The sequence below is a fragment of the Lathyrus oleraceus genome, chromosome 4 (genome assembly GCF_024323335.1).
Source record: "Lathyrus oleraceus cultivar Zhongwan6 chromosome 4, CAAS_Psat_ZW6_1.0, whole genome shotgun sequence".
In the NCBI taxonomy this organism is placed as follows: Eukaryota; Viridiplantae; Streptophyta; class Magnoliopsida; order Fabales; family Fabaceae; genus Lathyrus; species Lathyrus oleraceus.
Genome location: NC_066582.1, coordinates 258,309,105 through 258,368,425, shown reverse-complemented (window position 1 = coordinate 258,368,425; position 59,321 = coordinate 258,309,105). Strand labels below are relative to the sequence as shown.

General features: G+C 36.2%; 2 protein-coding genes across 2 annotated transcripts; both read left to right on the top strand.

Moving 5' to 3' along the window:
* The first annotated feature begins 14,794 nt into the window (after nt 1–14,794).
* LOC127074959 (kinesin-like protein KIN-14B) lies at nt 14,795–46,226 on the top strand. Its single transcript, XM_051016383.1, has 23 exons — nt 14,795–15,369; nt 16,656–16,779; nt 17,148–17,234; nt 17,448–17,618; nt 17,720–17,826; nt 18,028–18,159; nt 18,281–18,459; nt 18,891–19,052; nt 20,202–20,293; nt 36,964–37,115; nt 37,354–37,527; nt 39,565–39,711; nt 40,335–40,511; nt 40,622–40,693; nt 40,817–40,872; nt 40,965–41,193; nt 41,825–42,016; nt 42,156–42,347; nt 42,751–43,101; nt 43,988–44,086; nt 44,950–45,090; nt 45,176–45,334; nt 45,583–46,226. Exons 1-23 carry the CDS (start codon nt 15,157–15,159, stop codon nt 46,036–46,038), a joined length of 3,864 nt encoding a protein of 1,287 aa, XP_050872340.1. The 5' UTR covers nt 14,795–15,156; the 3' UTR covers nt 46,039–46,226.
* A 210-nt stretch (nt 46,227–46,436) lies between these two features.
* Nucleotides 46,437–48,154, top strand: LOC127074960 (uncharacterized). Its single transcript, XM_051016384.1, has one exon. It carries the CDS (start codon nt 46,627–46,629, stop codon nt 48,091–48,093), a length of 1,467 nt encoding a protein of 488 aa, XP_050872341.1. The 5' UTR covers nt 46,437–46,626; the 3' UTR covers nt 48,094–48,154.
* The last annotated feature ends 11,167 nt before the right edge of the window (nt 48,155–59,321 follow it).

Below are 59,321 nucleotides of genomic sequence, written 5' to 3'. Positions count from 1 at the left end.
AAGGCAAGGTGCATCGAATTTGTTTCCGTCTCAAGCATAATAATCACGACAGCTTAACACACTTCCAACCACTTAGTATGCAGACAATCCAGACCTTTGTGGCGTTCCTGCATTGAAAAGGTATTGATGAAATGCTGCAGTCTATACAGACCTGCAGCCATTCATATAACCATGCATAAACCGGCAATCAATCAGCAGCCAGTGCCAGATACTATGCAAGACGTGAAGCAAGTCAGAATTCATAACATGCTTAGCCAAAATCTTACAACAGTTAGCAGCCAATTACCCATGATTCTGTTGCACCATGAGCCAAATTTCTTATCTTACTGTACCCGTTATGCAATAAGTACCAGACCAATCCATTTAAAATCACCATTATCCACATGTTAATCCATTCATGTCATCCAATTATTTCATCTAGCCCATAATCCATTTTCTCACATAACCATTTTTAGCTAATTTAATAAAGTGCAGGGTGTGAGACAAAAGTACCTAGCAGTGGTAACTACCATCAACAAGCCGCGACTCGAAACGGCGACCAAACACACGCCACCTGTGATAGCCACAAAACTGAATGGGATGATAACTTAGCACTTAAGGGTCATGAAGTCCATGAGAATGATTCTGAATTGTCAGCCCAAGATAAGGGTGTAAACTCTGTGAAGGTTGGCGCTGATGTAGTAGAAGATGTTTCTTTGAGAATTTCAAATAGCGAAAGAGTAATAGCACACGATCTTGCATCCAAACCTGGTGATCTTTTGTTCCCGCATGCTTCTATTACAATTGCAGTGGATGAGTCTACCACAACTGAAAAAGAGAGTGGAAAAAGAAAAGGAAAGATTGTTGCCTTTTATCTGAAGATGTTTCCCGTACACATGTGATGCGAACGAGAGAAGGTCAGGAAGCTGATGAGTTGGATAAAGCGAAATCTTGTCGAAGAACTGATGCAATTATAGATGACCAAAAGGATATTCCGTTGTTCGAAGCCAATGAGGGTGATCAGTCTCTTTCAGGAATTACTACGGAGAATACTACAATCAAGGAGGCATCTCACGAAGCGGAGCAACTAGACAGGCCAGTGGAATTATTCTCCTCTCTTGATATTGTGTCAGACAAGCATTCAGGATCCGATAAAGGCCAGTAATGTACTCTTATCGTATCTACAACCGATGATTCCACTCACGAGTTGTCAACCAGAGCTTCCGCTGGATTCTTTGATCTCTCTCCTATTTCTGATACGAGCTCGGTTAATCTTTTGCGAGTAGCCGAATTGATAAGAAGGCTTAATGAAGAGGAGTATCGGTTTCTACTCAAGGCCAGAGAACCATTTTTTATACAAATACATTTTTGCCAAACCATGAATTTTCATAAGTGCTTCAGAGACTGAAAGAAGAATTATTTCTTGCTCATATGATGCCAAACATATTCAGTGTGCAACTAGCTGAACAAATGGACCTCCAATCGGAATTTGATTATCACCATCACCAGTTGATTGGTTAACTATCGTAGCTCCATGATTCACGCAATGAAGGTAACCAGAACAATCAACGGCGTAACGAAGAACCTGCTAACTGCCGTGGCATAACGAAGAACTTGCTAACTGCTATGTAGAACTATAGAATAGTTCTAGCAAGAATGTAGAACTACATAACAAATTTGATACAATAACAACAAGGATCGAAGCTCTTCCTGCCGGATTAGTTGAGCTGCATATTAGTCTTGAAATGTCTCGGAAAAATTCGTCGGATCTATCCATAGAGTTGGCCGACTCTGGACGAATGCAACGACTCCAAGGAGATGAGTGGGTGTGATATTGCTTACGGTAACAGCGGAGATATACGTGGTACCATCTTGTGTGATATCAAGGCCTGTCAGCAGAAGCAGCATCAACCCTCCAGTTAACCCCCCTGTTGTTAGGCCCATGTTCATAGTTTTCTTCTTAATTTTTGTTAATCCATGATTAGAGTTTATTAATCTGGTTTTTTCTTTGATTAATTCTGAGGTTGTTTGTTAATCTTGATAGAAATATTAGAATTAATTTTTAGTTTTTTATTAGGATTTAACACAATCTTGGATATAACTAGCTTAATGCATGTTTAATTAGGTAGTTTGTTAGAAATTAGGCTTAATCACTTTTACATATTATATTTAATTTCTTAATTTTTCAGAATTAATTTCCATGTGATTAACCATGCTATATTTAGGATTTCATTTGACTTGCCATGTTAAGTTCCATGGACATAATTAATCTCATTTTGACTTGGTTATATTTTGTTTGTGGTTAATGGCTAAATTGAAAATTTCATCTCAATTTAATTGGTTATATGTGTGTTCATCATGATCTCTATGTCACATCATACTATCATCATACCATCTTATTCACATGAATTAGCATTTTAATTCCATTTTATTAATGCATACTAACCACTTGTTGTTTTTCGTGGTGGCATGTGAATAAGAGATCCAATCATCCTCCAAGTTATTCCCTTTTGTTGTTAACTAGTTTGTAAAGTGTATTTTCCTTTCATGGTTTTATGTTGTATTGTGTGGATCCGCCTTTATGGGTTAAATGTTTTCCCTCCCTTAGTCATGTAATAGCATAGATTTATTACTTCCTAATTAGTTTAATATGCATGTTAATAATCAAGATAAAATTCAAAAACGATAACCAAAGCATTTCAAAAGAAACAAAAGGTACTTAATTCAAAGTCAAGTTGTTTTCCAAATAAAGCTCACACCATTGCAATGTGAATGCTTGATCCAACATCGAGTATTCTCCATCCACTCCATGATCCATTATTCACATCTCTTCTTCATTCTCTTCTCAACCTTATTTTATCTCACCTTAATTCTTCATACACTATTTTTATAATAAATTAAAACACTTGATTCAACGTCAAGTTCCTTTTTCAAAACTATTTTCAAAACCATTTTCATAATAAATTGGAATCCAAATGGGGTGTACGTGTTTGTACACAATATTCAAGTAATTGGGTTGCCGGCCGTACCTAGCCCGATGACCCGACACTTGACTTTCCCCCTTAAAACATCTAATGATTCAAACAAGTTAGATCGAGGTGCTATGAGGAAGAAAAAGAATAGTTATGACTACATTGTCCTCTCGATTCTCAAGTACTTTGATTGTTGACTATACTTAGTCAAGGGTTAGAGACTTGTCTCTCTCTCTAAGTTCCAACGATTAGACTTGCCAAATTTCTTTCATAATTCAAATCTCTTTTTTTGGACGAAAAAGAGTGGTTAGGACAACATTGTCCTCTTAACTCCTAGTTATTGGACCGTTGACTGTATCTAGCCAAGGGTCTAATGTTTGTCCCCATGCATAAAATCAACCCCAACAAATCAAATCATCTTTTGCCTTAGTGCACTCTATTCAAATCCTTTCAATAAGAACATGTTACTTCCATTCTACCGTGAATGAAGCTTAAGCCTCCATGGGCGAGCAAGTGATGTTTAACTGCTATAGTGCGAACCAAGTGTATTCACTTTACCGCAAACAAGTGAAGATTTTCCGCTCCCATGACAGAGTATACAAGCAAGTGAATAGTAGCACACGAACATCAATAATGTTCAGTAAAAACAACCAAACAAATATGTTGTTTTCTAGCCGAACTACGAAGCTCTGACTTCCCTATTGCGTGTATGGGGATACGTAGGCACGAGGACCCAAGTCCTTGGGGAGCACACTAAATTAAAACTTATTTTCTCCCCTATCTTATTCTCCCATCTCATTCTCGATAGCAAGCAACTTACAGATAAGTAAACATTCATACGCATTTGATACGAGCAAGTGATTCCCATGGAGTACCATGGATGTGAGGGATACTAATACCTTCCTCTCGCATAACCAACTTTCGAATCCTCTCTTGGTTGCGAGACCGTTTCTCTCACTTGGGGTTTTATCGCTATTTTCCCTTTCCTTTGAAATAAATAAAATCCGATGGCGACTATGTATTTTTCACGGTGCTTCAATAACAAACCTCCATTGTTTTGTGGTGAATACTTTAATTTTTGGAAAATTCGTATGAAGGCACACCTGGAGGCACAAGGAGAAGAAATATGTAATGCTGTAGAAAATGAACCAATCATCTCTACAAGTGTTGTCAATGGTGTAAGCACACCCAAAATCAAAAGTTCACGGGATGAAGATGATAATAAAAAGGTCCTCTATGACAAAAAAAAAACAATCAACTTACTTCAAAGTGCACTTAGAATTGATGAGTTCTTTCATATTTCTCAATGCACAACGACGACGAAAATATGGGATACGTTAGTAGTCACTCATGAAAGAACCGCTAAAGTAAAAATATCAAGATTGAACATATTATCTCAAGGATGCTTGCTTGAATATGGCATTTGTTTCTCAAATAGAACCTTCAAAAATTGATGAAGCCTTAGGAGACGACTAAAGGATACTTGCCATGCAAGAAGAATTAAATAAATTCTAAAGGAATCAAGTTTGAGAACTTTTTCCAAGGCCAAGTGATAAACACATCATAGGAACCAGATGGGTGTTTAAGAACAAACTTGACGAGAATGGTATAATTCTTTGAAACAAAGCAAGATTGGTGGCTCAAGGTTACAATTAAGAAGAAGGAATCAACTTTGAAGAAACATTCGCTTTGGTTGCAAGGTTAGAAGTTATTCGTTTATTACTTGCTTATTCTTGTTCATTAAATTTATAATTATTCCAAATGGATATCAAAAGTACCTTATTAAATGGATACATCAACGAGGAAGTATATGTCAAACAACCTCCCAGTTTTGAAGACTTCAAAAATCCTTCACATGTCTTCAAGTTTAAAAAAAAATGCTCTTTATGACTTAAAACAAGGACCAAGAGCATGATATAATAGACTTAACAAATTTCTATGTAAAAGAGGATTTGAAAAAGATAAAGTTGATAATACTTTATCTATTGAGAAAATTAAAAATCATACTTTATTGGTTCAAGTCTATGTTGACGATATCATATTCGGTTCAACAAACAAAGAACTATGTGAAGAATTTTAATTGATGATGAAAGAAGAGTTCGAGATGTCTATGATGGGTAAGATGAACAACTTTCTTGGACTATAAATTAAGCAATTAAAGAATGACATTTTCATCAACCAATCCAAGTATTGCAAAGAATTGTTGAAAAAGTTTGATATGGATAATTGCAAAGCAATGACTACTCCAATGGATTCCGGAACGTATTGATGCGAATAAACTGCAAGTGCACAGATATATCATGGTAGTAATAAAAGATATCGATTCCACAGGGAATTAATAGTCAATCTACTGTTATCCACTATTGCTATGTAAATCTAAGTCCAACTAAAAAGGGATTTTTGAAAGAAAGTTTAAAAATTTAGATTTGAAATGTTTTGAATAAAAACGAGGCCAAGATATGATTTCCTATGTACCTTGGGACTCAGATGAATCGTGACACTTTATTTTGGTATAATTTTTTTTCTGGAGAAAGAATTAGTTTTAAAAAACTACTCCCTTTCGCACAACCCGCGTTATGCTTCAAAACCATAAATGTCATGTTGTCGCTCCACACGTATGATTTCGAAATACTTTTTGAAAACTAATAAGTCCTAATTAATGTCGAAAGCGCTATCGTTGTATCTAGAAATTAAAGGTCTAGTTTTTATTAATCGGGTATTGGTCTCACACTGTCGTGCTATTGACTAATACCTAAGTGTTTTAAAATCACAAATGCAAAAAATAGACCAGACACCAGTCTCAACATGTTGCGTTGTTGACCAGTACCTAAATAATTCGAAATTACAGATGCAAAAAATTTATCGGATATTGGTCTCACACTGTCGTGTTGTTGACTAGTATCTAAACGTTTTCACTATCATGCAAAATATTTTGAATATTAAATTTTAAAAGCTAGAACCAGAAAAATAATTCAAGACTAAAATTGGTGTCAAACAATTCACTTGGTACCAAACGTTTTCACTTGGATGCAAAAATAATTCAAGACTAAAATTGGCGGACTTGGATGCAAAAATAAATAAACAATTATAGGTTTTCAAATTAAACAAAGACATAGTAAATAGTTTAAAATAATTCAAAGCGATGGTTGCAAATGAATTTAAAAGAGAGCAACAAAAACTCAAAACAATAACAACAATGGCAGAATTTATAAAGCGAATTGTAAATGGCGGAAAGTAAATGTTGCAGAATTATAAATGGCGAAAAATAAAGGCGAAAAAATAAATGGCAATAACTTAAATGAACCTGAGATGTAAAGCTGAAAATAAATGGAATTAAAACTTCGAATGATGACGACAAGATTTTTTGATCCAAGTAAGTTATAATGAATGCCTAAAAACACTAAGGTGTAGTAGTTCCTCGATGTGAGAAAGCTACCACTTTACAATGGTGAATTTCTGCTTAAAAACTAAAACTTCCTAAACATTGCACAAAACTTAGATCCTTAAATTCTCTTTAAAACTAACTATATATAGTGTTACATATGTCAAATTGCAGTCCTGAATGTTTAAAAATCGTAGGAGGAAAATATGGAGGAATGAGAGAAGACTGAGTTCTTTGTGTTGCAATTTTTCAGAGGCTGAACTGCATGGTGGATGCCATGATGCTTGTGGCGGTCGCCACAAGTGAAAAGTGAGGATCCTAGTCGTTTCGTACTACATGGCGAACGCCATGGTATGTGTGGAGGTCGTCGTGCCTCTTTGACTGTGTCTTCTTCATTCCTTTTCTCTCTCTGGTGGGCTCCATGACTGCCTAACCATGGCTGGTGCCATGTAGGTGGCCATCAGTGTATTTTTCGCTTTGCGACGGTTTCGTCCAGTTTCTTCATGTATCGACTCCTACTTGTAACATACTTGAAACATATACAAATTACCATCGTAACACTATAAAATGCGATAAAGTGACACTAAAACATGTGCAAATCAAGTCAAAATAAACTATGTGTTTTAGTGTTATCACGTATGTATATCAAAGATGAATCTGGTGTTTTTATTGATATCATTAGATATCGAGGTATGATTGGCTCCTTATTATATTTGATGGCAAGCCGTCCTGACATTATGTTTATTTTTTGTCTTTGTTCACTATTTCACGAAAATCCAAAGGAATCTCATATTGCCTGCATGAAGAGAATCATGAAGCACCTAAAATGAACAACAAATGTCCCCTATGGTACTCTAAAGGCCGTGTATATGATTTAATTGGTTATTCTGACTCAGATTATGCAAGTTGTAAAATTGACCAGAAAAGCACAAACGATACATGCCATATAATAGGAAACGCTTTCGTGTCATGGTCCTGCAAAAAGAAAGCAAGTGTGGATACTCATAATCAATTCACATATATTTTTACAAAACCGTTAGCAAAAGAACCATTTTTCAAAATTAAAAAAGAAACGAGAATACTAGATGAGCATGATGTTTAATCATCACACAAAGACATCTCTACAATCATTAATAATAACATACACTCTCTTCTCAAATCTTATCAAGGTACATGTTTTATGAATCATTTTATGAGTTAATTCACACATGAATTATGAATTAATATATTTTCAATATTCATCTTAATAAATAGTCCTTGTGAACATGTTTAACCTTAATGATATTAGATTTATGGTTTTAGTTTTGTGTTACATGTTGTTTTCCATTTCCTTTAAAAAAAATCAAAATTTTTCTGCATGTAATCGGTTACATACTGTCGTTAACCGATTACATGGTTAAAACTTTGCTTTTATTTTTACAACTTTTACATGGGCGCGTGATGGTTACCGGTTACAGAGTTCTATTAACCGGTTACACCTGTTATGAATCAATTTTTCAGAAAATTGTTTTTATGGCTTTAATTGCTTAGTCAACCTTCTTCCTCTCTCTTTATCTTGGAAAAACCCTATCTTTAATCACCCACTAATCTCCAACAACTTCCAACGAAAATATTTACTCCCCATTCATCAAATCATTATATAAATCACCCATTTTCCTTACTTTTTCCATCTCATTCTTCTCATTACCCCCAATCATCAAAATCACTTAAAAACCCAAAAACAGCTCTCAAACTCAGTATCCACGGCTCCTTCAAGAAAAGACAAAGAAAAGAGAAAAGATGTTGCTGACTCATATGAACATGCACCCATCAAACCTGATCCATGGAACCTTGGAAGATTGGTCCAAACCTCAAAAGAGAAGAAGTTGCTGCTTGCATTCAGAAACAAAACTATAACTAGACCCAAGTATGATAATATGTTTACTTTTCCTGCAAATAGCTTTGATTTCACTGCTCTATTTCATTTTCAAGGGTTGGGAGTTGTTACTGTAACTTATGGTCCATTTTACCCTGATTTGGTCAAAAAAAGTTACTACAACTTATCTATTGAACCTGACTATGTTGTTAAATCTTTTGTGAAAGGAAAGGATATTTTGTGTTAACTATGGATGATTTTGGAAAATGTTTAAGTATTCTAGTTAATGGTGAAAGCATTTGTCAAGGATTTACTTGTTACTGGACGTACTATGAGAAAAATAAATACTACTTTGGCATAAGTAGGTTATCCGAGCATGAATTTTTCACTAAGAGAGCTAGAAATTTGGGACAACTCCAAACCAGATAATCTTGTACTCCTCAAACCTATTAGTAAGCGATCATATGCTACACTACTTCATTGCATTACCCTTATGCTGAAGCACTCAAACCATTCACGGATTAACGATACAGAAATCAAGTAATTTATTTGTGAAGAATAAGTTGAAGGTTAATTGGTCCTACTTAATAAAGCACCATGTGATACATAAAAAAGGATTCACATGTGGTATTCCATATGCAAGGCTAATCATAAGAATTTGGGAATTCTACCAGGTTGATTTAGAGGGAGAAGCAAAAGTGAAAATGACCCCAAAAGAACATGAAATTACTATTGGGGCTGCCAACAAAAACATGGGCATTTTCAAGGAAAAAGATGGTATTTTTAAGCATCGGGAAACTATTTCATCAATTGGTCATATACTTGAAGGCGACATCACAAATGAATTGCTCTACAACAATATGTTCTCCATTGAAAACCTTGTTACCACTGATTTCCTTGACCTTCACCTTGAGATAACCGAAATCAAAAGAAACCAAAACCTTGACTAAGAGGAGAGTGATGAAGAATCGGAGGATAAAAGTGACTAAATCCTCTTATGTGTTTCCTTGTGTCTTTTATGCTTTCCTTTTATGTCTAAGTATTATGTAATTGTCATGTCTCTACCTTTCCATTTTATTAACTTTCATGTTATGTTATGTATTATGCTGTGATGTGTAACTCTAAGACAATTATTCTGTTATGAATTATGTAGTTTGCATTATGTTACGTGTTTTTGTTATGTTCCAGAATTCAGATATGAATTATGTTTTCCATTTCAATACTTTTCTATTCTCTTTTTCCCCTTCCTTTTAATAATGACAAAAGGGGAGAAGATATGTATGTTTGCTTGTATTCTCTAACATTTACAGTAACAAAATGATATAAATCTCTATTGATCAATGAAGAGTTATCAAAGTTAGGGGGAGCACTTACTTAAGAGATTCAATGTTCTAAGAGATTCAAGTTTTTAAATTTTCATGGTTGTCATCATAAAAAAATATGAGATTTTGAAGACAATCTTCTCCAACATTGGTTTATGTTTTGATGAAGACAAGTATATTTCTCAAGATCAAGGTGCATTATCAAAGGATGAGAAAAAGCTCTATAATCAAAGCTCCATGGTAACAAGACTTGTATCATAAGAAACAATGTCAAGATTCTTAGACCTTAGAAGATAGGTCACATCATTAAGGTACAAGTTACAATTTAATCATGTGTTTTACCATATTACTTAAAACCATCATAAACATTTCATATTGATGCATAAAATATCTTTTGGTATCAAATAGTTTTTCATTTCATTGTAATTTAAGGTATTTTTCACTTTTGCATCAAGTGTAACCGGTTACACTATATTGTTAACTGGTTACAACAACGTGAATTTTAATATTTTTGGAAATTGCATCAGGTGTAGCCGGTTAACTAATACCTGTCACCCGTTACACCTTCGAAAACTTCGAAATTTCATAACTCACTTCAGCTGTAACCGGTTGCCACTGAAGCAATGACACTTTTTCACATAAAATCTGATTCCAACGAATTTCAAAACGCATATATCAATCATGGCATTATTTCATGAGATCACGCTTCTTCAAAAATGTATAATGCTTGTATAGATACTTGTGGTATCAGATTTTTCAATTTCCACCTCTTTCATTACAATTCAAATTAAAACTCTCATTTTAACCAAGTGCCTTGAGTCATAAGTTTTTGTGAAACTTTATGCACTCACTTTCATTGCATCATTAAAAAGTTTCATCAATACAATTCTTAGCACTTGTGTAACATACTTGTGAATTGTTTACTTGAAAGGGAAAATCAATTATAGTAATTGATAAAAGTCTTACTACTTCGAATTTCTTGTTAAAACTCATATTTGCGTATATACCTTATTGTCAAGGATTGTTGGAAACAAGAGAGTGAAAAAGAAATGATTATTTTCCTTTTTAGTTATGTAAAATCATAAGGTAGTGTGGCTTGTTGATTTAGTTAGTAACTTGTGCATAGAGGCTAGGATTAGGCTTGTACAAAGTTCTAACAATAGTGAAATCTCTTACATGTGGTAAATGGACTAGACGTACTATCAGATTTTGAGGGAAACTAGTATAAACCTTTTGTGTTCTTTACTTTTTTGCATTTTATAGCTTTCATAATCACCATTAAAACAAAAAAATAAATTAACATTCCACTAAAATAGAAAATACTTCAAACTACCTAATTCACCCCTCCTCCTAGGTGCAATATAATCTTACAAATATAACACGTCTAAGAGGTGCAACCTATGTCAAGCCTCGAAGACCTGATTTCTAGTCTTGCTAGAGGGCTCGATGTAAGTCTCGCCTGAAAGGCTAAATGCCTTGTCTAAGGGACTCAGTGTCTCATCAATCGGACTATGCATTACCTCGTCTGAGGTACTTAGTGTCTTCTCATATGTGATTATTTATAATATATCATGCTAGGAGACACAACCTATTTCAAGCCCTAGAGACCTGATTTCCGATCTTCCTAGAGGGCTCAATGGAAGTCCCACCTAAAAGGCTAAATGCTTCGTCTGAGGAACTCAATGTCTCATCAACTAGGTTATGCATTACCTCATATGGAGGACTTAATGTGTCCTTGGGAAATATTATTTCTAATATATCACACCTGAGAGGTGAGATCTATGTTAAGCTCTAGAGACCTGCTTTATAGTCTTGCTAGAGAGCTTGATGGAAGTCCCGCCTGAAAGGCCAAACACCTCGTCTGAGGGATTCAATGTCTAATCATTCGGGATATGCGTTACCTCACCCGAGGGACTTAGTGTCTCCTTAGGCGGGATTATTTCCAACATATCACGCCTAAGAGGTGCGACCTATGTTAAGCCCCAAATACTTGATTTCTAGTTTTGCTAGAGGGATAAATGGAAGTCCCACCCGAAAGGGTGAACGCCTTGCCTGAGGGATTTGTCATCCCACCACCCAAACTACGCATTATCATATCTAGAAGAGCCTGAACTCTTAAGGTTAACTGAAACCTCGTGAGGGGAAGCACCAGTTATCGATATACTCTCATTAATCGTAAGTAAAAGACATTTTACCTCTTGTCTCGTGCCTAAGGGAATATGTAGTGTTATATTTGCAAAAGCCTTGCCTAAGGCAATGCCGTGGGACCGTTCTAGGAGACATCGACAACATGAGGTCTCCTGAGGGGAGGTATCACTTCGCCCTCAAGTATCCCTTACTCATAGAGGGAATAAACGTGGGATAAGACGTGTATTGGATAAAGATAAAGTCATAGTCGTTACTGACCCCATCACCTTTGAAAATAAGGATTCAACTGTCCATTATTTGACTGAGTGGGTAGTGACCTTTTCTGAGGTAACTTTAGGTTATAAAGCCTCTATAAATATAATATCCCCTAAAGGGGATAGAAAAATTCTCAAGTTATACACATTTACTATTACTCATAGAGCACCACACTCCTAGTAGCCTTAACTAGAGCTGTCAAAATGGGTTACCCGGCCCTAACATACCTTAAGCTTTTTAGGGTTGGGCAAAAAAGTCTGGTTGTAATATGGACTTGAAAATTACTACTCGAGCCTGACCCTATATGGGCTTCAGGCTATCCGATCCTAAACAAGCTTTTTTTAATGAAAAATTAAAATAAAAACCCCGTAATATTTATTATAAATGAAATTAAAAATTATATTATTTTAAACATAATACATTTTAAAGTAATATATTATCTTTTTACAAATACTATAATCTAGCTTTAAATACAACACATGTCTAAATTGTATAAAATAATACTCAAATATTTAACATAAGAGAAACTAATAAAGTACTAGGAAAAAATATTGATTATATTAATATATAAAATTTAAAAGAGAAAGAATGAATATAATAAAAATACAATTTAGTGAGGTGAGAAAAATCAATGTGTTATTTTGGAGTAAGACAATATAAGTATTAATATATATTTTTAAAATTTATAGCTATGCGGGTCTAACGGGCTAGCCCTAATGGGTATCAGACTTTTTAGGGCCGAGATAAAAAAGCCTTGAAAAATGGACTCTAATTTTAAGATATACATCCTATGACTTTTCGGGCCTGACAGGTTGGCCCATATGGGCTAGCCCATTTTGACAACTCTAACCTTAACACACTATCAACCTAACTGCCCGCCTGCAATCCAACAACACCAGCCACCAACATCGCATATCACCTTACATTATCTGGTCTCTTAAACAACCTCAAAAACCACCTTATAAGGTTTCTCGCCACCGTGAGCAAGTTCTTAATACCCAAATTATAATATACCTACAATGGTCTCTAAGTCCCCATGCCCTTGCTGAGAGAACACACACACCTTGTACTTTTTGACAAGTACAAAAGTCAACAAAAGAAGAGACGTTTCTAACCTAGAGGTGAAAGTTGAAGACCATATCATCCCTAAGTCACATAGTTTAAATATCTTGGGTCCATAATACAAAATAAAGGAGAAATAGAAGGAAATGTAAACCATCAAAATCAAGTTGGGTGACTGAAATGGAGAGGGGCTTCAGGTGTTTTGTGTGACACAAAGGTACGACGAAAGTTGATCAAAGTAGCCAACCTCACTTAATGGGATAATGCTTGGCTGTTGCCGTTCTTTTTGTTGTTGTATATTTGATAATCTTAATTTTAACAACTATTTTAAAGTTGGACAATATTACAAATTTGTTATTAGTGAAAAGTGTACCATTTTTCTTGTTTTTTTATTCTTTATATTTTTTAAAACTAAAAACTAAAAATCAAAGCCTTTAGAATCTATTTTAGTTTTTTAGTTTTTAAACTATCAAACAAATTTAATTATTTTTGAAATTTAAAAACTAAAACAGGTTTGCAAAATCCTATCAAATACACTGATAATAAAATATTTAAATTTCAGGATTAAAAAAATTAGAATGTAATATTTATTTTTAGTATAAATCGGGTATCCTTTACGCGTAAGTGAAAAGGCTAATCATCGAGCCGGGTAGGACCATAATATGCAGTAAAACTCTCCCTCAAAAGATTTAACACTACTGCATACCCATAACTGGATTTAAACCCAATATTAGGGGTGTACGTGAGTCAATTTGGGTTGGATTTTATCAAACTCAATACCCAATTCATATAGGACACTCCAGTTTGGGTGAAGTAAAATAATCACCCGTTGCACTAATGTGTCGGTTTGAACAAACTCATTAATTTATGAGTTGAATTGATTTGGGTTGTGAGTTGTCCAAATAACTTTTTCAATTTTATTATTATTAAATGAATAAATATTGAGTCATCATATTATTTTTATAAAAAATACTCAATATTTTTATCTTCTTAAAAAAAATTAGATAACATATTTTTAGTATCTTTTAGCATCATAAAATAATAAATGATGTGAAATTCGATTATTACACTTGACATGTTTAACCCTGGGATGTCATAAACTTATAATTTATATCGGATTTGAGTACCTCTTGTACTCGTTAATTATATTTTTGTTTATAAAAAAGCTAATACAAATTATCTTAAAATATTATCAACAAACTAAAGTTGCATGACATAAAATTATATTAATATCAAAATAATTGAAGAGTGTATCATTTAAAATTAGTTAAAGTCATAATCATTAAAATATTAAAAAAATTAAAATTACAACAAATAAGTTAATATCGGTCAAAATCACTAAAATCATAATAAAATATATTTGATTAGTGAGTCAGTGGATTTTTTAGATTTAAATCATCTTTTTATTTCTAATCCCATAGCTATTAAATTACCTAACTGGACCCATTTTTTAAAGATTTTTATAAATGAATTTAATTAGATTTTGTGGAATGGCCCATCCTGCAAATCTTTTCGACAAATAAGTATTAGTTTCCTTTTTCCATCTTCTTTATAAATTAGAAGATCCACTTTGTCTTCTCTAATTCCATGACTAGAATTAGAATGAGCTATCACATAAAAACCAATCTTTACTTCGCGTGTTAATTACCATTAACATTATTATTAACATATAAAAAACACACGAAGGTTTTGGTTGGGGAGCAGAATTTAACGTGAAGGTGAAGGTATTATAACAACCAAGAAGAACTCATCCTTCACATACTTTCCTTTGCCTTATCCTTAAAAAAACCCCAAAACTCTAAAAAAATCACAAAACAATAAATAAGCTGAGAGCGAAGCGAGAAAAAACAAGAAGCGCAGAATATTATGTGAGCCAAAAAAGCCCAACGACACTTCACAACACTCACTCTAAACCGTTTCCACAAAACGACATCGTTTTAAGCACTCCCAAACCAAACACCATTTTTCTCCCTCCATTCATTATCATTATCAACAAAAAAGGCACACAGCTAGTAATGATAACAAAACAACCATAAAGCTCTCATCTTATTTATTATTATCATTTCCATTTTAATCAAATTAAAAACTATTATTATACATAAAATATAAATATTCCTTTCATTCCATTTCGCTTTCTCTCGTTTCAAAATTTGAAAGCGAGAAAAACGAAATCTGAGAAATATGGCGGAGCAACGGAACCGTTGGAGCTGGGACGTCACCGGCTTCGAGCCGTGGAAGTCGTCATCTCCATCGACTTCAGTACCGGCTGAGCACGACGATCGGAAACCTAATCCGCCGTTGGGGAGGAGGTACTCCATTTCGTCTTCATCGATTATTCCGCAGCCGAGAAACACTACAGCCTATAAGCTTCAACGGTTAAAGGATAAAGTTAAGGTAATGCGTTGTTTTCATCTACAATATGAACTGTATTGTAGCTTCTTCTTCATTTTCTTCCTAATTCAGCAAGTTTTTTCAGTGTTGTTTTCCGTTTGTTGTATTGTTGTTGCTTTGTTCGTTAAGTCTCTATGTGTGAGTTTGAAAGAAGCTAATGGTGAGCTATTGTTGTTCGGAAGATGAATCAATGCATTGTGCTATGCCGTTGGGAGCTGAATTAAGTTTCTTGTAGTGTTGATTACTACTACTACTTAATTTATTAAAAGATATTCTCATTTGATATAAGCTCTCCAATTTCCTTGTGTGAACTTCCATTAATATGTCGGGAAGTCTATTCCGATGAAACACCGGCGCAAACATCGTACATCATACTGACACTGAATGTACATAATTTTAGAAAATCAAAGTGATTGATTATAATTACATATGTGAGTGCCGTGTGGGTGTCGCACGTCACATTGATAACATGCTTTGAATTTGAATTTTCAGTGCTATATAAACTCTATTATGACTTATAATGATTTAGTTCTTTGTTATTCTGTGATGAAGTGGATAAAGTTGGGGTTTTCTTGTGGTTTGTGGTGTGGATATTTTGAACTGAGGCCTAAGATGTGTTGGGCGAGGTTTTTTAGAGTAATATAACATGAGCAGGAAGAAATCGGTTAGGAGAATTCAGGATTAAACCAAGAGCAAAATTGAAGACATGATAGCACATCAAATGAATGAATCTTTGTTGTATGAAACAGGTTCTACCAAAAACGCCCATTTGAAAAATAAATTCTTAGAGTAGTATAATTTCACGTGTTTACAATAGATGACACCTAAATAGTATAAGCTATATCGTATAAGCTAAATGCTTATATTAATGTTATCAAATAATTGTAGTGTTACTAGCATATGTAAATTCACTTATTGAAAAATTCTTTTTTTGAATCGAATAGAGTGTTAAGCAATTGGATTCCATTGTTTGGATTTGCAAATAATGGATGGATTGGAATGGAACATGATGGAATCCATTCCATCCCATTCCATCCAATTTTGGGTGTATGAATGGAATGAGGTATTATTAATAAAATACCCAAACAATGTAATAGAGTCTCTGTTCCATTCTGCTCCGCTCTGTTCTAATCCATCAATCCAAACATAGGAATAAGGAATGTATTGGGTTGATAAGGGATTTGGGTAGTTTGGCCATTTTTACAGACCAATTTTGCTGGGTTGAGTTACTTTTTTTTTATGTTGTATTCTTGCTGTGAGTTAACAATTACGTAAAAAAATTTGCACAGCTTGCTAGAGACGACTATTTGCAGTTAAGACAAGAAGCAAGTGAGCTTCAAGAATATTCAAATGCAAAACTCGACAGAGTTACGCGATATCTCGGTGTTCTTGCTGAGAAAACCCGCAAGCTAGGTAAGAAAACTAATTTTTATTGACTCTTAGCTCATGCTAGACTAGTATTAGGTTTTGAAATTTTGCATTTTCATTTAATTTATTTTTATTGATTGGATCACTGACTTGCAGTGACAAAATGAGACATATTCTTTAAACTGTCTGATCTGTACGACCACAATAAATGTGGTTTAGGATTTAGTTTCTTGAACTACATGAATTGTTTATTTATTTATTGGTACCAAAAAGTTTAGGGTGGAAGAAGGTACCGTATTCAAAATTTTGGCATTCTAATTTAATCCCTTTTATGTGTCTGTGTGAGTTTAGTTATTGTTCTGTTGGTTTTCTGTCATTAAATTTTGAAATTGTGGCCTATTCGTGACATTCAGATCAAGTTGCCCTTGAAACTGAAGCAAGAATATCACCACTGATCAATGAGAAAAAGAGATTGTTCAATGATTTATTGACATCTAAAGGTAATTGCTTTGTAGATTTTACTTTAGTATACTGAGCGGTTTCTTTCTTCATATTCACTTTGTTTTGTCGTCACCGAAATACATTTTTTATACATTGTTTTGTATGAAGTGACTGGAACCGAAGCTAGTTAAATACCCAAAACGTTCCTACATTTAAAGCTTTTTTTAAGCTTTGTGAGCAGAAGGCATCTGTGTCATTAATTTCTTTTGCAGGAAGCATACGCATATCATGTCGGACAAGACCGTTATTTGAAGATGAAGGTCATTCAGTTGTTGATTTTCCCGATGATTACACCATTCGTGTAAATACCGGTGATGAATCCTTGGCTAATTCCAAAAAAGATTATGAATTTGATAAAGTTTATGGTCCTCATGTTGGCCAAGGTAAAATGATTATATTCTATGTATGTTGCTATGTTTTTTGAGTTGAAAAGTTGTCTTTCATATACAGCTTACTTATATTTCCGTTTATGCTTTGTTTACAGCTGAGTTATTCAGTGATGTTCAACCATTAGTGCAGTCAGCTTTGGATGGATATAACGTTTCCATATTTGCCTATGGTCAAACCCATTCCGGAAAAACACACACTATGGTTACTCTTTTTATTTTTTGCTGCGTGTGTGCCTATGTGCAAAACACTTCCCCCTAATAAATTTTTTGGATGAGGGTCTCAAATTAAGTGTTGTGTAAAAACTGAAACGGCTGCCCAGCGGTCGAAATTTATTATTCTTTTTGCATTTAATAATGTTTGATCTGATCAATTGCTTCTCTGATATTCATTCATTATTCTCAGGAAGGATCCAGTTATGACCGGGGTTTATATGCTCGATGTTTTGAGGAGTTGTTTGATTTAGCCAACTTAGATACAACCTCCACTTCTCAATATAAATTCTGTGCTACAGTTTGTGAGCTTTATAATGAACAGGTCTCTTTCAGTTTTACTTACCATGTACACCCTTTTCGTCATGTTCTGGTTTGCATCCAGGTTCTTAGTTCACTTTGGGACTATTAAATTTTTCATGCAAGCTCCTTTTATGTGCTTTCAGACAAGGGATCTACTTTTGGAGTCCGGGAAAGACATGCCAAAGCTCTGCTTTGGATCGGCTGAAAATTTTGTAGAACTGGTGCAGGAACAAGTCAATAACCCTTTGGAGTTCTCTACAGTTATAAAAACTGCATTTCGGAATCGGGGAAATGATTTATCAAAGATCAACGTATCTCATTTGTATGTTATAAATTCTCTGCACACATTATTTCTGGCCATGGTTATATTGTACCATGGCGTTATTTGATGATGTTTTAAGTTGCATGATAAACATATAGTGATAGCACACTTTTACAAATGTAATTTAGTATGATCAATCAAATGTATAGTTGAGTATTTATATGTAATTACAATGCTAAAGTTTTTTTCTCTTTATTTTCATTTTATACTTTTTGTAACTTAACAATAGGGAAGAAGAAAATATTAAAGATGGAATCTTAAATGGTTAATATTTTTTTGTAACCCATCACTCTAATAATCTATTAGAAGAGTAGTTGTATAAGTTTTTGGTAGATTTTACAATTTTGATAATTGTGTGCATGCGTAGCTGGATTTCTGGTGAGAGATACACACTAATTTAGCTCTGTCGATTTCATGTTTTGCTTTATCAGGATTGTCACAATACACATATTTTACAACAATTCGATCACTGGTGAGAACTCATATAGCAAACTTTATCTGGTTGACTTGGCTGGAAGTGAAGGTTCAATAACAGAAGACGACAGTGGTGAGCGTGTCACAGATTTGCTGCATGTTATGAAGTCACTTTCAGCGTATGTAATTTTGATGCATTTCCCCCCCTCTGTTATCCAAATTATATTTATTTGCTCAACAGTCGGTGAGATGTTTGTCATCCATGTCTTTAGGTGTCATTGCACTTTGAGTGTTCCAGGCTATCCTATGTTTGATAGTTTGTCAGTTTTCATTACTTGTCGCAATTTGGAAATGTTACTAAGTTAGGTCACCAGATTTTTTATCCCTGTTTTTGCATAGGAAACAAATCTGTAGGTAATTAGTCCCCTATAACTCGATGTAGGTTTGTTTTACCCTTATGGTGGCCGTGGTTGGGCAATACACTTCAAAAGTAGGGGGTGTATTTTCGTTATTAGATATAGTTAATTTCCTATAACTGGATATAGATTGTGTTTATCTTATGATGGTTGGGCTAAGCAATTAAAAGTTAAGAGTTCTTTTGCTGATGTGATAACTGATGCCATGTTTCCCCCTATCAGCAGTGAGCTGAAGTGTGTGGCTTACTCATCAACTTTTTCATGGTCTAGATAGATTGTTCAAAATAGGCAGTGAACTGAATTGTGTGGCTTACTCATCAACTTGGTCATGGTCTAGATAGATTGTTCAAAATAGTGTTCTCAATTAAAAAAGGAAAGTGTTTCTGATTAACCTTTCTTTGCAACAGAGGAAGAGGACAGCCTCTGTAGGAGCTTTGCTCTGTGGTAGTTGAAATTCCTTTCCACTGTATTTCCCTGTTTCAAAAGTACTCATATTTCCTATCCATTGTTGAGCTATTTGTTCCATTATTCCCTTCTGTTCTTTCGGTCTGTATCGACTATGGTGCTTCTCTGATGGATGGATCACTGCCAATCTGACTCAGCGCGTGTTAACTCACACCCTTGAACTTTTAGTTTTGTTTAGCCCATTTTGCTCTAGTGTTAAATAGATTATTTGAAATGCACATACAGTGAAGATGAATCTAGCTCCTAGATTGCATGGTGGGTAACTGAGCGTTAGCTGCTAAGGCAAATATGAACAAGATTCTCCATAAAATCCCAATTTTATCATAGTCAACCTATTATTATTAGGCTTTTTTAGTTTTTCTTGTCAACTTGATGAGTAAAAGAATGTGATGCATGTCAAATTTCATTGTCTAACTCATTGTGACATTTTTTGAAATGTTTTTACAGGTTGGGAGATGTTTTGTCTTCTTTGACATCGAAGAAGGATATTATTCCTTACGAAAATTCAACGCTAACAAAACTACTAGCAGATTCACTTGGTATTGATATTTTCTTCCTATTTCTATTTATGAACTTATTTTGGTGTTTATTTGGTGTTTGAAATATCTGATGAAAGTGTATTAGTAACAGAAATTGCCTTCTATTAAGATCCTAGTTAGGTGATGATTAATTAGTTTGTTAGGAATTAGTTAAGGGGGCAAGTGGGTAATGAAGTATATAAATAAAAGGCAAGGGTAAGAGGGTGGTCAACTAGTCATTTTTAAATAGTTGTATCCTTTGGGAATTCTGGAGGTAGCCAGAGCTTCAATTGCCTGCTATTTTGTTATGCATCCATGGAAAATCTTCCCTATTTCTCTAATATGATACTGCGATCTAACAATTGGTAATAGCAACCCTATCTTGACGCTGTGCCTGTGGGTTGCCAATGATGAGTTCAGAAGCTGTGCAGTATTCAACAAGAGAGCTAACAAGAACCTGTGGCATGGGCACAAACCGATAAAGAAAAAGAGTTAAGAGTAGCACCCAAACAAGAGGCCAAGTAAGTCAGTCCAAAAGCAGGGGCAAAGGCAGAAAACAATCTGGAATTGAAAGAACAAGTTTGCAGCAAGAAATCAGAACTGCCAATGCCGGAAGATGGGAGCAAAGCTGTTCTTCAGGTATAAGAGAAGCTGACTGAAGTTTAATAAAACTAGGAAGGTTGGGTGCACAATATTGGAAAAGAAACTCGAATACGAAGAACAAAATCACGGTGAAAGAAGTTCATCAATCCTTAACTAAGGAGGATTAAAATGAAAATAAAATAAAAGCAGTAGATAGAGAAGCACTAGGTGCTGTTATGAGTCCTGTGACCGTAACGATAAACGGGGGAGTGAAAACCACTTTGAAATTATCTAGTTCAAATAGTTGCTTAAAATATTGAGGCTTTGGGATGTGTAGATGACGACAATCATTTGTGATAATTAGATTGCCTTGCATTTCTTCTCAAATTCAGTGTTTTATGAGAGACCAAATACATTGGGATAGATTGTTATTTCATAAAGTATAAGACAATGAGATTCCTTGGGAGAGTTTATGAAAACAACTTATGACATGTTCATAAACTATTTTCGATTTATTTTCACAAGCTCTCTAAGATAGCTTATAACAAGAAAACAATCTGACTATTATCTTTTGTTATAGAAATAGCTTTATTGAATTAGGAGAGACTAAGAGACATTTAGATTAAACCGTGTATTTTTAAAAGCATTACAGAGACTTTATTATATATAGAGAGATTATAACTAATTACATGATATAGTCGATGTGGGACTATTCTATATACAAATATTCTCAACACTATATATTTACAAATATCAACACTCCCCCTCAACCTTGAGCATATAAGTCAAATGCACCAAACTTGTTACATATATAATTAGTTCTGCGACTTCGCAGAGATTTTGTAAACACGTCTGCCAATTGATCATTAGAGTTGACAAAGCTTGTGACGATGTCACCTGACTCGATCTTCTCTCTAACAAAGTGACAGTCTATCTCAAATGTTTGGTCCTCTCATGGAAGACTGGATTTGAAGCAATGTGCAATGCGGCTTGATTATCACAAATAAGTGTCATTGGTCTTGTTATTCAATTTGAAGTTTCTTGAGCAACTATTTTAACCAAATAAGTTCACATGTTGCCATTGCCATGACCCTATACTCTGCCTCGGCGCTTGATCTTGCAACTACGTTTTGTTTCTTACTTTTCCAGGATATAAGGTTTCCTCCAACAAGTGCACAATACCCAAAGGTGGATCGTCTATCAATGGGTGACCCTGCCCAATCAGCATCAGAGTATCCAATTATCTGAGTATGTCCTTTATCTTCATACACTAAATCTTTTCCTGGAGCACATTTGATGTATCTCAGAATCCGGATAACAACATCCATGTGTTCCTGACAAGGAGAATTTAAGAACTGACTTACCACACTAACCGCAAAAGAAATGTCTGGACGTGTGACTGTGAGATAATTCAACTTTCCAACCAATCTCGTATACCTTCTTGAGTCAGATAGAGGCTCCCCCTGATTGGGTAGTAGTTTGACACTTGGATCCATAGGAGTATCAACTGGCTTAGCATTCAACAAACCTGTTTCTTCCAAAATATCCATAGCATATTTGCGCTGAGAAATCACCAAACCATCTTTAGATTGGGCTACCTCAATACCCAAGAAATAACGGAGTTTACCAAGGTCTTTTGTCTGAAATTGATTCGAGAGATGTTCTTTTAACTGGAGTATACCCTGCTGATCACTACCAGTTATGGCAATATCATCCACGTACACAATAAGATAAATACACCCTTGGGCTGAGTAACGATAAAAAACAGAATGATCAGCTTCACTACGGACCATACCAAACTGTTGTACTACAACGCTGAATCTGCCGAACCAAGCTCTCGGAGATTGCTTAAGACCATAAAGAGACCTATGTAACCTACACACCATATTCAATGACTCCCTCTGAGCAATAAATCGAGGTGGTTGCTCCATATATACCTCCTCTTCAAGATCACCATGTAAAAAAGCATTTTTGATGTCAAGTTGATGAAGAGGCCAATGTCGAATGGCTAGAAGAAGTCTAACAGATGCCATCTTGGCTACAAGCGAGAAGGTATCACTATAATCCAATCCAAAAATCTGAGTGTATCCTTTGGCTACAAAGCGAGCTTTAAATCGATCAATCTTACCATCTGGACCAACCTTCACTGTATAAAGCCAAGGACAACCTACTAAAGATTTCCCAGGGGGTAGAGGAACCAGTTCCCGGGTACCACTGCTTTGAAGAGCACACATTTCATCAATCATTGCTTGCCTCCATTCAGGGTGAGATAATGCTTCACCTGGAGTTTTAGGAATAGAAACAGAAGACAAAGAAGACAAACAAGTATACTGCAAAGGGGAAAGACGATGATAACATAAATCAATATAATGCGGAGAAGGATTTCGTGTTTGACGTATACCTTTTCGAAGGGCAATCGAAAGATCGGACTCAGGTTGCAGGATCGGATCCGGTGATGGCGGAGGCGTCGGAGGAGAGTCTGCAATGACCTCAAGAACAGATGTGACCTAAGGGACAGGGACGATAGACTTTGGGGACGACGCTGATATGTTTGAAGTGGTCGAGAAGTAGGGGGGTCAGGAGCCATAGACTGGTGGGGGATAATGGTAAGCGGGACATTAATAACTGTCGGAAAAGGTGTGAGGGTACTTTCTTGAAGAGGTTCCGGAGATACTGGGTTGGACCCGAAATATGGAACATACTCGAAGAAGGTAACATCGGCCGATATGAGGTATCGTTGTAGAGTATGAGAATAACAACGATAACCCTTTTGGGAACGATGATAATCAAGAAAGACACACTTTAGCGATCGAGCTGCTGGTTTATCAAGACCAGGGGAGAGATTGTGTACAAAGCACGTTGACCCGAATACTCGAGGAGGAATTGGGTGGAGAGGAGAGTTTGGAAACATGATTGAATGAGGGATTTTATTATTAAGGACAAATGAGGGCATGCGATTTATGAGGTAACATGCCGTGAGCACCGCATCCCCCTAAAAAGGGGGAGGAACATTACCATGGAGAAGTAGGGTCTGAGTGGTTTCTATAAGATGCCGATTTTTGCGTTCGGCTATCCCGTTTTGTTGGGGTGTATGAGGGCAAGATGTTTGGGGCAAAATACCATTGGATGACATAAAAGTTTGAAACTGTTGGGATAAATATTCACGTGTATTGTCACTTCTTAAGGTACGAATAGACAAACCAAATTGGGTTCTTATTTCTCGATAAAATTGTTCAAAAATAGAAAACAATTCAGATCTGTTCTTCATTAAAAATAACCATGTGCAACGTGAAAAATCATCAATAAAAGTTACAAAATATCTAGACTCAAAAGTAGACACGGTACGCGAGGGAGCCCAAACATCAGAGTGAACTAAAGCAAAAGGGGACGCAGCCCAGGAAAGTGACTAGACACCAACTTTTGTAGCTTTGGAAGACCTAACTGCCCATGTATAATGAGTGGAGAATCTGTGGTGGAGCATGTGGTAGATGACATAGAGAAGTAGTAGAGGCCTTGAGACTCACATCCGACGTCAATCGTCTGTCTCGAACTCCGATCCTGCAGAGTAACATTACTATTAGTAAAGGTGATAGAATAATTAAGGGAACAAGTTAAACGATTGACTGACAGTAAATTAAATGGGCAATTAGGTACATATAGGACAAAAGTCACAGAGAGATGGTAAAATTTGAATAGTACCAATCCCTTGGGATCGGATTTGAGAACCATTTGCGGAAGTTATACTCGGTAAGAAACCAGAGGTAGAGAGGGAAGAAAAAAGACCTTTATTACCGGTAACATGATCAGACGCACCAGAATCGATGGCTCAAGGACCAATAGGAGATGACTGAGAGAAGCAAACAGATGAATTACTAGTGTGTGCAACCGAAGCCGTGGAACCAGAGGTCTGATTAGTCTGACACCACTTGAGAAAATCCTCGTAGCTTGGCGTAGGGCTCTAAAGAGAAGGTAAAGTTTGCATAATGTCTGGGCTAGCAATTTGAGCTGCATTTACCTGGCGTGGAGGTCTGCCATGTAACTTCCAGCAACGGTCGATAGTATGTTCAAGCCGGTTACAATGGTCACACTTGAGACGAGGTTTGGAGTTGGATGACCCTCCTCGAAGGCGATTCTGATTGTTGCCAAGAGATGCAAGGGCAACAGTGTCACCTAATGTCGGAGCAACAATAGATGGAGGGGAAACCATACCAAATGCATGAGGTGTAGCCTGAAGGTGAGAAAAACAAGAAAGGGGGGGTTTGAATTGTTTGAAAAATAAGCGCTTTTGCAAAATGAAATCACACAATGATTTTATACTGGTTCGCTTATAACACAAAGCTACTCCAGTCCACCCGGCCAAGGTGATTTCGCCTTCAACAAGGACTTAATCCACTAATCTTGAAAGATTACAAACAACCCCTAAGAGAGAAGAAAATCTCTTAGTCCTCTCAAGTCTACAGACTACAAGGAGTCACTTGAGGAAATCAAATAAAAATTAGATACAAGATGTGTAATCTAGAGTGCTTCTAAGAAAGCAAATATTACAAACTTAAGAACAAATTTTTCACTTGATAAGCAAAAGCTTAGTGAAAATCTTTGAAGAACAAGGATGTTTTTCTTGAGCGTGATATGATTTCAGTATAGTTTTGGCTAGTGATTTCTTGTGTTTACTGAATGAGATTTCTTCTCTATTTATAGGAGTTGGAGTAGAGTTGAAGTAGCGTTGAATCTGTTGGATATTGAGATGTAGTTACGCCACTCCATTAATAGCTTCTGCAGTAGACTTTTTCTCTTAGAAGTGACTACTTACCACAATTAGTATCTTCTCTCTTGGAAGTGGAGATTAACGTCTCTTTCTAATTGAGGAAATCCATTTGCAGAACTTTATCTTGGCTTAAACGTTACTTCATCATGATTAACAATTCTGATTGGAGTCTTTGTGTATCTGGAGAAACTGGCTTCTGATGTTATCTCTTGAAAGTTCAGATGGCGCTGATAACTTCAGAGTTTACAGAGGACATTTGTTCAGAGTCAGAGCTTCTAGACTTTACTTCATGTTCAGATGCTTCTGATACTTGTAGTTTTGTCCAGAGTCAGAGCTTCTTGAAACGAGATTCCATTTTAGATGCTTCTGATACTTGAGATTTTGCATCTGATCTTGTTTTGCATCTGATGACATCATCAGATTTATTTCTTCTTTCTTTAGAACCCTGCACACTTAGAAACTTTTCGTTAGGGTGCCATTTTTGGTTTCATCCTTTGTTATCATCAAAATCATGGAGTCTGTTGTAGAACACTTTTTGTTCTTACAATCTCCCCCTTTTTGATGATGACAAAACAAATAAAATTATCAGATGAAACATGAAAAATATTAGATCAGATAGACAAAAGCTCCCCCTGAGTTAGTACTAGGGAGTTCAGAAGTTCTTACCAGAGCTTTCCAAGCAATAAGATTTCTGAAAACTTTCTGCAATTTCTTAATTTTAATGTTAGTTATTTAATCAGAGCTATTATTTAATCAGAGCTATTTATATTAGAACTATTTCTATAATTGTTGCAGAATGCTTAAGGTTTTAGACATAATTTTCATCAGAGCTATTTAATAATTTCTCCCCTTTTTGGCATAATCAAAAAGGCATAAAAAAATAAAAAGAATAATAAAGAGAAAAACATTTCATTAAAAAGCACAAAGGCAAACAACAGTCAAAACATCAGATTCAACAGAATATCAGAGCTAAAAAAGAAGACAGAAGCAAAAACATTAGGCAAACAAACAAAGAAAATCCTAAGTGCCTAAGGGTTTGGAGGTTGAGGAAGTCTCTGAAGCAACATGGCAAACATGTTCTGGATGTTTTCATTCAGAGCATCTTGCTTGTCCATCCTGGCACGAAGCTCATTCTGATCTTTCTTTATCTCTTGCTGATCTTGCTTGATCTCCTTCAGAGTGTTAAGAATCAGAGGGATCGCAGAGGAAGACTCCCCCTGAATCAGAGCCTGCTGAGCTTCAGCTTCAGCAGCAGCTTGGGCTTCTGCATCTGCCTTAGCCTTGGCTTCAGCTTCCTGAATCCTTAGAAGTTCTGCTTTCTTTGCCAGGCGTTCTTCTTCCAACCGCTTTGCTTCTTCTTCAGCTTCCCTAGCCAATCTTTCCTCCTCTAACCTTCTGGCCTCAGCTTCTCTAGCCAGTCTCTCTTGGAGTCTTTCCTCAGAGTCTCTGATGTAGCCATTTCTGACTTGTTCAGAGATACTCTTCAGCCTATAAGACTCAGAGGTCATCCAACTAATGACTCTGTTCCAGTGTGTCCTAACAGATTTAGGATCATCACTAACTTCAGAGTTTTTAGCCAGAGACTTGATCTTCTGGACTGAAGCTTCTGCAACCTGTATAATGGCCTCCTCAAGGGTAGGTATGGTAAGTTCAGGTTCAGGTTCAGGTGAATGAGGTGGAGAGTTTTGAGGGCTGAGATTTAGAGGTTGAGGTTCGGTTTGTTGAGGTTCAGATTCTGCTTGAAGTTCAGAATCTGCGTCTGGTTGAAGACTAGGGGATGAAGCATATAGTGGATTTAGGTCTAAAGGGTCAGAGTCTGGTTCTGGGACAGCGGGAAGGATTGGTGGAGTGATATTAGAGGTGAAGGGATCAGATGGTTGAGTTTCAGAGGGTAAGGTTGTTGTTTGTTGTGGTGGAAGTGAAGTTTGGAGGGGTGAGGTTACTTCAGATTGTGTTGAGGATTGTGGAGCGAAATTTTTAGCATAAATTTCAGCTATTGTTGGGGAGTTTGGGTCAGAGTGTTCTTGATCAGAGGACTCATGATCAGATAACTCTTGGTCAGAAGAAGGGGAAAGGTAAGGGGGTGATTCATATTCAGAGGATGAGGAAGAGCTGTGGTGATATAGTTGATTAGGGTCAGAGGTTGTTGTGAAAGTACGAGCAATTTTTAGAACAGGTGGAGGTTGAGAGGTTCTGGTGATTGAGGGTGGTATTTCAGAGGTGGTATATATTGGTTGAGAGGAGAGAGGGTTAGAGGAAGCCATTATAGATTCAGAAGAGACAGGAGGAATAGACTTACCAGAAGAGACATTCAGAGGTGCTGAAGCTTTGGTGCCAGAGGTTTCTCCAAGTCTGGCTTTCTTTGCCTTCCTTGCTTCCTCAGCTATCTTCTTCTCAGAAAGACCTCTTTTGTATCTGACCAAATCTTCTACAGAGTCCAGACAGTCTTCAAGGCGGAAATCAGAAATATCAATGCCTTCATCCAGACGATCCTGAAGGTAGATAGCAATGGCATCTCTGGGTTCATTCTTGAAGAACCTTTCAAGGCCATGAGGCATCTTCCTCTGATCCTTCAGAGCTTCCCAGGTCACTTCCATAGTGGGCTTGACTCTGATGTCTTTGATGATTCCCATACTCCTCAGATTTTTGGCATTCAGAGGCTTTCCCACATCAATTGCCAGATCATCCATACACCTGGTCTTCTCCAGAGCATCTACCAAGCCATGCTCAATGAAGACATCAGAGAGCAATCTTCCCAGAGGAATGTAGGATCTGGGCTTCATATTATTCCTCGTTTCTCTGACTGAATCCCTTAGATATCTGAAGAGGAGAACAGGGAGGTTGATCGGAATACCCTTCTGAATGCAATATAAGATGCATTTCTGATCAGCATTGATATAATCTGAAGAGTTGGAGGCTGGACGATGATGGATTGTTCCCAGAATAATCTTCAGCCAAACTCGGAGGTTCTGATGAAGCTCCTTGTTCTTAGAGGGGTTTCCTTCAACATTTGCTTTGAAGATAGTAGGGTTAATGACTTCTGTGATGCGCTTGGACCTTGGAGGAATGTTGTAAATCCTTTTACCTCCAGCTTTCTCCATGTTTAGCAAGGAAGCAATTGATGCTTCAGTGATGACAATCTTTACACCCAGAACAAACGAGACAATGAACTGGTCATCAGCATCTGCACATCTCCAGAACTCCTTCACCAGAAGAGGATAGATTGGACCATACAATCTGTTGAAGTAGTTTTCCCAACCTTGCTTACGAAGATCTTCAGTGAGATCAACGCCATTTCTTCTTAAATTCTCAAAATCTACCAGCGATTCACACAGTACATCTAAATCTTCAAAGGGAGTTGAAAGGTTTATGTGTTGTTCGCGTTCCAAAATGTGAGGTTCTTTGTAGACTGGGGTTGTGGTAACGTCTACAACCATGGGTGTTTGAGTGTTTGAGGTTTGGGGATTAGAAGCGGCTTCCATTTGTTGGGAGAAGTTAAAAACTTCTTGCTCTTGAGGATTCATGAAGAAAATTGATGAAGAAGATGAAGAACTGAGAAGGTTGCAGAGAAAACTTCGAGAGAGGGTTTAGGGTTTTAGAGTGAGTGAGAGTGATAAGTGTGAAAAGTGAGAGAAAGTGTTTATATACTAAGGGTAAAAACACATGCAAAACGACACACATACCAGCGTTAGCACAAAAACCAAAATAGCACGTTTGGGGAAAATGATTACAGCTCATTAATGAATGTCTAATCCCAACAGTAAGCACACTGCTCAAGGAGATTTCAAGCGTTCTGACCTTTGATTTCTTTTGACAGCTGTCTAGAAGTTCTAGGGTTAGACGCATGTTCCCCACGTGTTGATGTATCTGATCTTCAGGGATACCAAAGGATTTCTGAAGATTTCTAACTCAGATATCTTCTTAACTTGGTAGAAGTATCAGAGTCAGAGGCAGAAGTGTATTTGTTTTTATCAGATTCTCATTTTACATGTTCAGAGCCAAATTTTATTCAGGGCAATTTTTAATGTTCAGATTTTCTAAGATAAAAAAGAAATCTATCTTCAGCTAGAGGCTTAGTAAAGATATCTGCCCATTGATGTTCTGTATCAATGAACTTCAGCGTTACTATTCCTTTCTGAACATAGTCTCTAATAAAATGATGTTTAATTTCTATGTGTTTGGCTCTGGAATGTAGAATAGGATTCTTACTCAAACAAATAGCAGCAGTATTATCACAAAAGATAGGAATGTTACTCTCAAAATATCTGAAGATCTTCTAGCTGATGCTTCATCCAGAGCATCTGAGTTGTGCACAGTGATGCTGAGATGTATTCTGCTTCTGCAGTTGATAGAGCAATTGTTGACTGTCTTTTGCTAGCCCAGGAGATTAAGTTGTTTCCCAGAAGCTGGCAATTTCCAGATGTGCTTTTTCGTTCTATTCTATCTCCTGCGTAATCTGCATCACAATAACCAGAAAGCCTATACTCTGATGTTTTCTCATACATCAGGCCCAGGTTAGGAGTTCCTTTCAGATACTTAAGAATTCTCTTAACAGCTGTTAAATGAGATTCTCTAGGATCTGATTGGAATCTGGCACAAAGACAGACACTAAAGAGAATATCAGGACGAGTAGCAGTCAGATAGAGAAGAGAGCCTATCATACCTCGATAGAGCTTCTGACAAACTTTGTTGCTTACCTCTTCCTTCTCCAGAATGCAAGTTGGATGCATAGGAGTCTTTGCAGATTTGCATTCAGTCATATCAAACTTCTTCAGAACGTCTTTAATGTACTTGCTTTGATAAATGTACGTGACTTCTGGGGTTTGATTGATTTGAATTCCCAGAAAGAACTTTAGTTCTTGCATTAAACTCATTTCAAATTCTGCCTGCATTAACTTAGAAAATTCTTGGCAAACAGAGATATTAGCAGAACCAAAAATAATATCATCAACATAAATTTGGCATATCACGAGATCATTATTAAGGTTTTTACAGAAGAGTGTAGAATCAACTTTCCCTCTGATAAAATTTTGTTCCAGAAGAAAATTGCTCAGACGTTCATACCAAGCTCTGGGAGCTTGTTTAAGTCCATATAAAGATTTCTTAAGTTTGAAAACATGTTCTGGAAAGTTTGAATTTTCAAAGCCTGGAGGTTGATTAACATACACTTCTTCTGAAATATAACCGTTAAGAAATGCACTCTTGACATCCATTTGGTATAATTTGATAGAATGATTAATAGCAAAAGATACAAGAAGACGAATAGATTCTAACCTCGCGACTGGAGCAAAAGTTTCATTATAATCAATACCTTCTTGTTGACTATAACCTTGAGCTACCAGTCGAGCTTTGTTTCTGACAACTTCTCCTTTCTCGTTCAGCTTGTTTCTGAAAACCCATCTGGTTCCGATGACATGAGTGCCTCTGGGTTTTGGAACGAGATCCCAGACATCATTCTTGGAGAATTGATCTAACTCTTCTTGCATAGCTGCCACCCAATCGTTATCTTGAAGAGCTTCATCACAGGACGTAGGCTCAATCAGAGACACTAGTCCCAGAGGAATATCTTCAGAAGTTCTGAAGGTAGATCTGGTTCTAACAGGTTCATCTTTGTTTCCCAAGATCAAATCTTCAGATACGTTGCTACGACTCTTGACTTTCCTTGGAATTTCTGGAGATTTAATTTCTTCAGAGTCTGGAGTGACAGTTGCTTCTGGAGTTTTCTCAGATTCTACCAGAGTGATCTCTAAATCTGCAAACTTTTCAACTAGCTTTGACTTTTCAGGGTCAAGCTTATCATCAAATCTAACATGAATTGATTCCTCCACAATTTTGGTTTCTGTGTTGTATACTCTGTAGCCTTTAGAGCGTTCTGAGTATCCTAACATAATACCTTTCTGTGCTTTGGAATCAAACTTGTTCAGATGTTCTTTAGTATTTAATATAAAGCAAATGCATCCAAAGGATGAAAATATGAAATGTTGGGTTTTCTTCCCTTACACAGTTCATAGGGAGTCTTATCCAGAATAGGTCTAATAGAGATTCTATTCTGAATGTAACACGCTGTATTTACAGCTTCTGCCCAAAAGTGCTTTGCTACATTTGTTTCATTGATCATGGTTCTGGCCATTTCTTGGAGTGTCCTATTCTTCCTCTCTACAACTCCATTTTGTTGTGGAGTTCTAGGGCAGGAGAAATCATGGGATATTCCATTAGAATCAAATAATTCTTCAAAATCTTTATTTTCAAATTCTCCACCATGATCACTTCTGACTCTAACAATTTTAGAGTCAAATTCTTTTTGCACTTTAGAACAGAAACTGGTGAATACAGAGTGAGACTCACTCTTGTGCCTTAGGAATTTTACCCATGTCCAGCGGCTGTAATCATCAACGATTACTAGTCCATACTTCTTTCCATTGACTGATGCTGTTTTCACAGGACCAAATAAGTCAATGTGAAGAAGCTCCAGAGGCTTGGAGGTAGAAACAACATTTTTCTTTTTAAAAGATGTTTTTGAAAACTTTCCTTTCTGACAAGCTTCACACAGAGCATCTGAAGAAAACTTCAGTGTAGGTAAGCCTCTGACTAACTCAAGTTTAGTTAGCTGAGAAAGTTTTCTCATGCTAATGTGGCCTAAGCGTCTATGCCATACCCATTGCTCTTCGTGAACTGACATTAAACATTTAACATTTTGATCTTTTAAATCAGAAAGATTTATTTTGTAAATGTTGTTTTTCCTCTTGCCTGTGAAAAGGACAGAGCCATCGTTCTGACTAATGGCTTTACACGTTTTTTGATTAAAGATTACATCATAACCGTTATCACTTAATTGACTTATGGATAACAAGTTATGCATTAATCCTTCTACATAAAGAACATCAGATATAGAGGGAAGAGTACCATTACCAATAGTTCCGGAGCCTCTGATCCTTCCTTTCTGATCTCCTCCGAAGCCTACAAATCCAGCGTCTTTAAGTTCCAGGCTTTGGAACATAGACTTTCTTCCCGTCATATGTCGCGAGCATCCAGAGTCCAGGTACCATGATTGGTGTCTGAACTTTGCTGCATAGGATATCTGCAACATAGATAATCTTATCTTTCGGTACCCAGAATCTCTTGGGTCCTTTTAGATTAGTTTTCCCAGAGTTTCTTACAACTTTGGGTCTTCTAGCATTCTTAAATTTTTGTTCTTGTGTGTGTGTGTAATGATATGAAAAAGGAGATTTAGGCTGGTTACTGGTAGAAGTTTTATCAGAATCAGAATCATACCCAATTCCCCTTTTATTATTCTGACCTACTCCATAAATCATGGATGCCATAATACTCCTTTTATCCCATTCTTCAGAAATTGTTGAAAGGCTTCTTCATATTTATAAATAATTTCATTTGAAGTTTGTGGTGCTTGAGACAACACTTCTTCTAATTCTAAGTTTTTTGTTTTAGCTTCATCTCTTTCTAACGTTAAAGATATGATTGTATCATCTCTTGTTAGAATTGTTGTCTCAAGTTTACTACACTCTTCAGATTTTGCTTTAAGAAGACCTTTAATGTTTTTAACTTTTTGTTTTAATTTCTGAAGAGAGGTAAGAGTTTCTGATAAACATGATTCTAAGTCAGATCTAGAAAGTTCAGAAATACCTCTTCAGATTCTTCATCTGAGCTGCTGGATGTGGTAGCCATAAGAGCTACGTTGGCCTGTTCATCAGAGTCAGGTTCTGATGATTCGGATTCACTATCGTCCCAGGTGGCCATTAATCCCTTCTTTGTTCTGAAGGCATTTTTCTTGAAGCTTTCTTTCTTAGAGTTATCTTTCTTCAGCTTGGGGCATTCATTTCTATAATGACCTGTTTCTTTACATTCAAAACAGGTAATATCTTTATTAGGTTTACCTTTTGAAGTTGACTCTGATCTATCCCCTCTGGGTCTTGATCTTCTGAAGTTGTTGTTGTTCCTTCTTTTCCAGAGTTGCTTAACTCTTCTGGTTAGTAAGGACAGTTCTTCTTCATCATCAGAGTCTTCAGGTTCAGAGTCGTCAGTATCTGCAGTTTCTGCCTGGAGAGCTTTGGTTCTGTCTGACTTCCGTCTTTCAGGTCTGGACTTCAGCGCCACTGACTTGTTCCTTTTCTGAGGCTCATCCTCCTCTAGTTCTATCTCATGGCTTCTGAGAGAACTAACAAGTTCTTCAAGGCTGATATTATTCAGATCCTTTGATAACTTCAGAGCAGTAACCATTGGTCTCCATTTCTTTGGCAGACTTCTGACTATCTTCTTAACATGATCTGCAGTCGTGTATCCTTTGTCTAGCACTTTAAGACCTGCAATAAGAGTTTGGAATCTGGAAAACATAGCTTCTATAGCTTCGTCATCTTCCATCTTGAAGGCTTCATATTTCTGGATCAACGCCAGAGCCTTCGTCTCCTTGACTTGGGAGTTTCCTTCATGGGTCATCTTCAGAGAGTCAAGTATATCTTTAGCCGTCTCTCTGTTGGTGATCTTTTCGTATTCGTTGTATGATATAGCATTTAGAAGTATTGTTCTGGCCTTGTGATGATTTTTGAACTCACGTTTCTGATCTTCTGACATTTTGCTTCTGGGAACTTCAGCTCCATTTAAGGTTGGAGGTTTGTATCCATCTGTGACAATGTCCCAGAGGTCAGCATCATAACCCAGAAAGAAACTTTCGATTCTATCTTTCCAGTAATCAAACTTTTCTCCATCAAAAACAGGAGGCTTGGCATTGTAAGAATCTTTCTCATTTGAGTGGGCCATTTGTTTTTCTCGCACTGGATCTCTTTACACGGTTAAGTGTTTGATTTGAAAATCAATAACAGAGCCGGAGCTCTGATACCAATTGAAGGTGAGAAAAACAAGAAAGGGGGGGTTTGAATTGTTTGAAAAATAAGCGCTTTTGCAAAATGAAATCACACAATGATTTTATACTGGTTCGCTTATAACACAAAGCTACTCCAGTCTACAGACTACAAGGAGTCACTTGAGGAAATCAAATAAAAATTAGATACAAGATGTGTAATCTAGAGTGCTTCTAAAAAAGCAAATATTACAAACTTAAGAACAAATTTTTCACTTGATAAGCAAAAGCTTAGTGAAAATCTTTGAAGAACAAGGATGTTTTTCTTGAGCGTGATATGATTTCAGTATAGTTTTGGCTAGTGATTTCTTGTGTTTACTGAATGAGATTTCTTCTCTATTTATAGGAGTTGGAGTAGAGTTGAAGTAGCGTTGAATCTGTTGGATATTGAGATGTAGTTACGCCACTCCATTAATAGCTTCTGCAGTAGACTTTTTCTCTTAGAAGTGACTACTTACCACAATTAGTATCTTCTCTCTTGGAAGTGGAGATTAACGTCTCTTTCTAATTGAGGAAATCCATTTGCAGAACTTTATCTTGGCTTAAACGTTACTTCATCATGATTAACAATTCTGATTGGAGTCTTTGTGTATCTGGAGAAACTGGCTTCTGATGTTATCTCTTGAAAGTTCAGATGGCGCTGATAACTTCAGAGTTTACAGAGGACATTTGTTCAGAGTCAGAGCTTCTAGACTTTACTTCATGTTCAGATGCTTCTGATACTTGTAGTTTTGTCCAGAGTCAGAGCTTCTTGAAACGAGATTCCATTTTAGATGCTTCTGATACTTGAGATTTTGCATCTGATCTTGTTTTGCATCTGATGACATCATCAGATTTATTTCTTCTTTCTTTAGAACCCTGCACACTTAGAAACTTTTCGTTAGGGTGCCATTTTTGGTTTCATCCTTTGTTATCATCAAAATCATGGAGTCTGTTGTAGAACACTTTTTGTTCTTACATAGCCAAGCGCAACAATTGTTCACTAACTGCATCATAGGTAGGAACAGTAGTACCTGATAAAATCAGGTTACGAACGGACTCGAGTTCTGGTGGTAGTCCCTTAAGTGCCATGACCATGAAAAATTTACTCTGTTGTTCGGAATGAGCTATTGCATCTTTTGCATAAGGCATGAGGGTTTCGTAACTCGCTTTCAAGGCATCAAGCTTACTCAGATAGGCTTGCATATCCATATTTTGCAACTTCATTGTGTCGAGTTTGAGGATGACACTGTATAGACAATGAACGTCGTTGGAGAAGACTTTCTTAGCCTTTTCCCAAACCTCATTGCAAGTTGAGAATGCTTGATACTGCGCTTGGAGGTTAGGTGCGATGGAAAACCATAACACCCTACACAGAGAGGCATCCGTTTTCTTCCATTTAGCGAGTTTTGCGGCGGCAACATCAACCAATTTTGTGGTTAGGTGATCTTCATATCCCTGACCATGAAACCACATATCGACAGCACGAGCCCATATGTTGTAGTTGGCTGATCCGGTTAGTTTTTCACATGGGATAAGCGGAACTTTAGTAAACGAGTCGGAATCAACATCTCCCATGGCTTAAAGAAACAAAATCGGGGCTGATTGAACTAAAGCGCAAATTTTCGAGAGTCCAAATGAAAAACGGAGACCGGATCTATGACTGATGGAGGGAGCCGAGTGGGGCGGCTGGGAAAAACGGCCGGATTGGGCGACAAGGTGGTTTTACTTGAGAATTTTGAGAAGTGAGAGGTAAACTGGAGTGATAACACGGTTTGCAAAAAAAAAAAATTCTCACTGGAAGACAGTGGGTCAACCCGGTAAGGCACGACGAAGAGTTGTCTCTTAGTAGGTTCTAGATACCATATTGAATTAGGAGAGACTAAGAGACATTTAGGTTAAACCGTGTGTTTTTAAAAACGCTATGGAGACTTTATTATATATAGAGAGATTACAACCGATTACATGATATAGTCGATGTGGGACTATTCTATATACAAATATTCTCAATATTATATATTTACAAATATCAGCAAGCTTACATATACAATTATATGATAAACGATTATTAATTAAGCTGTTTATCCAAACATGGCTCATATATCTAGACATCGCTAGTTTTGTCAATTCAATTGACCGACTGAGATTTTCATTCTTCACCGAGTCATTGAGAGGTCTTCAAATCTGTTGACAAGAAATAATGTCATCATGGGTATTTATGGACTAATTTTGTGTTGTGTATTATCATGTAATTATGGAAAACTGGGGTCACGGTAAGTCCTTGCGTTTATCACTCTTGATGAATATAACATCCTTTGGTCAATAATTTAAACAAATGGATTCCATCGCCTGTCTTGTTTCTTTTCCTTCTCAACACACTAATAAATACAATTACACACACACAGAATTTGTATATATTTCAAGTGATACACGCTCGCCCACACCACACGCACACTCCATTTGTATATAATTCAAGTGTTATTTGATGTGTAGGTGGGAGTTCAAAAACTTTGATGATTGTGAATGTCTGTCCAAGTGTTGCAAATTTGTCAGAGACATTGATGTCTCTCAATTTCTCTGCTCGAGCCAGAAATTCTGTCTTAAGTCTTGGAAACCGAGATACAATAAAAAAATGGAGAGATGTTGTAAGTTCCCATTTCTAATTTTTGATGTTGTTTTATCCATCTGTATGACTTTTTGATGGAACCATCTTGAAACCATATTAGTTACTATTATACATTACAAGGTGTAAAATTGTTTTATACGTTACATCTGGTAAAATTGCGTGTTTATATTGGATAGAATAATGCCTATTTTAAACTAGGACTTGATTATAATAACATCCTTATTTATATTCTCATCGTGTTTGTCATGGTTTTATAGGCCAATGATGCCCGCAAGGAGTTGTATGAGAAGGAAAAAGAAATTCATGATCTAAAGCAAGAGAGTCTGGGACTCGACCAAGCACTTAAAGATGCTAACGATCAATGCATTTTACTCTTCAATGAAGTACAAAAGGCATGGAAAGTTTCCTCTGCATTGCAGACTGATTTAAAGGTTTGGCAATTTATGCATTAATGGGTTATTGGTGGTTTGAGAAATTTGTTTTCAAAATACTGCATGCTTGACTATCCACTGTGTCATGCTTTTTTTGTTTTCATGCTGCAAAATGTTAGAAGAACAAGAATACTTTATACAACTTTTTTTTGGAGAATATAGGTTCATAGCTTGTAATACTCCTTCTGGCTCCGTTGAGCTATGCGCGGTTTAAAAAAAAATAGATATGTTGATTTTAATGATAAAAATACCGATTACTAGAATATCCTTATGGAGTAGTTGAATAAGATGAAAATTAAAAAAGAAGGGTGTAAAAATAATAATAAATAATGTTGAATTGGTATTGTAAAAGTGACACTTATTTTAAAAAAGAACAAAAATGCAAATGAGACTTTCTTAATGGAGGTAGTACTATTTTCACAGCTTGTAATATAGGTTCAAATACCTCCATTAAGAGTGAAAATAGTACTACCTCAATTATTCTCTTTTTTCAATTATGTCAATTTGTCTTTCCAATACCATTAATGAAAAATAATTTTGTAAAACTCTTTTTAATTTTTCTTTTTTTATACCACAATTATTACCTTTCTTAATACATGTGAAAAGTCAAACTAAAATAAGAAAATTAACTACACTTAAATAACTTTCTTAAACAATGTGAAAATAGTATATTGTGTGTTCTATCAGAAATTAACTACACCTTAGCAAATGAGACTTTCTTAATGGAGGTAGTACTATTTTCACATTGTTTAAGAAAGTTATTTAAGTGTAGATAATTTTCTTGATTTCATTTACAATCAAACTAAAATTTACTATAATATCCTTTGCTATATTTGATAAGTCAACTACCAACATTAAATGCTTTTGAATTAAATGAAGGATATACTACTATTCTTGTAATATAAGCATTAATTAGTTTAAAAATTAATGGCTTTTGCTTATAATAGTGACCATTAAAATAGTGACCAAATTTTAAGGTCATTTTTTTGTGGCTTATATATATATATATATATATATATATATATATATATATATATATATTCTACTAACCTAGCCTTTTCACTAAAAATCTCTGAAAAGCATTTAAATGCTTTTGAATTAACTACCAACATTAAATACTTTTGAATTAAATGAAGGGTATACTACTATTCTAGTAATATAAGCATTAATTAGTTTAAAAATTAATGACTTTTGTTTATAATAGTGACCAAATTTTAAGGTCACTTTTTTTGGCTTTATATATATATATATGTATATATATTATATATATATATATATATATATATATATATATATTCTACTAACCTAACCTTTTCACTAAAAATCTTTGAGAAGTTGAAGAAGAGGAATTTTCATTTGTGGCTTCAACAGATGAAAATAGTCTGTTAGCTCTAACATAATTATCACGAGCACTGACTATCGAACAGTCTGTGACAGACTCTGTAATAACTAAACAATTATAGCACATGCAGGAACACCTTAAATCAGAGACAGCACAGACATGCTCTACACTCGAAGTTTGAAATATGACTATATGAGAATAACTGTTACTATCTCTGTTTTTTATTTTGTTTGAAACAAATGGATCATTTCTTTTGTGCTAATTATAAGAAACAATGACCAATTTTCATGGGTATTAATAATTAGAATTTCTTCTACACCGGTATTTATGTTAACTAAAAATCCACCTATCCCGAATGTAAGTGGATGCATTTAATGAGTATTCTTTCTTGTTCGGTTGATCCTAATGATTATCTTTTGTTTCTTATGGAAAGGACGGAGGTAGTTTTTGACAATTTTTATTCATCTAATTTTCTCTTAAGTATGTATTCTCCCTTTTCCGATTCTGTATATGAATTGATTTCAAAGATGAATGGCATGTGTACTTTGTTTACCTACGAAACTTAGATATTGCGTTGAAAAATGACCCATAATATCTGCATATTTATTTCTCTTTTATCAATACTTTGTTAATAGCTTTGAATGTATAGGCTTCAGGCTTGTCAGTAAGCTTATTATTGCTTTTACCTCTTGCAGTCAGAGCATATTTTGCTTTCAGATAAGTATAAGATTGAGAAAGAAGAAAGTACTAAGCTTAGAAGTCAAGTTGCTCAGCTATTACAGTCAGAACAAGATAAAAAATTGCAGATACAACAGCAAGATTCAACCATCCAAAGTTTGCAGGTTGGTCCTATCTTATGCTAGTTTGCATGAGATATTCATCACGAACTTAGTGGGGTGTGCATAAGTCCAATTTCTTATTATTTTATTGACTACAGTTTCCTGACAGGATGTTAAAGATTGTCTAAAAAAATGCCAATAATAGATATAAATCAATTTGTTCACTGGGATGCTTTATCTTACAATTTTATAATTATTTCGAACCTTAATTCTTTACATTCTCTCCTGACTCTTCATTTTTATACCTTTTGTTCTTGCTCTTCCTCTCCCTGCTGGAGCTTAGATTTTCTTAACAGTATACATCCAATTCAATGCTGCCTTTACAGTTGCTTCTATTCCATGCTTTCAAGCGTTATATATCATCAAAATTATGTGCTAGTGGCCTTCCTAGCAAAGATGCTGTAGGAGCACCACTTATGCCACAGTTTGAGCCTCTTCACTGTACATATTTATCTCATTGAGTAGTTTGAACACTATCTGTCACACCCTTTTCTGAATTATCTGATTTATATTACAAACAAATTGAGTTAAACCTTACTCCTAAATATAATTATGTATGTGATCATCATTCTTCAAGCTTGTCAACCAATTTATGCATCCTTCTCTGCTTTTCGTCTCTGAACCAGGTTAAAATCAAGACCCTTGAAACTGAACTCAGGGAAGCTCTTGGATCCAGCAAAAGTACTACATTGGTTTCAGAGCCAGAGTCTGCAGCTCTATCTGATTCCAGACCAACTGGAGATGGCACTGTGGTAACCAAAAAATTAGAAGAGGAACTCAAGAAACGTGATGCTCTGATTGAGGTCTGCTATACTTTACAGTTGTGTCTGATAGAAGCAGTCTACCAATTGATTTGCCCAGTGTAACTTACTGTTTGCATGAGGAGCTCAATTATATGTTTGAATTTTCGCAGAGATTGCATGAAGAAAATGAGAAATTGTTTGATAGATTGACTGTGAAAGCATCTGTGGTTGGGTCACCCGTGGTAAGATAGTTTCACTACATACCTGGTTAATTTCATACATTCGAAACTTTAACTATTTATATTGATAATCACTTAAATATGTGCTGTATTTCTGATTTCCTAAAGTTGGCACCTTCTTTTCAGCCGTCAAGTCCATTATCTCGTGAATCAGTTAATATTCAACCTCAAAATATGATAAGGTAGAATCTATTCTATTTCTTTTATGATTTGCAATTGTCTTTTGTTTCCAAACGTATAATTAATGGCTTTTATTCTCATTGACTTGATTTAGGAATGGCACTAGCAACAACACAGTAGCAAATTCGATGAGTGCTCTTTCTTCACCTTTGACTTCTGCTGCTAAGAATGATGGAACAGTTGCTTTGGTTAAATCTGGCTCCGAAATTGTCAAGACTACCCCTGCGGGTGAATATCTTACTGCTGCTCTGAATGACTTTGATCCAGATCAATATGAAGGTCATGCTGCCATTTCCGACGGTGCGAACAAGCTTTTGATGCTGGTATGCACCAGCAATCTGTTTATGGTTCAGTTTACTGAAGATAACTTTATAATTGCATTTGCCGATACGTTCTTTCCAGTTTTATAATAGTCCGAGTCTTTAGTATGTCGAGCACAAGCCTGAGTAAAATAATGAGATTAAGATTTTGCTGGTATATAAACCATCTATCCTAAAAGCTTAAACCATGTTTTCAGAACTGAACAAGATTGGTCGGTTTAACTTACTGAACTAGGAACTAAGAAGGTTTAACCCAACAAACTGGTCGATCCCAAAACCAATGAAAGCTGTTTGAAAGTTGGTGATAAAGAACAGTTTGTACTGGACATCACATCACATAGAGGTTGCAAATATAGTTATATCCGTAAAATGCACTGGAGTAAATACACCAATTCATTGATTGAACCTTAGAATTGTGGTTGGGTCTAACTCAACAATCTTACAAAACCAGTTTGTAAGGTAAAGAATGCTTCCACTTATAAACCTATGTTCAGGCCACATATTGTTTGATGTGAGACTCTTAACAATGTTGATTGCTCCGACTCTCCTTAAAATGGCTGCACCGATTCCCATACTGAGTTTTTAAATCTTTATTTCCAGCTAGCCTTTTATAATCGTATTTAAATTGGTGCAGGTTTTGGCTGCTGTCATCAAAGCTGGTGCCTCTAGAGAGCATGAGATACTTGCTGAAATTAGAGATTCTGTTTTCTCTTTTATTAGGAAAATGGAACCAAAGCGAGTAATGGACACCATGCTTGTTTCACGTGTTAGAATTCTGTATATAAGATCTTTACTTGCAAGGTCCCCGGAATTGCAATCAATTAAGGTAATAAATGGTAGAGGTTATTGGATTTCTTTTCAAGAAAATTACGATAAGATTTTGACGTGTATTAAGCGGTGTTTAATCGAGTATAGTAGCATACCTTATGTTAATTTGGTGAGTCTTGCATATTTTGATTTGGAAGGTCTTGCCTGTCGAGTGCTTTCTTGAGAAGGCTAATACGGGGCGCAGTAGAAGTTCCAGCCGAGGGAATAGTCCTGGAAGGTCTCCTGTGCAATATGTTGATGAGCAGATCCAGGGATTTAAAGTGAATTTAAAACCAGAAAAGAAGTCCAAGTTTTCATCTGTTGTGTTGAAGATTCGTGGGATTGATCAGGTAGCTGCTAATGCCTCCAATATTAATTATTATTATTATGTAGTCAATCTTTATGCTTTTTCCGACTAACAGAAGAGTTCAGTTAATAAGGAGTAGACAGCTATTGGGGAATGAAAGAATTCTTTCTCATATGATTTCTTTTCAAACGCCGAACATGACATTTTTTAATCATTTCTTGGTGTCCGTATTCTGTATAATCATATCATATTATCATCTTAATAACAGATGAAAGAACGGATAAGCCCCTTATTAAAATTCAAAGTTTCTTTCTAGCTTTTGGGTTGCTTATGATTCTTTTTTTTTGTCTAATACCTACAAAATCCTTTCTTTGTTAGAACTTTTTGTTGCCTGTAGATTCTTCTCTTTACCTTATTTTCTTTGCAATTTGAAATATACTGCACAGGAAATCTGGAGACAGCAGGTGACTGGTGGGAAGCTTAGAGAAATTACTGAGGAAGCCAAAAGTTTTGCAATAGGTAACAAGGCTCTTGCTGCACTCTTTGTACATACTCCGGCAGGTGAGCTGCAGCGCCAAATTAGATCTTGGCTAGCTGAGAGTTTTGACTTTCTATCTGTTTCTGGAAATGATGCAACTGGGGGGTCAACTGGTCAGTTGGAACTTCTTTCAACAGCAATTATGGATGGTTGGATGGCTGGACTTGGTGCTGCTCTGCCTCCAAACACTGATGCCCTTGGCCAACTATTATTTGAGTATTCAAAACGTGTCTATACTTCTCAACTACAGCACTTAAAGGTGCGCCTCATGTTAGATCTGCATAGAATGACTATAAAGGCATATCTCACACAAGTTCTTGATTACTAGAGAAGCACTTACTTACCATGGGTTTGAGTTGAAAGACTCTTACAAATACGGAGCCCATATACTTCAAAAATGGAAAAGTATGGATGTCCAACACATTCCAATATCGATTTGTGTTGGATACTTCCTGATATGTTGCAAAAAGCATCCAATAATTATTTTAATTCTTTCTAATAATATTTCCACCGTTACTTCTTTGATACTTCTTCCCAAATTTGTATATTTTTGATACACATTTGTAGTGGAAATAATATATTCTGATATAGGTGGAGGAAATATATATAACTATGTTTATTTGTTATGCTCACAAGTTTTTTTTAATTAATAAATCATGATCATCTATTGATTACTTATATGTTTATATGTTAATGAGTAATTAGCAATGTGAATGTCTCTTTACAAACATTGTGCGCGTGCACACACATTTTTGTTAACGTATCTTGATTACGTCATATCGTGAAATTTACAAATTTCTTGTGTCTGTGTGGTACCTTACGTATATGAAGCTTACAAACCTTGTTCATCACTGATACAGTCTAAACAAACTGTATCTATCTGCTTGGTTTGGCATCTTTTATGTGAATGTACTTTTGAGTTCCCAGAGCCGCATAGAATTTAACAGTGAAGTTTTCCCTATTTTTTTTGCATTAATCTCTCGTTGCCATCCGTGACTAGTTACATTTGCATTATTATTTGATTAATTGAGTGTGTACCTTAGAAAAAAAAAGTATGAAACTTTTTTTCAGTTATTCCGTGAGCATCTTCTGATGTTAAACTCCTTAAATAATGTCTGGGTCTCTTTTTTATTTTTGGTTATCAGGATATTGCTGGTACCTTGGCAACAGAAGAGGCTGAAGATGCAGCACAAGTAGCCAAGTTGCGTTCAGCTCTAGAATCTGTTGATCATAAAAGAAGGAAGGTGATTTGTTTTTTCAACTTTTTAATATGCTGTAATTTTTTTATGAATTAACCTTTGCATCTATCTTGAGTTTCTGATCGAGTTCAAGCCTGTCTTTGCATTAATTACTAGACAAAGGTTGCCAACTGTTTAATTTGTGACTCCGTGTGTCTAAATCAGACTACCCTCACCTCTATTTGTAATAACGTATAGAATAAATTCAATAAATACTAATTGATATTACTTTCTAATTCTAATCCTAATAATAAGTATTTGGATTTGATTCTTTGATTCTAACACTGAAGAAATTGGAAAGTTATTTCTGAAAAAAGGGGCCAAAACCACTTACAGACTCTAAAATCATAAAGTAAAGGAATGATTAGTGGAAAGGGTCTAGAATATCTGCCCAAAGACTAGTATAAATTTTAGTTTCCTTCTCCTACACCCATGATTTGAAATTTCGCTACTGCAGCCTTTGCAACTGTGGGCTGATGTCATCACCAGTGCCACACTGTTTAGTGCATATAGCCAATGTTGCAACATAGATTTATTTTGAGCTTCTTCCACATCTACCCCTTCTAGATCCACTCCCAGTTGATAATTTGACTATTGTGCTTCTAAGGGTTATGGGGATTTCTTATGTTTGATTTTTTGTAGCTTTAATCTAGGTTAATGGAATGAACCTTGGATGAAAATCCTATTATTTTTTAACCTTGGATTAAATATGAATGGGTATTTTCATCAAATTGGGCTAGTATTTGTTGGTATATGCTCAAAGGTTATTCATTCATTTAGAAAACATACTAGTGCAGTATTGTTTTCTTAAATTGATTTCTTAAATTATCATTGGTTGATATCAAGCTCATTATTCTTGTTACAATCAGATTCTGCAACAAATGAGAAGTGATGTAGCTTTATTGACATTGGAAGATGGGGGTTCGCCTATTTTAAATCCTTCTACTGCAGCTGAAGATGCACGATTAGCGTCTCTCATTTCACTCGATGGAATATTAAAGCAGATCAAGGTTCTAATACTGTTTGTGCAAATCCATTTTTGAAAGTTTGTTTACCGATAGGATACATGAATAATTCAAGATATTATTTAAACAGAATATAACAAGACAATCTAGTGTGAACATCTTAAGCAAAAGTAAGAAAAGAGCACTGCTTGCTTCTCTTGATGAACTAAAAGAACAGATGCCTTCACTACTTGAAATTGATCATCCATGTGCTCAGAGCCAGATTGCCAATGCTTGCGGCATGGTTGAGGTATGCAGAGTGTTAGGTCTATTGTATAATTTGTATTCCTTTTTAGGGTAAATCATCTTGTCCTCATTTCACTGGTGTTTATGAGTTGGTAACACCATCACCATGATTTTGCTGAAATAAACCAAATTTGTTTGCTCTGATGTTTGGGACTAGAGTTGAGTTTGTAAATTATGGAGGACTGAACTGATGAAAAATAATTTAGTTTGATTTCCTTTGTGATGCCTAAATTTTCTATTGTTACGATACAGTCAATTCCTGAAGAAGATGACTGCATTCAAGATCTATCTCATGTTCGCAAGCCATCAACAGATCTAGGCATGGGATCTGAAATTGACGTGGCACAGTGGAATGTGCTCCAATTTAATACAGGCACTGCCACACCATTTATAATAAAATGTGGAGCAAACTCAAACTCAGAACTAGTTATTAAAGCTGAAGCTCGAGTTCAAGAACCTAAAGGTGGTGAAATTGTGAGGGTTGCCCCTAGGCCCTTGGTTTTGGAAAGTTTGAACTTGGACGAAATGAAACAAATATTTTCTGAACTACCTGAGGCTCTAAGCTTGCTTGCCCTAGCAAGGACTGCAGATGGCACTCGAGCACGCTATTCTAGATTGTATAAAACCTTGGCTTCTAAAGTTCCATCTCTTAGAGATTTGGTCAATGAACTCGAAAAAGGGGGTGCACTCAAAGATGTCAGATCATGATCCTTGAAAGCTGGATGGTTGTTTATGAGTATGCCTGAAGTTTGCTATGCTAAACTGCTAATGCTCTTTGGGGGTTGGGTTTAGTGGTTTTGGGTTTACTATCTATGTCGGGGTTGCTTTGTTCTTGCGGAAGAAAATCTGTATACAATGTAATCGTTACTCAATGTTAATGTATTTATTAGTAATTATATTTTTTGTATATGTTTACAGTTTTGCTTGTGCAGTTAATTCAAATAGCTTGATTTTCGAACCCGGAAAAATCTTGAGTTAGACTTAAATCTATGTACCTTCCGGTGCTAAGTTAAACTGTTGAAATTTTTTCACAAAAAAACATTTTCTATACATGGGAAGTGTAATACTTTTATTTTTCTGAAGGTTTGTATAGTCAATTATTGTAAAATGACAAATGGAAAAGCAAATTTGCCGTTTAAGCAAATCCAATTATCAAAGTCAACAATCTTGTTGTGCTGAGGCCTTATGACCATGTGATAGGTTTCTTCATTTTTACTTTCTTGTCTCACTTTGAGTGTATTTAAAACTAACTACACAAAACCATGTTACCATAGCCTCATTCTAATCTTATATTCCATGGCAAAGGATCGAAGCTCTGTATTTAGCTTTCAAAAGTTTTGCTACATTGTCATCATTTCTTCCATTTGCTCTATCATCTTGTTCCTCTCTTGGACTCATTGTTGCAGCCAATGCTATCCATCTTTTGCTTACCAAACAACACTACAAAATCAAACCCAATCAATCAATCTTCTTTCATATCCTTTAGCATGGAACAATCTAATCTTTTCAGCAAACCTACCTCCAAAGTTCCTCAAGATTGCACTTTTTGTCAAGAAATGGCCACAAAAATCTCATGCAGGTGGACTCGAACGCCATGCTTTAACACTTCACCTCGCCCTTGCCAAAAGAGGCCATGAACTTCACATATTCACCACTTCACCAAACCCCTCTTTTGCTAATAATTCAATCAACAATTTAAATTTTCACTTCTCAAAACCAACACCTGCCGGTTACCTCGACCAATCTACAGTTTGGGAGCAATTTCAACTCCAAAACTCAACCACTAAACCATTTGACATTGTTCACACCGAAAGTGTTGGCCTTAGGTACACACGATCTCGATATGTCGCAAATTTGGCTGTCACATGGCACGGAATCGCATATGAGACTATTCATTCCGACATCATTCAAGAACTTCTAAGACCTCCTGACGAGCCACAAACAAATGCAATGAAAGAGAGAATAGTAAAAGTAGTTGAAGAGATCAAGTTCTTCACAAACTACGCTCATCATGTCGCAACAAGTGATCATGCCGGTGATATCCTAAAGAGAGTCTACATGATTCCAAAAGAAAGGGTTCACATCATTCTTAATGGTGTTGACCAACAAGTTTTCAGGCCAGATATTTCCAAAGGAGAAGAATTCAAACAAAGGCATGGAGTTCCAAATTCCAAGTCATTGGTGATAGGACTAGCCGGAAGGTTGGTAAAAGACAAAGGACACCCTTTAATGTTTGAAGCCTTAAAGCAAATAATTGAAGAAAACAACACATTTTTAGAGAGTAGCATGGTTCTTGTGGCTGGAGATGGTCCTTGGGCTGCAAGATATAGAGAACTTGGTTCAAATGTATTAGTTTTAGGACCCCTTGAACAAACTGAACTTGCTTCTTTCTATAATGCTATTGATATTTTTGTAAACCCTACTTTAAGAGCACAAGGTTTGGATCACACTCTTCTAGAAGCAATGTTGAGTGGTAAGCCAGTAATGGCTACAAAACTTGCAAGCATTGTAGGGTCTGTGATTGTTGGCAATGAAATGGGATATACATTTTCACCAACAGTGATTGATCTTAAGAAAGCCTTGTATGAGTCATGGGTTAGTGGCAGAGGAATTCTTAACAAGAAAGGTCAAGTTGCTAGGGAAAGAGGTTTGCAATTGTTCACTGCTACCAAGATGGTGGCTGCTTATGAGAGACTTTTTCTTTGTATTTATAGTTCAAAGCATGAGGATAATTTTTGTGAATACCATCCATTGGGTAATTAAACAAGTGATTTGATTGCATTATATGACGATTCTTAATCTTAAGGTGTTGGTCAGCTGAAGTTAACTTGCAAAAATCAGTGAAGTTGATTTTGCAAAAAAAGTGGTTATATAAAAGGTATAAAGAAATCATAGAATAAAAGAAAATTAATTCATTGATTTATTTATTCAAGCTGAATGAAGAATTTATAAAAGTATAAGAAAAAAAGAGAGAGTTCAACATAAAAATAACGGTTGAATTGTAATTTCTTGTGTCGAAACAAGTTGTTCGACAGAAGTAAGAAAGTGTCAAATCACCTAGTATGTTGAGGTGTGTTAGTGTGTCGAAGCATGTTGTTTCACACAAGATTTCGACTTAGGTCTAATTTTAGTAGTGTTAACTATTTTGAGCTTTTATAGTTTTGGACTTTGACTTGGGGTGTAAGTTAACCTAAATTTATAAATAGAGAGAGTAACCCTTATTCTTGTAATGTTGTATTCATAACATTGTATTCACAGAATTTTGCAGTTGCAAAGTGAATAAGAAGTTTTTCCACATGTTGTGGGCAGAGAGAAACTCTGCAGAATATTCTTCTTCTCCTTCATCGTTCTTTATTTTCTTTCTCAATTGTTCTTTTCTTTTCATTGTTATTGTGTGAGTGATAACAATCTTGTTCATCAAGATTGATTGAATTTCTGTTGGTGTAAGCCCTAGAGGCCAATACTTTTGGTACTTGTATCGAATTATTTATTAATAATAAAAAGCTTTTTCTTTATTATGTTTGTTTAATAAAGTTCCTAGAATATCTAGTCCGTTTAATGTATCAAGTATGACTTAATCATAAGATCACATTAAACATAAGGACACTATTCTTAAAGTATCCGTAGTCAAGCTTTATTGTGAAGTGGGATAACATTAAAGCATGAAGACTATTATGTTTATAGACTGATGATCACATCTCATAGATCATGGATAAAGAGTTATAAAGTCTTAAACATAAGTATGAATATTAAGAGTAATATTTATACTGGATTGACCCGCTATGAGAATACTATATAGAATGTTATGCAAAGTGTCATAAGTTATTCTCATGGTGATAATGGTGTATACCACACTTCGACCTGAAATCACTATGGACCCTAGATGTAGAGTCGAGTGCCTTATTGCTGATCAAACGTTGTCCGTAATTGGATGACCATAAAGACAGTTGATGGGTACTCCACGAAGCATGCTAAGGGACATGAGTGACCTAGATGGAATTTGTCCATCCTGCGTAACAGGATAAATGTCTGTGGGCCCAATATTGAATTGGACAAGGATGACACCGTCTATGCCTTGTGTTCAAAATAGACATAAGGGCAAAAGGGTAATTATACACATAATTATTATCACAGAAGGATTTGTCAGATCACATGATATTTTTGTGTCTTGGGTAGCAGTGATGTGTTGCTAGATACCGCTCACTGTTTATTATGTTAAATACATGATTTAATATAATTGCCAATGCCACGAAAACCTATAAGGTCACACACAAAGGACGGATTGATGAGAGATAGAGTAATTAAGGAATACCGTAATGTACGATGCCCTTAAGTGAATTATAGAACATCGTAAGGTACGGTGTACTTAAGTAGAATACGAAATATGGTAAGGTACCACGCGCTTAAGTGATTTTGGCATATTATAAGATATGTGTCATATACATTTGAGTGGACTTTTTAGCTTGCAACCCACACAAATGGTTCTATAAATAGAACCCTTGTGTAGAAGCATTGTTGCAGTTGCAATTTCGTTTGTCTCTCTCTCTCACTTAAAGCCTTCATTCGTAGCAGCTAGCACTGAGATTGAAGGAATTCGTTCGTGTGGACTGAGTAGAGGCGTTGTCATTGTTCAACGCTCGTGATCGCTCCGTAGATCTGCATCAAAGGTTATAATCTCCACAAGAGGTAACGATTCTATCACTGATCATGCCCATTCGTAAGGATCATTAAAGGAGAAATTTTAAATTCCGCTGCGTTTTGGATCGCCCTTCTCCTTCAGTGGTATCATAGCCACTTACGAAACCATGCATCTGATAGCTGTTTATTTTCTGTATTTTCTGTATTAATACGATTAAAAGATAGAATGAATCAAATAATAAACGAGTAATTAAATTGAGATCGATCAAGTTATATATATGATATAAGTAATCCTGATGCAAAATACGGTATATATGATATACTGTTTCTATTTCATTCATTCAAACACTTAATGGTTGTTTTCCTTTGAGCGATCAATGGTCGTTTACTTCTTGATCCGACATTAGTATGGTGAAGCAATGACGTGTTGATCAATCATACTGAATCAACAATCGAGATGTGTTTGACGGTCTGAAATTGGTGCATTAGGGTTAATGACGGCACAAGGGTTGTGTTGTCAAAGAGTTATGCGTTAGGGTTAATGATGACACAAGGGTTGTGTTGTCAAAGAGTTATGCATTAGGGTTAATGACGGTACAAGGGTTGTGTTGTCTAAGAGTTATGCGATTAGGGTAGCCGGGGGTTCGCTACCCGGTCAGCGGGAACGGGTGTTTATTATTATTGTCTTGTGGTGATCGGTTATGACCTTAGTTTTCCTTTATTTTGTTTTGGGTTTTAAAATACGACCTGTGTGTCGTGCCTCTCTTTTAATCTCTTAATGTAACTTCTTTTCTCATCTCACTCCCTCGTATGTAAAACGAGTTTCTTTTATGTAATGTAATGTTATGAAGAAAGAGAAGAATTCAATATCAAAGGAGGACAACCTTGAAGATCTTGCTTGGAAAAGCTTAGATCGTTATTAGGTTAACTTAGGTTCTCTCATTGGCTTGGGAGAACAATTGCGTTAGGGGCCATAACTGTTTCATTATGTATGTATGTTGATGCATGTGAATGTATGTTGATGCATGTGAGAGACGATTTATATGATAAATAAGCCGGTGAGATCAGAATAATTACAAATTCCCTCAAATTAAATATTAAGTTTATGCTTTCCAAGTTTTAGCACTCATCAAGACTAGTATCGGATAATGTAGGTTTTGCCTACGCGAGGTGCATGTTCTATATTAGTAAGGTGCGATGGGATGATTGTAATATCCAATTGTTAAAATAATGGGTCAAACTTAACTAAACAAATTATAATAAGATTATATATGTTTAGAAGCAAGAGTTGAAAATGATCCATGTGATGGATTGGAATAAGGAGTTATTCACCCAACTAAAATATTCGAGAGTTGTATTAGATACAATTGGAAGAAGTTCCTACCTAAATAACCTAGTTCTATGTAATTCGCCTACGCGGACTTAAAACAAAGTGAAATATGGATCTCGACCCACTAGAAAATCTTCCAACGAGATTTTCCGAATCAAATGGTGAGGATAATTTGTTTTGAGTAAAATAGTGGGAGCATATTTAATTAAAGGCCTAATTAAATATGTTATTGATACTTATATTTTCATTATTTTCATGTAGACTACCATGACAACAAACACCTCTAACAACATTTTACGATAAATCCTTGACAAGGAAAAATTGTCTGGGACAAATTTTCTGGATTGGCACCGAAATCTGAGGATTGTCCTCAAACATGATAGAAAGTTGTACGTCTTGGAGAAACCTGTTCCTGAAGAGGAACCTCCTAGTTCTGCACCTAAGGCAGAAAGAGATGCTTATAAGAAACATGTCGATGATGCCAATGAAACTGCTTGTCTCATGCTAGCTACCATGAACTCAGAGTTGCAAAAGCAACATGAGAACATGGCAGCGTTCGATATGATCGAACACCTGAAGATGCTCTATCAAAAGCAAGCAAGGCATGAAAGGTTTGAAGTTTCAAAAGCCCTTTTTCAAGGCAAGTTAGCTGAGGGAGCCCCTGTAGGTCCCCATGTGCTCAAGATGATTGGGCATGTGGAAAACCTTGAGAGGTTGGGTTTTCCCCTCGGAAAGGAACTTGCGACTGATTTGATCTTGCAATCGTTGCCAGATAGATTCAGTCAATTTGTCCTAAATTTCAATATGAATGATATGGACAAATCTCTTCTTCCTGAACTGCTAGCCATGTTTAGAACTGCTGAGCAGAATCTAAAGTCAAAAGGGAAGTCCATTCTGATGATCGGAAATGGAAAGAGACAGAACAAAAGGCCCACCAAGCAGGGTGATAAAGGGAAAGGCAAGGAAGTTGCCAAACCCAAACCCACTGTTGCTGCTTTGAAGCCTAGTGGAGGCATAGCAAAAGAAGGCACCTGCTTCCATTGCGGTAAGACCGGACACTGGAAGAGAAACTGCTCAAAGTACCTGGAAGATAAGAAGAATGGAGTAGAGACTTCAACTTCAGGTATTTTTGTTATTGAAATTAATTTATCTACTTCTGCATCATGGGTATTAGATACTGGATGCGGTTCTCACATTTGTACCAATGTGCAGGGACTAAAAGGAAGTAGAGATTTGGCAAAAGATGAAGTCGACCTACGAGTTGGAAATGGAGCAAAGGTTGCTGCTTTAGTCGTAGGAACTTATGTATTGACTTTACCTAGTGGTTTAATAATTCAGTTAGAGAACTGTTATTATGTACCTGCAATTAGCAGGAATATTATTTCCGTTTCTTGTTTGGACAAGTTTGGTTTTTCATTTATAATAAAGAACAATTGTTGCTCAATTTATTTGAATGATATATTCTAAGCTACTGCACAAATGAACAATGGACTATATGTCCTTGTTCTTGAAATGCCTATTTATAACATTAATACTAAAAGGATGAAACCTAATGAGTTAAATCCAACTTACCTTTGGCATTGTCGATTAAGCCACATAAATGAGAAACGCATTTCCAAACTCCATAAAGATGGACTCTTGGACTCTTTTGATTATGAATCATATGAGACATGCAAATCTTGTTTAATTGGAAAGATGACAAAGTCTCCATTCACAGGAAAAGGTGAAAGAGCTAATGATCTTTTGGCCCTCATACATACTGATGTATGTGGACCACTGAACATACCAGCCAGAGGAGGTTTTCAGTACTTCATCACATTTACTGATGATTTCAGTAGATATGGTTATGTGTATTTAATGAAACACAAATCAGAGTCCTTTGAAAAGTTCAAGGAATTCAAGAATGAGGTACAAAACCAACTAGGTAAGAATATTAGAACTCTTCGATAAGATCGAGGTGGTGAGTATTTAAGCCTAGAGTTTGATGACCATCTGAAAGAGTGTGGGATCCTATCCCAACTTACTCCTCCTAGAACACCCCAATGGAATGGTGTATCTGAGAGAAAAAATCGAACCCTGTTAGACATGGTCCGATCCATGATGAGTCACGCCGATCTTCCAAACTCCTTTTGGGGACATGCACTATTGACAGCAGCTTACACACTTAACCGTGTTCCATCCAAAAAGGTTGAGAAGACACCATATGAGATATGGAGTGGTAAGAAACCACATATGTCTTACATGAAGATTTGGGGTTGCGAAGTTTATGTGAAACGATAAATTTCAACTAAGCTTGAGCCCAAATCTGACAAATGCTTATTTGTGGGGTATCCTAAAGAAACAAGAGGGTATTACTTCTACAATCCTTTTGAGGGCAAAGTGTTTGTCTCTCGAACTGGAGTTTTCCTAGAAAAGGATTTTATTTCCAAAGGAATTAGTGGGAGGAAAGTAGAGCTTGAAGAAATTCAAGAATCACAAAGCATCGATACACCTATGGAGGAATTAGAGCAGGAAACACAAGTAGTTGTGGAAGAGCAACCTGCTCAAGTAGAACAAGACCAACGTAGGTCAAGCAGGATACGTCACCAACCTGAGAGATATGGATATCTCATAACTGATCAAGGTGATGTATTACTCATGGATCAAGATGAGTCTGTGACCTACCAAGAGGCCATAACTGGTCCCGAGTCTGAGAAGTGGCTAGACGCCATGAAATCTGAAATGGATTCCATGTACACAAACCAAGTTTGGACCTTGGTAGAGCCTCCTGTAGGAGTTAACCCTATAGGATGCAAGTGGGTCTTCAAAAAGAAGACTGACATGGATGGTAAGGTACATACGTATAAGGCAAGACTGGTTGCAAAAGGATATAAACAAATTCATGGGGTTGACTATGATGAAACCTTTTCACCAGTTGCAATGCTTAAATCTGTTCGGATTTTACTTGCTATCGCTGCATATCATGATTATGAAATATGGAAGATGGATGTCAAAACTGCTTTCCTTAATGGGAATCTTCTTGAGGATGTGTACATGACACAGCCTGAAGGATTTGACATACCAGAAGAAGCCCAAAAGATATGTAAGTTACAAAGATCAATCTATGGATTGAAGCAAGCTTCCAGAAGCTGGAATCTTCGTTTTGATGAAACGGTAAAACAATATGGATTCATCAAGAACGAAGATGAGCCTTGTGTCTACAAGAAGGTTAGTGAGAGCATGATCGTTTTCCGGGTATTATATGTAGATGACATATTACTAATTGGAAACGATGTCCCTACCCTGCAACAAGTAAAGTCTTGGTTGGGGAAATGCTTTTCTATGAAGGACCTAGGTGAAGCAGCCTATATATTAGGAATCAGAATCTATAGAGATAGATCACAAAAACTGCTTGGCCTAAGTCAGAGTACGTACATAGACAAAGTGCTGAGACGCTTTAATATGCATGATTCCAAGAAAGGATTCATACCTATGCAACATGGCCTATGTCTATCAAAAATACAACCCCCTTCAACTAAGGAAGAAAGGGATCGCATGAATAAGATTCCATATGCATCTGCAATAGGATCTATCATGTATGCCATGTTATGTACTCGACCAGATGTCTCGTATGCTTTAAGTGCAACGAGTAGGTACCAATCTGATCTTGGTGATGCCCATTGGGTAGCTGTCAAGAATATCCTTAAGTACTTGAGAAGGACTAAGGTCTCATTCTTGATATATGGAGGTCAGGAAGAGTTGGCTGTAATTGGATACACCGATGCTAGCTTCCAGACAGATAAGGATGACTTTAGATCGCAATCTGGTTATGTGTTTTGCTTAAACGGTGGCGTTGTGAGTTGGAAAAGTTCAAAGCAAGATACAGTTGCTGATTCTACAACCGAGACCGAGTATATTGCTTCCTCAAGTGCAGCAAAGGAAGTTGTTTGGATCAAAAAGTTCATTAGTGAACTTGGCATAGTTCCTAGCATTGTGGATCCCATTGGTCTCTATTGTGATAACAATGGTGCTATCGCATAAGCTAAGGAGCCTAGATCTCACCAACGATTCAAACACATACTTAGGTGTTATCACCTCATTCGAGAGATAATAGATAGAGCAGATGTGAAAATATGCAGAGTACCTACACTTGACAATATTGCTGACCCACTGACAAAGCCTCTTGCGCAGCAGAAGCATGATGGCCATACTAGATCTATGGGCATTAGGGGTATGCCTGATTGGCTATCGTACTAGTGGGAGATTGTTGGTGTAAGCCCTAGAGGCCAATACTTTTGGTACTTGTATCGAATTATTTATTTATAATAAAAGGCTTTTTCTTTATTATGTTTGTTTAATAAAGTCCCTAGAATAGCTAGTCTGTTTAATGTATCAAGTATGACTTAATCATGAGATCACATTAAACATAAGGACACTATTCTTAAAGTATCCGTAGTCAAGCTTTATTGTGAAGTGGGATAACATTAAAGCATGAAGACTATTATGTTTATAGACTGATGATCACATCTCATGGATCATGGATAAAGAGTTATAAAGTCTTAAACATAGGTATGAATATTAAGAGTAATATTTATACTGGATTGACCCGCTATGAGAATACTATATAGAATGTTATGCAAAGTGTCATAAGTTATTCTCATGGTGATAATGGTGTATACCACCCTTCGACCTGAAATCACTATGGACCCTAGATGTAGAGTCGAGTGCCTTATTGCTGATCAAACATTGTCCGTAATTGGATGACCATAAAGACAGTTGATGGGTACTCCACGAAGCATGCTAAGGGACATGAGTGACCTAGATGGAATTTGCCCATCCTGTGTAACAGGATAAATGTCTATGGGCCCAATATTGAATTGGACAAGGATGACACCGTCTATGCCTTGTGTTCAATATAGACAAATGGGCAAAAGGGTAATTATACACATAATTATTATCACAGAAGGATTTGTCAGATCACATGACATTTTTGTGTCTTGGATAGCAGTGATGTGTTGCTAGATACCGCTCACTGTTTATTATGTTAAATACATGATTTAATATAATTGGCAATGCCACGAAAACCTATAAGGTCACACACAAAGGACAGATTGATGAGAGATATAGTAATTAAGGAATACCGTAATGTACGGTGCCCTTAAGTGAATTATAGAACATCGTAAGGTACGGTGTACTTAAGTAGAATACGAAATATGGTAAGGTACCACGCGCTTAAGTGATTTTGGCATATTATAAGATATGTGCCATATACACTTGAGTGGACTTTTTAGCTTGCAGCCCACACAAATGGTTCTATAAATAGAACCCTTGTGTAGAAGCATTGTTGCAGTTGCAATTTCGTTTGTCTCTCTCTCTCTCACTTAAAGCCTTCATTCGTAGCAGCTAGCACTGAGATTGAAGGAATCCGTTCGTGTGGACTGAGTAGAGGCGTTGTCATTGTTCAACGCTCGTGATCGCTCCGTAGATCTGCATCAAAGGTTATAATCGCCACAAGAGGTAATGATTCTATCACTGATCATGCCCATTCGTAAGGATCATTAAAGGAGAAATTTTAAATTCCGCTGCGTTTTGGATCGCCCTTCTCCTTGAATTTCTTCATAGGTTATGGTGGATTTTCAATATCTAGTATCAAAAGCTCCGGTTTAAGCGATTCGTGGAAAGAAATCACGATGTCAATGAATCATCCAACCTTCTTTGATGCATCATCAAACCTCTACCACTCTTGTAGAATTCGGTGTCAAGGAAATTGCTCTTCCCACCTTAAGTATTGCTCCCACTCTTCAGTGAAAAGCTAAAATTACTTATAAAATACGAAAATATATTTTTGGACACACTTTATTCACACACTATCCATTAATTATTTAGTCAGATCATAATTTTATGTCAAAAATTAATACGGAAGTGCATCCCCGTATTCTTTACAGAGATGTACCTCTGGACATGTTTTTAATCTAAAATGCACCGAACCCGTATCTTTCCTCATTTCTTGTTTATTCGCTCAAACTCTCAAAATCTCTCAAACCCTCAAAACCTCTCGAAGTCTCTCAATCTCTCAATCTCTCAAACTCTCTTAACTCACGTCTAAATTTCTACTATCAACAGTCAATCGTTCAAAGAGTTCACAATCAAACTCACATTTGATAAGTTTTTGATTTCTCTATACATTTGTAAAAGTTGAGCAATGTGTTTGATAGGTTGTGTAATAGGTAGTTTAAATAGGTTATTAAACTAAACAATGTGTTTGATAGGTAGTTTAGATGAGCAATGCATTTTGGGAAAATTTGATTTTTCATGTATTTATGCCATTTTTGCGTTTGTTGAGTTGTAGGTTAATACGAAAATGCATTTTCGTATTCGTTCAAAATGTGATTTTTCAGAAATCCGAAAATGCATTTCGGTATTTGGTCTCTACAATTTTTGCCTTGTTTTTCTTCGTGTTTCATCTGGAATTGATTATTTCTACATTGTATAGCTTGTGTGGTTTAATTATAGGGATTATGGTTGATAATCAAGACATATTGAGGGTCAGAAGAGTGCCGCAACACGCATCAATTCTTAGAGAAAGAGCCCGACTTTCGCAATGGCCGGTCGATTCTACTTCGTTTGTTGCGGGAAGCATCCACTTCCGGAGTTCGTGCATCTCTGACTTCGTCTTCTTAGAGGAGGCAAGTGTCACCTTCCGATGCTCCATTAGCCCCACTGGTCCAGGTTGAGGTACCCCAGGTTGATGTTGTTCTTGAGGAGTTTGGTGGAGGCCCGTCTAACTTCTTATTACAACCTTTATATCCGGACCATGTTCCATATATGTGTGGGATGCAAAGGTAGAATTCAATTGTATTCATTCTTTGAGACATATTTTTTATAATATTCGAAGTTTATGACGATGATTTATTTTTCTACGGGACCATGATGCTTTAAAATGCATTAACCATGACCGCAAGATTGCAAAGCTGCCCCAGTCTCATCAGCAGTGGTTTCACGATGTGATGCAACTATCTGGTATGCGAGACTTATGCAGGATCATGTATTCTACTATTAATCATGGTATAATGTCCACGTTTATTGAGAGACGACATTCTGAGGCGCCATATTTTCATCTTCCACATGATGAGATGTCCATCACACTAAACGTTGTCTCATGTCTGCTGCATCTTTTGATTAGGAGAAAACCGTTAGACCACAATATGATTATCGAAGATGAGGCAGTGGAGATGATAGTGACATATTTGGGAGCTGGCCTAGGGAATGCCCTGAAGGAGATATAAGACCCATGAGGGTGTTATGGCAGGTTTGGATTCTCGGAGAGGTTGTATGCACAATAGCTGACAACGACAGAGTAGGCCGCTGGTGACGATGAGAAGGTTATGCAGCATAATGCATACACATTGAGAGTATACCTGTTGTACTTGGCTGACACTTCCACTTTTGTGGACAAAAGTTTTTATTACGTGAATGTGGTTTACCTCAGATACTTCGTAGACTTGAAGCGGATTCATGAGTACAGCTGAAGGGCCACTTATTTGGTCTACATGTACTCCAAGTTAGTTGAAGGTTGTAAGTGGAGAACCAATTAGATGACAACTAGTTGCATGTTGTTGACAATAATATATTTACGTCCTTTAGTATTTTTGTACTATTTTCATAGCACTCCTACTACACCATTTCTAATAATTCATATGTATTATTTTAAGGCATGAATCCTCCATCACTTCCCACACATATCATCTTGGGTAATTAAATAAGTCAATCACCTGTTGCATATATATATATATTATATATATATATATATATATTATATATATATATATATATATATATATATATATATATATATATATATATATATATATATAGATATATATATATATATATATATATATATATATAATATATATATATATATATATGTTGATTACATCATATGGTGATTCTTAATCTTAAGGTATTAACCAGCTGAAGTTAACTTGCAAAAACCAGTGAAGTTGATTTTGAAAAAGTTGTTATATAAAGGGTATAAAAAAAA

Coding starts and splice junctions, on each gene's coding strand:
- LOC127074959 (XM_051016383.1), top strand. CDS start 15,157: ATGGCGGAGCAACGGAACCGTTGGAGCTGGGACGTCACCGGCTTCGAG. Junction 40,694..40,816: donor CTGTGGTTGGGTCACCCGTG/GTAAGATAGTTT, acceptor CCTTCTTTTCAG/CCGTCAAGTCCATTATCTCG. Junction 42,017..42,155: donor CGGAATTGCAATCAATTAAG/GTAATAAATGGT, acceptor TTGATTTGGAAG/GTCTTGCCTGTCGAGTGCTT.
- LOC127074960 (XM_051016384.1), top strand. CDS start 46,627: ATGGCAAAGGATCGAAGCTCTGTATTTAGCTTTCAAAAGTTTTGCTAC.